This window comes from Barbus barbus (genome assembly GCF_936440315.1).
Source record: "Barbus barbus genome assembly, chromosome: 20".
NCBI lineage: Eukaryota > Metazoa > Chordata > Actinopteri > Cypriniformes > Cyprinidae > Barbus > Barbus barbus.
In genome coordinates, this window is record NC_136748.1 from 20998596 (window position 1) to 21065267 (window position 66672).

At 35.8% G+C, this 66672-nt stretch overlaps 1 protein-coding gene and 1 pseudogene across 2 annotated transcripts in view; one reads left to right on the plus strand and one right to left on the minus strand.

The window, feature by feature from the left end:
* Positions 1 to 6951, minus strand: part of LOC306886747 (enolase 4-like) — an 8205-nt pseudogene extending 1254 nt beyond the window's left edge. The window contains exons 1-8 of the transcript in view: positions 6777 to 6951; positions 6451 to 6579; positions 4390 to 4646; positions 3430 to 3684; positions 2328 to 2456; positions 2121 to 2192; positions 322 to 480; positions 63 to 188 (exon numbers count right to left, since the gene is read on the minus strand). The product of the transcript in view is annotated as an enolase 4-like (transcript). The remainder of the gene's footprint in view (positions 1 to 62; positions 189 to 321; positions 481 to 2120; positions 2193 to 2327; positions 2457 to 3429; positions 3685 to 4389; positions 4647 to 6450; positions 6580 to 6776) is intronic.
* Positions 6952 to 16514: 9563 nt separating this feature from the next.
* LOC306885880 (heat shock 70 kDa protein 12A-like) lies at positions 16515 to 60596 on the plus strand. Its single transcript, XM_079442674.1, has 12 exons — positions 16515 to 16669; positions 32806 to 32882; positions 33092 to 33219; positions 37069 to 37255; positions 37701 to 37805; positions 38409 to 38525; positions 43632 to 43803; positions 48623 to 48709; positions 50300 to 50404; positions 50556 to 50814; positions 54609 to 54712; positions 56074 to 60596. The coding sequence occupies exons 1-12, from the start codon at positions 16627 to 16629 to the stop codon at positions 56703 to 56705; spliced, it is 2016 nt and encodes a 671-aa protein (XP_079298800.1). The 5' UTR covers positions 16515 to 16626; the 3' UTR covers positions 56706 to 60596.
* The last annotated feature ends 6076 nt before the right edge of the window (positions 60597 to 66672 follow it).

Here is a 66672-nt window from a genome sequence, read left to right on the forward strand (position 1 = left end):
GTACACTAGTATTGCTTTATACCAATAAAAAGGGATAAATGCATGTTTTTTTTAAATCTCACCTCTTTCCTGAAAGGATCAATGAGGGATGTGATCACAGGATATTTATTAATCAGACCCTCGTACATGTCCACCAATTCATCTGGGGATTTGTGACAGCCTGACATCACCTCATACTTCCCGCGTGACTAGAAGACAGCAAGAGAAACATTTAAAATGGTTAATGTATATTATGTAAACTTTCATTTTAAACATTTGCAGTACTTGTTTTGAGTGAATGTGAGAATAATAATTTCCCTGTTCTGTCTTCCCATCACTCACATAGTCCATCAGGCCGTATGCTGCACAGTTTATAGCCAAGTGCAAGTCTGAACCCAGAGGCAATGCTAGGTTAGCACATGCCTCTGTGACCAGATCAAGAGCCTGTTCTGGATGTTCAAACCCCACCTGTAACGCTCCCTCTTCTGATACACCTATAGGCTGAAAGACAGGAATGTCATACATCATAATGAAATACTGGCAACATATGGCAAAACAGAAATGGTTCTGAAAAGTTACAGACAGTATACTAGCTTGAGACCATTATCTTGATTGTTATTAGAGTTAACACAGAATTACTTTACATACACTACCGTTCAAAATTTGGGGGTTAGTAAGTTTTTTGTTTTTTTTAACGGTTGCTGTTTTTGAAAGAAGTCTGTTATGCTAAACAAAACATGATCCTTCAGAAATTCTAAAATGCTGATTTGGTGTTCAAGAAACTCACAGATTGCTGTGGCAAATGTTAAAATATATAAAAAATTGTGCATGGGCTTTATTATTTATTCATTCATTCACACGTTTATCATTATTCAATAATGTTCTTTGTCATGTATAGGAACTAAATATTTCATAGGATTGTGATGGATGAGATGAATCAGTTTACATGTTTATTCTTGCATTCAAAAATATATTTTGATGTAAATTATAATTACTATTAATTTAAAAACTTTTTAATTTTGTTGTCATGAAAACAGGTCAGACAAGCCTGTATTGAGGCCTGTTTATTTAATTCAGAACCGACTTCTTTCAAAAGAAACATTTTAATTTTAATTAATATGATCAATGTTGAGAACAATTGTGCTGCTTAATATTTTTGTGAAAACTGTGATACATTTTCTTCAGGATTCTGTGATGAATTTTAAGCTCAAGATATCAGCATTTATTTGAAATATAAATATTTTGTAACATTATAAATGTCTTTACTGTCACTTTTGATCAAATGAATGCATCTAAATATAAAACATTCAAATCTTAGACACCAAATTTCTGAATGGATATGTAGCATTTACTCTTTTATATTTATTTCACAGTTTGTGTAAATATAGCCAAAATGGTTGTCTAATTTGCATATTAATATGTAATGATAACTGCAGAAACAATACATTTACTTTTCTTCTTTCCATAAAATTGACCTTTTGATGTCAGACATTTTTAAAAAACAAAGAGAGGCAGTAATCACACCCTATCTCTAAAAAGCCCAGGATGTCCTCTTCTACAAGGTATATCTACGGCATGTATGGTTTTAGAGAAATTGATGAAAAGCAAATTACACCAATTGCTGGATCCCAGGAGGTTATACCAGAAAATCGTACGTTTGTGTGTTTACTGGGAGATGATATCCCATTGATAATCCATTATGCATCCTTCCAGAAGCCATTCCTGCACTTCTGGCAGAATTCAGTTCTACCTGTGAATAAAACTCACCTGAACAAGCTCAACTGAAAACAAGGGTACGTTAGAACTAAACCAAACCCAGCACTCCTACCCTATGTTATGAAAGTCTTTACAGAGGCTATAACATAACTTGCTCTGAGGTTCCCACAATGCATAGTGCACCAGTAATAGTCTCCCCTCTAAACATAAATATATATTTAAAAAACATGCTGTTAAGTGGTTCAATCGCCATTCATAAGCCCTGCACGTGATTGAGGCCTGTTTATTTCATTCAGATGGTGATGTGCGGATAATTACCCCATCAAAGCATAAAAAAACAAACTGCTTGATGCTTTTGTGTGAGCCAGAGCATAGAACATTATGTCCCTTTGTCAAAGAGTCAAACCCTATGAGAGCATCCTTACCCCAGCTTTATACGCAAATCCATTCAAAACTCTCATCATTTCACACTGCAGCTCAAGGCCCATGCCAATGACCTGCAAGGCCAACACACACACACTAAAGATAAGCAGTATGGAGACTGGAGCAGTCAGCAAAGCATTAACACTTCTGTGCTGAAAACAGCCTACTTTACTAAAAGAGTGTTTGTTTGTGTTTAAGTGTTTTTATACTTCTCTGACTCTTTGTGATGAGCTGGGCATGAGGATGACCTCCTCCAGCAGGTTGAGTTTACCCGCAGAGTCCTTTCCACAGCTCAGAATTGTAATCATGGGCACAGGCAGGTGCATCTCACTCTGAGCCTAAAGCGGTTCAAAGGAAATGAGGAAGAGGATAAAAGGAGTTTTACATCAGTATAGTGTTCAGTGTATTTCTATCTAATAAGTCAGTACATAAGTCTTCTCCCGTAATGCAATTCTTCAAGTACTCAAGTTAATTTGATGATTAACATGCATGATGTGTCTATGTATTTACATACACTTTAAAAGTTTGTTTCTTCATTGGAACAGATTCTTGAGAAATTGCATCACTTGTTCACTAATGGATCCTCTGCAGTGAATGGGTGCCGTCAAAGTGAGATAAAACAGTAATCCACTCTTTTGAAGTAAAAAGTTGTGTGTTTATGAGAACTTGAATATGTTCACATGGCTTTTCACTTTATAAGACATACATTGAAGGAATGGAGTCTTCTGGATTATTGTGATGTTTTTATCAACTGTTTGGACTCTCATTCTGACGGCACCCATTCACTGCAGAGGATCCATTGATGAGCAAGTGCTGTAATGCTAAATTTCTCCAAATCCTTTCCAATGAGGAAACAAACTAATCTACATCTTGGATGGTTAATTTTCTTTTAATGCTTTTATTTAACAAGGGCGCATTAAATTGATCAAAAGTGACAGTAAAGACATTTAGAATTTCAAATGAATACTGTTCATTTGAATTTTCTGTAAATCAAAGAATCCTGAAAAAACTGCAGAATGAATGAATGCATGTTTAGGCAGAACAGCTTTCAACATTGAAGATGATAACACAAAACGTTTCTTGAGCACTAAATAAGCATATTCGAATGAATGTGAAGGATCAAGGCTGGAATAATTTGGCTTTGCTGTCACATGAATAAATCACATTTTAAAATAGAAAAGTTATAAATTTTAAAGTCATATGTCACAACATTACTGTTTTTACTGTATCTTTGATTAAATAAACAGCCTTTGTGAGCATAAAAGTGAGTATAAAATCTTACCAACTCCCAACTTATGAATGGTATTTTACCTGTGGGACTCTGACTGATGTGATATGTTGGTATAAGGGTTCTCCTAGAAGTCTGGCAGCAGTTTTTGCCACAGCCAAAGAAACCACACCCACTGCCGTAGCCCCTGGCAGCTGTGGCACTGGGGTCTCTGCAGGAGGGAGGGGCTTCTCTGTGCTGTTTACTTTTTTACCTGAATATAAAAACAGTGATGGCAGAAGAAAGTGCAGGGGATGGAGAGGTCAGTGAAGGATCAGCACTATATTGTCTTATATCATCTAAATCTTAAAGGAGAGCTGAAGCATCAAAGTTTTCTGTTCCTGATTATTTCTCTAGCAAAAATGTCCAATAATGGTGGGGTTACGGAGATTAAGTGAGAAGCATTTAACTGAGCGTGCGATGTCGACATTGCAGCCACCACATGAGAAGACCCACTCCATGCAGTATAAAACAGCTTTTTCTAGGCCACTGATATAACTGAATGCCATCATTTTAAACTGATTTTTCAAAAGTACTATTCATTTCTGTAGAGGTAAAAGGTTTTTAAAAGTATAAAAGGTTACCTGGGGCACCTTTAAATCTGCATACCCTTGATTTTTTCTAAGATTTCAAGAAAGTCTGGATTCAGTGAAAAGGTGAAAACAGTGTCACCGTCACAAAGAATGATGCACATGTGATTCAGTACAAGCTGCTAATGTATCTGAGAGCAGCTCCCAGTAGGCTTTCTATGAAACAGAGAAGTGTGGAGTCCTTCAGACTGCTTTTACAACAGGTCTCAGATCAGTGCGATGACAGGATATTGGCTGGAATCCTGTCTTTGAATCCCACAGGGTTTTTTTTTTACTTGCTGCACTGAGATGGGTTGTTGTCCTCCTGTGGCATCCTCACTTAACCTGACTCTGATCCATCTACTATTCTGATGTATTTATTGTGTGACCTCAAATTATGTAACATCAGTGATGTTTTACTGTGCAGCTAAATACCCTTTAAAAATATTATTAAAGTGTTCTTTGAGTGATGCTTGTGTATTTTGCGATCATCTGAGTAGTTTGTCTACATTAGTTTGATCAGTGGGGTTGAAGCCTTGCAGCATTGGACTGAGATGCTCTCTGATCCACTTCAGAGCTGTTGTGATGGACAGACGTTGCTGGTTGCTGTTAGAAAATGCCTCCCCTGACTCTACCACATCATCAGCCTCCAGACCATCACTAGGGCCACTCATCACTGCACTGCACACCACCTGTGATTTACACAAAAAGCCATTGAAAATGTGCCCACATAATGAATTCTTCTGTATTGTATTTGGAAAATCTGATATATTTATTCAATTCTATTGTAGACTTGTTCAATTATTGTTCAGATTCAATTCATTTTAATCAGCTAACTAAACTATTTGACAAAGTAAGCAGTGTTATTTTCGTAATATTTATATACTGTTATAGTATTTATTAATATTTTAAATTAGTTATTTTATATGTTAAGTTTTAATTTATATATACAAAGTGTTTTAATGTGCTTTTGACTGAGTTTCATGACTTTTTAATATTTCTCTATAACTAATTTTTATTCAGTTTTACATGTAGTAATTTTAGTAATTTAACTTCAACCTATTTCAGGTATTACCAAGGCAAAATATATTATTTGTAGTTTTTAATGTTATTTATGTATGTATGTATGTATTTGTTTGTTTGTCTATTAAATTATTATTATTATTAGTTTTGCTTTTTTACTTACCAAAAATATTATTTAATAGTTTTAGATTTACTAAAACTATTTTTAAACTGTTTTTAATGTTTAGAAAAAGAAAATAGAAATTAAAATTATTTCCAGGGGCCAAATATTGCAATGGAATATAATAAAAACATTTATTTGCACACACACACTGCATGACATTTCAGCTTAAAATTCTTGAGCTCATTATAGGAGGATGGATTCTGATTGGCTGTCAACGTTTGTATCATTCATCAGCTGGAAAAAATCATTCTGAAAGTGATTCCAATTATATTGTTTCTCTGTGCCTTTATCCTTATAGTTGTGTTGTGAACTCTGCTATTCTTTAATATTGAGAACGATTTTAAGAACTATATCTTTATTGTTATCTTTATAGTTATCATTCCTGGAGTGAACCTTTTAAAAAAATGTATACAGCTGTTTCTTCTAAAATGAATGAATCAAGAGGCTCATGGTCGGGAATATAAGCCATTTCAAAATTTAAGACTGAAAAGACCAAGGTCTAAATATAACAATCTGTACATGAAGTTCACCACTTCATCTTTGTGTTTCAATGTCAAAATGTGTGGATTTCACATTGAAAACAATGCATTTCTTGCACCATAAGAGGAGCAGTAAATATTCTCTGCAAAGATGAATGTTTTTGTGTTGGACTAATGCTAAAGCAAGGATCAGAAGACAGAAAGCTCTGTTAAAAAGTGTGACATTATGTTCCAGCACTGCCCAAACACTGATATGAATCTCAGCTCTCCCAGCTCATGCCTACAGCCGGCCTGTTCCCTGTCCCAATGTATTACTGTCATAATCACTAAATGTGCCAAACTAAAACAGCAGCACTCTCAACTGCAATATGGCCATGCCAGTAGGCATAATGCTTACTTAGCGAACATAAACAGAGTGATAGAGAGAAGGCAAAACAGATGGAGAATGAGAGTCAGAGAGTGATCTGATGCTCATGATTGATTGTGAGGCACGTGCGTCACAGTACAAGCGCACGTGCTCTCCTACTCTAATTGTTCTGTGTTGTTTGTGTGTGTGCATGAGTATGTGGACATGCTGTGACCTAAATTCATCGTGTCACTACAAATTTCTCCTGCGAACTGTTCAGCAAGGTGCAAATGGCACGAGGTGAAAGGTTACAGGGCGAACAGCTTCCAGTTTCTCATAACCATCAAAACAGAGGCACTTAGATCTGATATCCACCTTGTTGCCTACAAAAATCAACGTTAATTTCATTATTTTAGGACTACTTACTAGAGACAAATTAATCACTGCTCTGCAATGTAGGAAACGTGGATGATTTCAGAAAATACCTTTTCTTCATTTCTGATGATGCAGTACACTTGGGTCTTAACTGCTGTTAATCCTCTTCCATCAAACACCCCTCTTCCGGTGATTTTACTAATCACAGGAGTATAGGAGAGACTGGAAAAATAGTTCGCCTGAAAAGAGCAGAGGGCAGTTATTGATTTCAGTTCATTATGTTGGTCTGTAATTATGGGGATCTGACCAACATCAATACTGACTTCATTCTGGTGGAATTACAAGACGCGATGGCAGAATTGTCATTTATAATTCTACAACAGGTGTAATTATAATTCTAAAATAAAATGTTTAAGCGTAACGTTAGGTATGTTACCAGATAACCATAGATATCATCCGGCTTCTGCCAAAACATCTCGTTCAGGACGTTTTCTATCTTCTGAGGAACCCCGTTGGCCCTGTAATTACTCTGCGGCCTTGTTCTTTAAGTCGTAAAACTCCTGGTCCTCTTTTGATACTTTACTATGGCTCAGGAATGCTTTATATGACATGTTTGTTTAGTTCACGACAGAACTTCCACATTTGTTTACAGTCCTTCGCTGTCATGTGCGCGTCCTCGCAGGCTTTGTTGATGATCTGCGGTTGCTCGGCAACCTCAGAAGTAACACAGAGAGAACTGAGTCTGCGGTTCTCTTTCAGAACGCATTTAATTGGAACGCTTTCGGGACCTGTTGTTCCTTTGACAAGCCTTAAATTAATTTAATAATAAACCTAATAACGTATTATCAGACTTCGCATATTTAAGACGAAAAAAATGTTACACACACCCGCAGAAAAGAGAGTAAATTAGCACGTCGTATTTACAATTAATATAGACTAAAATATGACCCTGGACCACAAAACCAGTCTTAAGTGTCAATTTTTCGAAATTGAAATTTATACATCATCATTGTTATGATAGGACAATATTTGGGCGAGATACAACTATTTGAAAATCTGGAATCTGAGGGTGCAAAAAAAATCTAAATATTGAGGGGAAAAAAACGCCTTTAAAGTGGTCCAAATTAAGCCATGCATATTACTAATCAAAAAATGAAGTTTTGATATATTTACAGTAGGAAATTCACTAAATGTGGAACATGATCTTCACTTAATATCCTAATGATTTTTGGCATAGGCTAAAAGAAAAATTGATAATTTTGACCAATACAATGTATTTTTGGCTATTGCTACAAATATAGCCTACCACAGCGACTTAAGACTGGTTTTGTGGTCCAGGGTCACAAATAGGTTTATAGAAGCCTGTGTAGTGTAGGCTATTCTTAACATTTTTATGTTGTTTCGGAAAAAAAAAACATGATTCAACATATTTTAACATATTAATCAAAATATTTGGCCCCATTATGATTTGGTTCTCAGTGTCCGGTTGTTGGTTAAGAGCTTTATTAAACCAGTGGATTTAACACTTTCTGGCGTCAATCTTACACTTGTGGCCCATGTGATATCAGTGAAAATGGCAATGCAAGGATTTTCAGTGTTCAAGAGAACCGGTGAAAATGTTTGAAGTACAGATAGTCCTAGCTAGCCTATATGTTTCAGCAAACACTTATGTTACGCATGTTTCTGTAAAGTAGACATAGGCTACATGTTAAAAAATAAAACAAAAATTAAACGAAGGATGCGGTAGGTTGGCTATGTAAATAATCCGAGAAACACCTCTGCTGTCATAATAGGCTATGGACATTTTCGTTATATGAATAAACAAAATTATATTCATCCACTTAATGAAGAAAAGACAATTGGTCATCTTATTTTAAAAATAAAAAACTACTACTAATAATTATAATATTAATATGAGTATTATTTGTCGAAAATAATAATAAAAATAATAATAGACCTAATAATGTAGACCTATTAATTTAGTATTGTTTGTAGAAATGCTATAAAGTGTGGATCTCCGCGGTTGCTGCTGCGTAACCCACTAAGACTGTTATAATAATGTAGTAGGCCTAGGCTATATAAAATTATTTAACGTATCTAATCTATTGCATGAGTCCACATTAATTATTCTGCTAAGTGCCCAAGTGCAAAAGTTGTTTCCATTAAAAGGTATTTTGTTTGTGTGTTTGGATAGATATAATAGGCCTATACGGCAGGGCGCCAGTTAACCGAGGCTTTAATTTGATATAAAAGACAATCTGTTACAGCCTGTTAAAACAAGCATTAATGGCAATTTATTGTGTTTATTTATTTTCAACCCCTTAAATCTTTCAAAACAAAACGCATATGATGTCCTGCTGAAACTGAACTTATTTTGAAATAATTCAGATCATTTAAATATTTTAGGACATTTTTGTGACATTACTTAATTTTTCACAGTATGAGAGAAAGCCGAAATGGAAATAAACATTTGTTTTAGCTAATTTTCAAACTTGAACTAAAGCGTGTAATTCCGCTCTTTACACAGTTTTGAAAAGTCCAATACAAAGTAGTAATTTATAATAAAAAAATGGCCTACTATTTTAGTGTTTAATGTATAATTTAAATGAAATTTCATACACTTCTTTCGATTTTTTTTTTTTAAATCTTGCTTTTGTTTGTTTTTCTAACATGACGTTTAGCTGGGTGCGTGGGCTCTTTAAAACGATTTTAATATTTTCCATGCAATGCAAATTATTAGGCTTATTAAGCGCATATGGATATATTTGGAATGTTTTGATTTAAGGGTTCAAAGTGTGTTTTATTAAAATTTTATTTTCTAGCACACATATCAGATGTTTTTTCCCGCTGGTGACTGTTTTAGTAAGCAGTTATTTTTTTCTGTGCTCATAGCCGTGTTAATAAACCGTGTTCTGCCGTGTTTAGGCTACTTTCTCTAACCCGTTTTAAAAATAATTTAATACAGGGTGAGTCTGATGAAACAAGAGCGCAGCAGTGTCAACTGTAGTTTCTATCCAGACCTGTTTTTATAGGCCAATATATGTTACGAGCAAACGTGATAATTAATTTACATTATTTGTAGGCTTACCTATTTATTCATTCATTACGTTAGGTAATTTTCTCCCAAGTTTATTGTAGTAGACTATTCGTTTGCGAAAACATTATTTTCTGTGCTGCAAATTAACTTGTGTTGCTGTTAGCTGAGTCAGCCAAAGGTCGGTATCTTGTCCAGATTAACGAGAGAAAACGACTAGTTTATGGTTTTGATTTTTTCCCGGTACATGCATTAGGCTCTAGTAATTTTAAGTTTGGTTATTAAAAGAGATTGTAGGCATATTAGCATCCTCCTGTTAAACTAAACTGAGAGCATTATTTACATGGAACAATCTGGAGTGTAAAAAATTTGTTTCTCCCTTTTCCAAATTAAACGCCTGTGTGACTGTGTGGCACGCGCTTCTGCTCTCGACTAAACTAAGGTTCACGCGGAGGTCAGTCGCTCCAGGACAGGAAGTCATCGAGAGGGCACTGACGTCACGGACTAGAGCGCGTTTCATTGGCTTTTTGCTGCGCTTGGCTGGGGTCGTGCAAATGGGCCAGACACAAACAATATCTGACACAACAAAACAAGCTTGCTTAAACATGAACCGAGCCTCCATCGCGTTTCCGCATGGAGCAAAAGCAGTATGATTTTAGAAGAATCGATATTGCATTTAGATTTTTCAGCGTATTGCTATAGGCTACAGAGCAAGGGGAAACATAATAAACATTCACACAGAAATCAATTAGGATCCCGTTCTCTAATGCAATGCACACGGGAATGCGTCACATCTGATGATTCATGAAATAGGCTAAACTCCACTCAGCATTATGATTCACAAAAATCATGTGGTCCTTGGAACATGGTGTTTTCAAATACATTTCTTGATTTAAAATCACTTTATACCTGAGCACATATATAGCCACTGGACTGTGCGGTCACCTCTGAGTTCAAGAGATCATGCCTGTTTGTTATTATCGCCACCAGCCGGCCGCGCACTCTCGAGTTCAATCTACACAGGCGTTCTGTTCTCAAGACGTTTATTCTTTTCATGTAATATAACACACATATTTTGCATTGACTACGAGTCACAAAATTCAGGTTAACTGCCAAAAACTATAGGAAATTAAAGTTGCAGTGATTTATTAGATTTACAGCTTATATGAAGCATTATGATCTAGCCTATATAAAATTCCTGATTAACAATGTGACTATAATGCAAAGCTTAAGACTATAAATATGTATATCAATATTCACTCAACTACTTTTTTGATTAAGAATGTTTATTGACTTACATTTCGGAGAGGATACATCCATAGACACTTCCTTTAGGACAACCCGAACGTAACCTATGTGATAGATACAAACCAAACCCTTATCTCCAGCTCTACATACTGCAGAAGAGAATCATAAAAAGCACAAGAGGCATTAGTAACCAAATAAAGAGAGTCCTAATACCCTGCTAAGCTGTGGCTAAAACACCCTGTTTAAACGACCGCTGGGCCCTGTGAAGGAGTACAGGCTTTTCAAGAGTGTTAAGGCAACATCCACATTGTCAAAACATGTGACTGCCAGTAGGTCAGACACTCCCAGATAGATTTGTTGTCTGTTTTGTTCCTCCTTGCAGAACTTATTGGAGCCTCAAGCAATGTTGTCACATGTGTATGTTGTAGCAAGTAAATTGAATGGTTTATGAATATTTATTCATGTCAGATACAGACCAACCATCTCGCGCTTAGCCATTTGTTGCTTTGTTATCCCTTAGGCTAAGGCCAATAATTGCGTTTTTGTCGTGCCGTCATAATACATTGTGACCTCATATAAGGCATGCATCACGTGGATCATAACAAACACAGCAAATAATGCACTTTATGCCACGATCAGAGCTTTCACCAAAAGCTACATTTGCATTCAAACGTTTTAATTGCTTAACTAATGTTAAACAGCTTGCCAAGGGTCCCGCTGGGTCACGGGGAATAAGGGTCATTTCTACCTAATTAGCGCGTCTTGTCCCATCCTTAAGCCGCCAGATGCATCGCCTGGTGCCCTGATTAATGCTTTCAGAGCTGCGCACTTGCCCAGTCATGTTTTCAAACTTTGCCAGGTGTTTGCTGAATGAACACCAATAGATTTTTTTTTTCAGTTTGTGTTTTCTCCTGAATATAGGCTAATACGACCACGAGGACTTAATGCGCAGTTCCTTGCCATTCACTAAAGATTTGTGGTGTTTTATAACTTCAAAATTGTGGTGGTTTGATTTGTTAATGCAGACCTACGCAAACCCATGTTTTACTGATAACTTTTGCTGATTTTAGGCGCTTAGCGTGCGATTCTAACGTCAAAAAAACCCTTTATTTGTCTGTAACTCAGTGTTACATATTCAAACGTAAAAAAGTTCCTGCCAAAAAAAAAAAAGATTTGGCTAGCCTATTTATTACAGCTCGAACTAAAATATTTTTTATTTAAAGAAAATTGTGATGCACGCAATAGGTAATTTGTAGATATTTTACGGGTGTGCTATAGGGTGTAGCCTATGCTAATCTTAATAATAAATAATTAACACATTATCTGTTCAGAAACATAACCTCTTCCTATAGGAATTGTTTAAATCTCCCATATTTACTAACAACTTTAGAAAATGTTAAGTATTTTAGGTTTGTTAAATATTGTGTATTAGAATGCAATTAATGTGCAGTGATCAAACATATTCGGCCCGCTATAGCCTAAATGAGCGGCTTCAAACAGACGAAAAATAACTTATTTTGTATAAAAAGTGGTTACAGAATTTATTTGAAATGAACTTGCAATAACAGGTTAATAATAGTTCTTGCCTTAATGAAACAATCTCGTTTAAGTCACTCTCCTAAGCCCACTAAAGAGGGTTCAGGGACAGGTCGCGCGCATTGCTCTGATACCTGGAGCAAAAGAGAGAGAGACAGATTTGTTGAATTATTCGATTCTTTCTTTGCCTGCTGCCATCTGGCAAATACATAAGTAAGATCAAACCCTTGACCTTCGCATGTACCCGTATGAGTATGCATTTTCTTCCTGGGAAAATACGAGACAAGTGTTATTTAACCCTGCCGTGTGCACAATGAAGTCTGGGGACAAAAAAAGAAGCGCTGAAAGATGTCCATGCAGGAACAGAATCCTTCAAAGCATCTCCAGGCTATAAGCCTAGCCTTATTGCGTTGTGTTTTTATTAACTTTAGTGTTAACTGGGAAGTGTACTTAGCCTATTTATAGCCAAGTTTAGCCTATAGTAAAGAAGAGAAAACAGATAGCCTACTTTAGTAGCCTATCATAAATAACCTATAAAAAAAAACAATTAGTAATTTTCGTATTCGTAACAGTTTATTTTTATATAGCCTAAAGCCTAGGCCTATAACCGTCTTCACAACAAAGAAAGTATGAACTAGCCTACAAATTCAACAATTTGACGTCTGTCTTTTGTTTCTTTCTTCACATCAATGTAGTAGGCTATAAAAATGTAGTCTGTAAATTGAACTCTCCAGGGTCTCTCACATCACGCAGGTGTCAAGCAAATGACATTAAACTGTTAATTGCTGATAATGAAAGGTTTGGCCTACTAGTGAAATGAAATTTAGTGAAATTTAATAAACGCGATATGGTTACTCAATTATTAGCCTATATTTTTGCACTTAAACTTCTCAGTCTATTACTGTAACCATCCGCGTTGTATATTTGAACTCTTAGGCACAGAGCCCCTCCACAGAGCCAACTAGTCAATTACGTAGCCACGCATTTTGCGTAACACTGCGCAAATCTTTGGACAAAAAGAGCTCCGACTTCTTGTGTGTGGTCAAGGGTTTATGTGGTATGATGCCGATGGCATTGGTCGAAGAGAACATAAACAGTTAAATAACAATTGTGTTTTCAGTGCAAAATATCAAATATCTCTTTGCGCATGAAACGCCAGCCAAACCGATTGAGAGAACACTGTTGAAAGAGCGGTGATGTCAGTCCATGAAGATCACAACTGTTCTTAAAGCGCAATAATTATATTGTAGTTCGTTACCTTAAAATGTTATTAATACCCTTACCTGCGCAGATGAAGCAATGCTATTTAGCCTATAACACTCCATTGCTGTTAATCAATTGGCTTAAATAGCCTATACTTCATTTTCACACTCATAACTGTTCCTTAATTTAGTTTAATTTTAGTTCTTGTGCATTTGAAATTGTGTAAAACGTGGTGAACCCAAAATGTCCTAAGCATTGTAGGCTATACGGTTTTGACATTCTGTATGAACACTTCCCTCTTGTGGACTTGAGGGCATGTTGTCCCATCGTCAAGGCTTTGGAGATATTTTTTAAGAAACCCCTTATTTTCACCGATTACTTATGTTTATTGCCTATTTGGAATTATTTTAAATTCATTTAACAATACAATTTTCGATATTTTGTGAAGAATGGTGTCTAGTCTTGTGCAGGAAACGTTCATTGCACATATAACTTTGAGCAGCTGTCAAAGCTTGTTTGTGTGTTTTACACCCGATTATGAAGGCAGTTATAATTTTTCATGTTTGAAAAACAACATGTGTCAAGAGTGATTTACAATATAGGTACAAAACTAATCCAAGCCAAATAAACTAAAGTCACTTTACAATCTTCCCTCACTGGGTCATTTTGAATAGATTATCTAGAAACAGGGACTATGAGAAGTCACCCATTATACAGCAGAACAAGCTTGTCAGTGGTGGGCAAAACTGTTAGAACACTTGGCATATTTAAGAGGTTTCAGCTGTTTTCGTTGAATTGGCCTTAACAAAAGGAACTGTTGCCAGAACTACCTGCAACAGAATGAATTTGCTGGAACACTGAAAATGATGGACTGGCCCCCTCAAAGTCCAGACCTCAACCCCATTGAGCAAATTTACATTTATGCATTTAGCAGACGCTTTTATCCAAAGCGACTTACATTGCATTCAAGTTACAGTTTCTACATTTTATCAGCTCTTGCTTTCCCTGGGAATTGAACCCATGACCTTGGCGTTGCTAGCGCCATGCTCTACTATTTGAGCTACAGGAGAGCTGAAATTTGGGGTGAGTTGGAAAATAAACTGGACAGATCTTGTACATTCAAATGAAAGCCTTTGGCTTGAGTTGCAGAAGCCACAACATTAGTGTTGAAGTTCTCAGGAAATATATTGATACTATGCCAGAGAGATGTGCTTCTGTAATTGCTGCAAAAGGTGGACATAACAAATATTAAAGTTAAAAGTGGATAAAAACAGTACGGCTCACTTTATCTCATATTTGTTGTGCTCAGAGCAACCATCTGCATGTTTCATGAATTTTATGAAATTAAATCATGTTTTGAAGGCAAAAAATAGGTAAATGTTTTCAGATCTGTCAGGTGTTCCAACAATTTTGGCCACCACTGTTAGTGGGATCTGATTGGTCCACAATAATACGATGCAGGTCCCTCCCTGTGTGCCATTCTAATGATATGCATTGTTTGTATTTTGGTTACATATATGAAAGGAAGTCATTGACAAGAGTGATTGGCCTTCTTTCATAACCAAAATACAAGTGTATTCCAAATTGACTGACTACCAGTGCCTTGACATATCCATATCCTAGACAAAGGTCTAAACATAAGTAAACTTCTGAGAAATTATCATATGGATAATACAAACAAGAACCAGTCTATTTTGCAGCATATTATGGCTGATATAGGACTGTTTTCAAACTGTTTTAATCATTGAACTGGCTAACATGGTTTGTTATCATCAAAGGGCCAATTTTTAAGATATACTTTCATAAATCAATGTTCCTACAAAAGTGAAAAGACATTGCTGCATTTATGCAGTTGATATTTGTTACAAAATAAAGGCTTGCAATCCAGTTTGACATGACTCATTCAGTTACTTTTTGAGTTCCAGCTAATAATTGGCAGTAATGGGGCAGCAATTTAATTTTAGTATTGATACAACATCACTCCGATTTTTGTGATGGTTAAAGCAGTGAACAGGAAGCTTGGCAAAGTGTCAAAACAAGCTTGTTGGACTTCAACAGGAAGAAATGTGTTTTTGTGCAAGCCAGGAAATATAAAATCGTCAAATAAAAATGTGCCTACTTTTTCATATCGCCAAACATACTGTGATTTTAGTTTCTCTCCATTTTCCTTCTACATTTTTAAACAAGTTTTTGATGCACATATGAATTTGAACAAAAAAATATATGGGACACTTTGAACATGTTTAAATATTTTAGATTTGCATTTGGATTATGTTGCAATGCCTATTTGGGGTTTGATTGGCAGGTTTGGGGTCCGGTGGGTCAAAATCAGATTGACCACTAGATGGTGCATTGAGCCTTTTTATAACCTAGCAATGCCAGGGGACTTGACCAACACTGGCCATTGGCTTCCTCCTCTAACTGCTATAGTCTACTGAAGTTTAGTTTACTAATTCATTCAGAAAATGTGTAAATGCATATATCTAATATGACTAAAATGCATCTTTATGTCTGAATTTACTTTTTCAGTCTGTCACTAAGAGGACATTAGCAACATGTGAAACGTTTGTTTCACAAAATGATTCTTCTGTGAAAGTGTCTACAGCAGAGATGCATATGTTCTGCTGTATGCTGTATGATATCAGGAATATTCCAGTGCCTTTGGCATGTAAACTCCAACCTGGCTGAGATCACACCCATATGTTAATTAAAAAGAAAACAATTCCTCCTCAGATCTACACAAGCACCAGTGCATCTAAATCTCATATGTCATCCTTTTAATCAATGAAATGACAATAGGCTACATAAGACAATGCCCAATATTATTTTCCATGCAATACTGTGTATAGTGGGATCCAGTACATCCAGTATGGCTACACAGAATAAATTCTCAGAGGCCTGTGTTTACTCTGTTACTGTATTCATTAGTCTTGCACATGGAGTGGAGCTGAAGGGCGGGGCGGGACGTAAAGTCTGGATCGGTACACTTCCTTTCTCTGGGTGTCAGTCTCAGACAGCCTGAGAAAAACTCAACTGTGGGTCAAACTCGAAATACTTTCTTTTAAATGCGCTCCAAAGAGTTAGTCTTAAAGAGTTTGGGGCTGGAAGTCTGGTGGGTGTAAGAGCGTAGTGTAGAAACAGGACCGAGGGAAGTAGGCTACACTTAAGAAGTAGGCAGCTTTTCTGTAAAAAATCTAATGAGCCGCGCAAAAAGTTAGACATAAAGGTTGGATCTTAAGAGCAATAAGGAAACTTGAAGATTTTAATGATGACTGAGAATGAGTTGGTGATTGACGACATCATAACAGGTAAGTTAAATCCCATTTAAGACTGTTTGAGTCTTTATGCGGTGCAACCCGTTATCAACGCCCACAGAGTCAGAGCCCACATGATATCATTACTGTAAGTGTAATTATTCACAAATCCCTCTGAGACAGATCCACACACAGCCTTTAATCATACGTTTGTGTCTCTTTGCGATGGGTTAGCTTTATTTTGTGGCATAGTATTGTAGTAGTAACTGACAGTCAATTTTAATTAATTTTTTTATGGGGAAATAATCTAAAAATACTACAATAAAAATTATTATTATACTTTATAGGCCTACGTTAAAATAATATTTTAAAAGACAATATGTAATTTTACAATAAAATTAATATTGTGCGTGTGTGTGTGTGTGTTTTACAATACTTTTTAAATGGTGAATTATAGTTAAAATAGGACGTTATATGATTTAATGACACAATGGCGTCATAGTATTTAGTACGATAATTTTCTGGCCAGTTTTATAATAGGCTAAATTAAACATTTCCTATAATGTGTTACTGGAAAGCATGCAAATTTACTGTAGCCTATACTGCACTGCATCTCAAGAATATTATTAGTTTTTATCTTGTAAGAGATTTTATCCCTGCACGACTCTTTATGGCAAAATGGGGAAAAAAATGCATCTGACTAACTGACTTTAAAAGCGCAGTGTAGACTTGTATCACTGGGATGATAGCGGTGCAGAGTTGGGTCACGTGGTCTCGCTCCTGGGAGCTTTGAGTCAATGCAGCAAAAGTCTGCACGCTCCATCATCTTCATCCCAGGTGAAGCCGGAACGAGGTAGGGCTCCTCAACCACCGACCGAAACACACCACAGAGCTTAAAGATACTTTCATAACGCATGCTAAAGCGATTTAGTGCTCGTTTTGATACGGAATAATAGCATTGCAGAGAAATGTAGTAGCCTAATACCACTGTTTACAGCGTGGCTTCAGGATCAAAAGAGCATTTCCTATAGTACCGCGGATGTGTGTTTTGCTTGTTTTAACGTTTGGCGTGTTTCTGACAGTTCTGCGCATTGGAAGGTAAATAGCACATGCTGCTGTGTGTCCTTTAGGAAGGACGCCAGTTTGGCTGCTGATGTGATGTAATGTGATTCAGGAGGGGCGCATCTCTGACACCGCAAGAACATCTTTGTTATAGTCATCATAAACATGTTTTCCTAGACGTTGTTTGTGCAGTAGACGTCATTAGATAGCATCAAGGTGATATTCAGAGAGAGATGCGTTACATCTTTACGACATTGCCGTCTTTTCGAGCCAATCGTGAACGAATCATTCTTTTGAATCGGATCTTTAAAAATTGGTTGAACCGGTTCACAAACCCTGATTCGTTTACAAAGGTCCGAGCTCATCTCGAGTCAACTCGCTGACTCATTGAACTGAGAACCGATTGAGCTGATGGATCAAAAAGTTACTTCAGAGCCGAATAGCTGCAAAGTTATAAATAAGAGGCGTATACTAGACGTACAGGTACATCTAAAAAAATAGAATATCGTGAAAAACTTCATTGTTTTGTAACTTCTTTCAAAAAGTGAGACTTTCATATATATTTTACATTCATAACATGTAAAGTAAGACATTTCAAAAGTTTTTTGGTTTTAATTTGTTTGATTAGAGCTTACAGCTCATGAAAGTCAAAATCCAGTATCTCAATATATTAGAATATTTATATTTGAGTTTCATTAAACGACCATCTCTACAGTATAAATTCTGGGTATCTCTTGTTCTTTGAAACCAAAATAATGGAGAAGACTGCTGACTTGGCAATGATCCAGAAGACGATCATTGACGCCCTCCACAAAGAGGGTAAGTCACAGAGGGTCATTACTGAAAGGTGTGGCTGTTTACAGAGTGCTGTATCAAAGCATATTAAATGCAAAGTTGACTGGAAGGAAGAAATTGGGTAGGAAAAGGTGCACAAGCAACAGGGATGACTGCAAGCTTGAGAATACTGTCAAGCAAAGCTGATTCAGAGAGAGCTTCACAAGCAGTGGACTGAAGCTGGAGTCAATGCATCAAGAGTCACCACGCTCAGACGTCTTCAGGAAAAGGGCTACCAAGCCACTTCTGAACCAGAGACAACGTCAGAAACGTCTTATTGTGGAGAAAAAGAACTGGACTGTTGCTCAGTGGTCCAAAGTCCTCTTTTCAGATAAATTTAAATTTTGCATTTAATTTGGAAATCAATGTCTGGAGTCTGAAGGAAGAGTGGAGAGGCACAGAATCCAAGCTGCTCAAAGTCCAGTGTGAAGTTTCCACAGTCAGTGATGATTTGGGGTGTTGTGACGTCTGCTGGTGTTGGTCCATTGTGTTTTATCAAGTCCAGAGTCAATGCAGCCCTCTACCAGGAGATTTTGGAGCACTTTATGCTTCCATCTGCTGAAAAGCTTTATGGAGATGCTGATTTCCTTTTCCAGCAGAACTTTAGCACCTGCCCACAGTGCCAAAACCACTTCCAAGTGGTTTGCTGACCATGATATTACTGTGCTTGATTGGCCAGCCAACATGCCTGACCTGAACCCCATATGGAATCTATAGTATATTTTCAAGAGAAAGATGAGATCCAACAATACAGATGAGCTGAAGGCTCAATAGTGCCTCAGCAGAGCCACAGGCTGATCGCTTCCATGCCATTCCTCACTGATGCTGGCGTTTGTGCTAAACGAGCCCTGACAAAGTATTGAGTGCATAAATGAGCATACTTTAAAGAACTTGAACTTTTCTGCTTTGCAAATCCGTTTTTTTGATTGATCTTAGTAAATATTCTAATATTTTGAGATACTGGATTTTGACTTTCACGAGCTGTAAGCTCTAATCAAAATTAAAACAAAAAAACTTTTGAAATGTCTTACATTACATGTAATAAATCTAAAATATATATGAAAGTTTCTCTTTTTGAAATAACATTTTTCACGATATTCACATTTTTTGAGATGTACCTGTATGTTGACTTGATTGTGTGACAGTTTTATTGATACACATACGAAAGCTCTAGCATCTTATTAAAACGTGCTAAAAATCTGTTCAGAAAAGGGATCCAAATAATTATTGGTTTCTAAATTACTTCTTTTTCAAATAAACAGCAATGTACCTTCATACAGATTTATGAAATATTTTAAATATAGAGCATATATTCCACGCCAAGATACCAGAGACCACGTGATAACGCAGTTACGTCGTAGCACATTTTTGAATCTTTTGAAATCATTTTTGAAATTTTCTTCAAAAAGAACTATCCAAAAGAATCGATTCGCTGAAATGAGTCGGACTGTACATGTTTAAATGGATCAGGATGTTGCAGATCTGACACAGACGTGCTAATTGCACCATGCCAGGAAATTTGCATAGGAGCATTGAACTTGCTGCCAAATGTTTTTTTGGACCATTTGGCTGTTGAAATGTGCAAATTAACTCTATAATGTCCTTGAATTGACAATTTGTCCACATCTACTGCCTTGAGTATTTGTGTGTAGCAGTTTTAACCTTTACGTCGCCAGCCTCTGGTCAGGGTGCCAATAGCAGAATAAAAACATGTCCTCCCCTCAGCACATTCCCACGGTGGCACTTCGGGCCTCTAGTATAAAGAAGTCATTGTTTGAGTAAAGGGGAAAAGGCCTCATAGGTAGCTCGTGGAGGCGGGTACAGAAGAGAAGACTAGACCCAAAAATGGTTTATTAGATGGGTAGTCGTGCGTGTTGCATTTGGAGGCTTTATGTAAACAAATATGGCTTTCAGACTTTAGTTAATTTGATATTTTATGTATTTTCACTCTACTGAGATTCCGAGGTTAATTTTTGCTGTTTTATGAATATAAGCTTTTCTAAAGTTCATGTTCACATAAAGCTCTATTTGATGCATTGTTCACTGTACAGCTTCTTTTTCATTTTGATGCTTTGCATCTGGCCTCTGAGCAGTAAAAATAATTCAATATGTAACGTAATTTTAGAAATAATAAAATCACTAGATAGTTTGTTGCAAAACAAAATATTATTGTTAAAGATTATCACGCTGATGCATATGATTTCATTTGTCATTTTAAATATTTGGTTTAGGAAAAGTTCACTAAAAAGTTTGGTGTATAAACATTTTTCACTCAGACATTGCTAGTAAATTTCACCAAAAAATGTTTAATTAAACGTGAAATTTTGAAATGGAAAAACTGAAATTATATTTTCTTGTAAATTATGTGCCAATAATCAAGGTTATTATATTTAACTAAAACTGAAACTAAAATTAAAAAATTCCCTTTGTAACGAATCCACTAGTGTTTGTGACCATGTGCCACACAATAGCATCTCTTCTTTCTTGGCAAGCATGCACTTGTAGGCTGACAGCAATGGTGAAGATGGTTGCAATGCACTGACTAAAACAGTCTGATGCACGTGGCTGGGGCAGGACTGCTTAGTCAGCATGGATGGGATATGGGGTATTCATGTCTGTCTGCAGCATTCATGCATGCAAACACACAGACAAACCGTGCCTAGCTATCGCCAAATACACAGATGTTTAACAAAAATACACAAACTAACACATGCACACCCAGAAAGCCTTAACTCTGGACTCAGCAGTATGATGTGACCAAGAGAGCTGAGATAATGTCCCCTGTCAGGGTGTGGCCACAAGGTGTAATGTGGATCCACATCTGTTTAAATAGTTGAGACACATGGCTGAGGAGAGAATATGTAGTGATGGTATTTGTCTGAGCAAAGAAAGCATTCACTCGCTTCACATGCACAAAAATGAGAACATATATTTTGCTAGGTCTAAAAATGCATGTGCATTTTATTAACCAGTGCAGTGTTTACTGCATTCCGTCATGTGTTCTGTGAGTAAATTTCAAGGCTTGTCCTTGCAGTCTAGGAGATGCTTAGCTAGTAGGGGGTGTCTGGGTCCCTGGGTGTGTGTTTGGAGAGGTGGGACGACAGGGTGATGTAATTTAAAGCGGAGCCATTAGCGTCTCTGTTTGAGGTCAGCTCAATGGCTTTTAGCTTCACACACACGTTCGCTTAGACTGGCTTAATTTGATGAGTGCTGTCTGTGGTCAGCATCTGTGTAGGTCAGACGCACTCTCATTCGCTGTTTCCTTTCCTTAGAGTTCTTCTGTAATGCAAACAGTGCAAGGTTTTGATCTCCAAAATTTGTGTGCTTCAAGGTTTAGACTTGGACCTTTATACTTGGCTTAGATATTTTTTAGGCCTTAATCGTAACTTGAAAGTCCTTTTTATGTGAGATTAAATCTCTGGCTTTGAATGTAAATCATTAGAATATAAAATGCATATCTTAATGACTGCAGAGTTTTGAGGCAGGAAAGCTTTCCGTCCCATTTGCAAGTTGTCTTTTTCTCTATTTAATTGAAAAACGTGCTGTGAATGATGTAGACTTTTTGTAGCCTGCTACGACACTCACAAAAGCCCAAAAATTCTATTCTGGCATTACGTCATGGTATAGGTATTAGCTGCGGTTGCCTCGGTTCCCAAAGGGAAGGAGAGGGAAGTTATAGAAGGGGGAGCAGGGGCGGCTTTAATGTCAACAGACCATCCACGTGATAGAATGTTACGCCTTTGGAGTGTTACATTAACAACCCATATGAAGCCTCACAACTGAAAATAAATCACTTTTTAGCACCCCTTTTACAATCAGTCAAGCTTTTATTTACAATACGTGTCTGCCAAGAGACAGTCAGTCAGGCCAAGCAGACTCCACCCAGCACATATGTTCTCATCTGTGATATTCAGCTCAGTAAATCATGGGTATATACTCTAGGCAGTTTCACAATTAGGCTGTTTATTAAAAGCTTTATTTGCCCCCTTAAACTGAACTTAAGTGCTACTCTACTCTACTATTCAAAAGTATTGGGTCAGTAAGATGTTTAAAATGTTTTTCAAAGTCTCTTATGCTCACCAAGGCTACATTTATTTAATCAAAAATTCAGTAAAACAGTAATATTATGAAATATTTTTACAGTTTTAAAAAGTGGTTTTCTATTTAATATATATCAAAATGTCATTTATTCCTGTGATGGAACCATTTTGGCAGTCTTCAGTGTCATGTGATCCTTCAGAAATCATTCTATGCTGATTTGATTATCAATTTTGAAAACGCTTGTGGAAACTGTGATATTTTTTCAGGATACTTTGATGAATAGAAAGTTTAAAAGAACAGCATTTATATGAAATATACAGTCATGGCCAAAAATATCGGCACCCTTGGTAAATATGATCAAAGAGGACTGTGAAAATTAATCTGCATTGTTAATCCTTTTGATCTTTTATTTTAAAAATTCACAAAAATCAAACCTTTCATTGGATAATAATAATTTAAAATAGGGGGAAATATCATTATGAAATAAATGTTTTTCTATAATACACAATGGCAATAATTAAAAGCACCCTTTTATTCGATACTTCTTGAAACCTCCATTTGCCAGTTTAACAGCTCTAAATTTTCTCCTATAATGCCTGATGAGGTTAGAGAACACCTGACAAGAGATTAGAGACCATTCCTTCATCCAGAATCACTCCAGACCCTTTAGATTCCCAGCTCCATGATGGTGCTTCTTCTCTTCAGTTCACCTCACTCATTTTCTACAGGGTTCAGGTCAGAGGACTGGAATGGCCAGCAGAAGCTTGGTTTTGTGCTCAGTGACCCATTTTTGTGTTGTTTTTGAGGTTTGTGTTTGGATTATTATACGGTTGGAAGATCCAAACATGGCCCATTATAATATTTCTAACAGAGTCAGTCACTTGTTTATTTTTTTTTATCTGTTGGTATTTGATAGAATCCATGATCTCATGTGTCTAAACAAGATGTCCAGGACCTCCAGCAGAAATATAGCCCCACAACATAAAAAATACAGCAGTATATTTCATTGTACACATGGGGTACTTTTTATCCCTGTGTGCACCAAACCCATCTTAGTGTTTGCTGCTAAAAAGCTCATTTTTTTGTTTCATCTGACCATAGAAGCCAGTCCCATTTGAAGTTCCAGTCGTGTCTGATAACTGAATATGCTAGAGCTTGTTTTTGGATGAGCTAGGAGAATTTTTCTTGAAACCCTCCCAAACAACATGTGGTGATGTAGGTGCTGTTTGACCATTTTTTTTTTAAGGTTTTCTGACCCCAAGACTCAACTATTTTCTGCAATTCTCCAGCTGTGGTCCTTGGAGAGTCACTTAAACGCTCCTCACGTGCATTAGGACGATATAGACACGTCCTCTTCCAGGCAGTTTCGTAACATTTTCTGTTGATTGGAAATTCTTAATTATTGCCCTGATGGTGGAAAGGGGAATTTTCACTGCTCTAGTTCTTTTCTTAAAGCCACTTCACTAATTTGTGGAGCTCAATTATCTTTTGCTGCACATCAGAAATATATTCTTTGTTTTTTCTCATTGTGATGGATGATTAAGGAAATTTGGGCTTTGTTTTCCCTCCTTTTTATATTTTTGTGAAACAGGAAGCTATGGCTGGATAATTTCATGTTCATAATAACCCTGGAGTGCTCAAAATTTAGAATATGAATGGGAATATACTTCAGAGATATTTTACTCATAAGAATTTCTAGGGGTGCCAATAATTGTGTCCAATGTGTATTAGAGAAAAACATTTATTTCATAATAATATTTTCCCCCATTTTAAATTCTTATTACCCAATGAAAGGTTTGATTTTTGTGAATTTTTAAAATAAAAGATCGAAAGGATTAACAATGCAGATTAATTTTCACAGCCGCCTTTGATCATATTTACCAAGGGTGCTGATATTTTTGGCCATGACTGTATATATATTTAAATGAGTTCTGTCTAGATAAAAGTATTATCTTTAAAAAAAAAATCATACTTAGACCAAACTTTTAAACAGTTTATATAACGGCACATAATTTATATAAGAACATATTAGAGCAAATAATTTAAATTTATTTCATTCAAATTCTAAGTCTGAACATTGTAACTGTTAACTTTGAAATCAAACCAAACTTCAAATACAAGCTTAGTAGACATAATTCATAACAATAGGTAGGCTAATGCATTTGATGTAACACAGACTCTGTGTTAGTATTGTCACTAAACCTATTACTAGATAGGTCTACACTGTAAAAAATGACCGTGATTTTAATGGTAAAAAACTGTGAAAATGCTACAGTAAAAACCTGTTAAATGGTTAACGGTAAGTTCCTGTAAAATTCCCAGAACGGACTGTTCCCAGAATTCCCCGCGTTGCATTTCAAATTTTCTTTGATATTTTTTTCTTTGAAATAACTGTTTCTTCTTAGTTTTTTTCTTATCAGTTATGTTTATTAGGGTTGTATGTTACATCTAATGTTGTTAAATGAATGTTTATTGCATATTTCAGTTTAATGAGTCTCACCATGATGGTGTTTAGTGCTTTTAAAAGCTGCTTGTGATGGGCTTTGGTTCATCATGTGACTTTCTCATCACCACCTGCATTTGGTGGTTATCAGTGTATTTCAAAGGTTCAAAACAGATTTCAGCACTTCAATAGGTTGGTATATTAACATAATATCAGTTAATGAAATTACAGTATTTAACTGTAAATTTAAGTTAAAACCGTAAAACCTGAAATGTTGTTACCATATTTTTTATGGTAGAATTCCGGCAACCAGAGCTGCCGGTTTTTTACTGTAAATTTTACGTAATTTGTTTTTACAGTGCAGGATACAGTAATATGAAATACAGTAATGTATAAATGTACTATATATCCCCTCAACAGGAGAATTTGCACTTTCTGATATCTTTGTTTCAGACCAGTAAAGGGCAGATGCTTGTTTGTGTTGTGCAACCTGCATGACCTAATTCAGTTCTGATCCAAATCTTGACTAGTGCTTACAGAGTTACTAGGTCTGTCATGCACTGTGCTGGTGGTTCACTTTGCTTTGTAGAGGGTTTGAATAATTTCACATTTGTTTTGAATTATTCATATACCCCTTTCGGTAGTATCTGGAGAGATGTGGCCAGGCACACAGATGTTACTCATAGTCCGGAGATGAATGTATCTTCAGGTTGGATAGAAAAAAATGTTGATGTGTTTTGCCAGATCACAGACTGCTATTGGCACGTTTGTGCTGCCTCAGACGAGATGGCATTTATGTGAAAATGTGGTCTTATTTTTGTAGTGTTCAGAAAAAGGGTGGGTGTCAAAAGAAGCATTTACATGCCGCTAAGAAGCCTTGATTCGTTGTAGAGAATTCCCCGTGGGCTTGACTGCACTATGTGAGGAAACCAACCCCACCAGCGTGGAGAGAAATGCCAATAATCCAGTCAAGATGTGTCTGGCCTTCGGTCTCAGGGGCAATGGGGGAGATGTATGTATCTATATATCCTCTGTAGCTAATATAGTTGCATTAGAGGGAAGCATGTACTTCAAGTGTACAACGCAGAGTTTAGTTTGACCTTCAGAGCATGACTGCAGGAATCTAGACTATTTATATGGATTTTAAATGAATAGAGGTGAAAATAGGCCTAATTTAAGATCTGTTTAGTCTATGCTATGCAGAAACTAAACTTTATTGACTCTATTTAATGACTTTATTTCTTCTGTGGAACAAAGAAGATAGTTTGAAGAATGTTGTGAACTAGACAGTTTTGGTTACCATTGACTTCCATTGTACTGACAAAAAAATAAATAAATAAATTTCTTGCGTTAACATGTATAATGTCACTTTTTATAGTCATTCAGATGAATCAAAATTGACAGAATGTGTCAGATAGTAGAGCTTGACTTGTTTTGAATGCGGAACATTCATTGAATTAAATGTTTTTCAAGCAAATTCATGGTGGTCTATTGAAAGTTGCTGATTGACCATTTACTGTGGATTGTGTCATTTGTGATTGTTTGAGTTTGAGAGGTTTTCCTTACGCTTTGTGTAGCAGCTGTAATCAGGCTGTCCAAAACCAGATGCACAGGAAGGAAGACTATTGTAACTCCAAGAGGCCATTTTTATAATTTCCTCAAGGAGACACAACAAGCGCATAAGCACACATACAAATACAGAGACTCTCAACTTTGGGTTGCCTTCCCCTCTTTCAAAAGACTATCTTTCTTTATTGTTCGTCAGGAGTCGGTGCACGTCTGTGTTCTCCAGGGGTACACTGGCCAGTACATTCACCTTCATTCTGAAAGGTTAATTATCTCAGTTTTCATCATGTTACATCTTTAAGTGTTAACAAAATTTAATCTTCTGTTCAGGTAATAGCTTTGGTAAGGTAACTATCTCTGCTGAAAAAAGCATCCTAAACTGGTCTTAGCTTGTCATTAGACATGCATTCCATAGATCTCTTTATGTCTGTAATGTTTATTCTTTACTCGTTTGAGTAAAGTATTAATCGTTTGACACCACTACTCTATACTAGAGATGTGCAACAGCGATCGAGTACTTGGCCGTGACAGCGATGATCGTGGGGAAAAAAAAGTAAAAATCTGATTGGCTATAGCAGCATTTTGGGTGGCACCCTGAGCTCTGATTGTTTAGCTTGCAACAGCATGCGGTTCAAAGTATAGACGTGAGAAGAGAGAAAAGCTTGGCTTTGAAGTCACGTTGTGATGGGTTAGCTACATAACGCTACATATCTGATTAATCTAATATAGGATGCGTTGGGATATTAACATTTATTTACATGCTGAATGCACTGCATATTGCCAGTGTTTAGTTTAATCTTCAAATGTAATGCCAGATATTGACTGAGTTATTTGAGACGGTCATATTGCTTTTAGATGTTTCTTTTTCAAAAATACTGATGTTCTAATAATGTAGCAGTGATTTTTTTCCTCATATTTGTTCGACAGTAGGCATACTTCAATTAATTGTTTTCGTACTTCGTATGCCTTCGAAAACACGCAGGCGATTTTAGGAATCACTTGATAATGTAGATGAAAATATATCACAAATCTGCCATAAACATTAATGACATAAGCATTATAATGAGAACTTTATAGAATGTAAAATCCGTAGTGAATTCTGTCCTTGCCCGTGTTTCAGCGTGCTGTTGAAAGCGCATCACGGCGGGAGCTCTCTCTCTCTATAGCGTGTAACTTAAAGTTCACTGACATATGCATCCTTTTGTGCAGATACAAGTTATAATGTTACGTTTATGTTATGTATCTAAGTTATCTGATTAATATCATAGGAAGTTTCATAGAACGGGTTTCAGTTTAGGCCTGTTGGCATAAAGTCAGCTTCACCTCAGGCAGCTATTCTTTTTTAGATGCTTCTTTTTGAATAACATTGCTGCATCATAATCATAATCTAACATCTAAACATGTGTTCAATGTTTTCATAGACATGTTTTCATGTCATATTTTTATTTTTAATATTCATTTTCATAACCGTCTTTAAATATTTTCATTATCTCCATTACGGCCATGCCCTATCGATGATCGAAATAAAAAAATTCCAAAAATGCCCATCCCTACTCTATACATGTCATTATTGATCAATTTAGTGCATCCTTGTTGAATTTCTTTCAAAACATTGTAATTACCTGACCAGAAAGGTATAAATTCCAGTCTGTGACTCAATCAGACTTTTGGAACTTCAATCAGTTTCATGAGTTTGCACCAGACAGACATGATTACAGTGATGAAGAATCCTGAAGTCTTCAATTTGAGCCCACTCGTGAACTGGTGGCAGTTTTGCAGTATCATCCCACAGAGCTTACACAGCTCCATTTGACTGGCACAGCTGCGGCATCTTGCTGAGTTCACAGATGACTCTGATCTCTCAACTTTACTGGTATAACGTTACAAAGAGAAAGCTGCTCTTTTGTGTAGATGACTGCTGGATACAGCTCTATCCAGCACTGCAAAAACAATGCTCTCTCTCTTTCTGCTCCTGCTCTCAGTATGTATCATGTATCACTGAGGTATAGTGGGACACTGGCATTGATTTGGGAGGAGACTGTTGGGATGAGATGACGCGTCAAATGCCCCTCTAAACAGTCTTAAAAGCATTTGTGATGCTATTGTTTAGGGGTGTGACGGAATTGTAGATGCCGATGTCGAAACACTCGTCTGCTCTGTGTCTTTGGTAATGTAATGTGAGTTTTCTTTACTCTCCGAACCCTCAAAGTTTTCACCAAACTTCACATTCCAGCATTATGAGATGAGGAAATCCTACAGATGCATTCTTTCATATTATTTATCCTGTCTGAGTCTGAAACTCTCAGATACATTCATTAAGGCCTGTACCAAGCTAACAGAACTGTATTCTATAAAAAGATCCATATGGAATGTAGTTTGTTTGTCTTGGATTTTAGCACCTAACAGCCAAACAGTGTTATATACAATACATTTTAGTGCTTGATTTAATGAAGCAGCCTTATTTTTAAAGGCCATTGTTTGGGATTTTGGCCAGTTGTCACCTGGTTTGTCTGAAATGGTGTCCCTTATTTTCCTATAAAGAAAGTGAGTGTCCATTATTTTCCTCTGCTAACGTTAACAACCCTAACCGAGAGAGAAACTAATAAGATCGCAGCAGTCGCAGCTGTTGCACAGCTTCTCTCACCCACTGTGTGTGGGATGTATTTGTGTATGAATGTGAGTGATTGTTAGTGTGTTTGTGAGTGACTAGGGCCAGCTGGAGACAGTGAGTGCGAGCGAGAGGACGGCCGGCTGTGTTTGGTTTTTAGCATTTGCAGTTCTGCGTCTCTGAACCTTCACATACACCTGGAGCACATGAACTGGAACAGTCCAATGGCCCCTCTTTGAGACGACTTGCCTCGGTAGCTGTTTGTGGTCTGTTTAGCTGGAGTTCAGTGTGTTTAGCTTAGGCTTGAAAAATCAGCCGTAGACTGTAATGTTCACACAGAATTCATTGGAAAATTCTAGTGAGTAATATAGTCTTATAAAATTGATCAGAAACTCTTGTTTTACAGCTTGAGATAAGCATAAATTTTATGTTTTCCCTTTTCTTGATCTGGTTTCACTTACTGGGGAATTCTCAACTTGACATCATGATGGATTCGCTTTTCTTTATCTCTGCATTTGGTTATTATTTTTGGAAAACATTCAAACCAAAAGTTACAGAGCAAGCAGCCATTTGTCTCAGGCATGGTGAGATTTGATTTAAACTTAAAAAAAAATAATAATAATTCAAAATGGAACAAAACTTTAGTGCTTTATCCAGAGTTATAATATTTTGCAGATGGGTTTGTGTTGTCCTTTTCTCTCTGTGTATGATATTCATAATATTGTTAAGCATATTGAAGGCACTTGAAGTTCTAAACAGAGAAATAGATAAAAAATACCCCAGTTGCTCCCATAATGATCTGCTGAAGATTTTAAGTAGCCTATATAAACATAAACTCAAGACACTGAAACGTTTTCTTTAGGTTACATGGAGTTTAATGAGGTTGTGATTAGGAATTAATGAGTTTTGACTTCATAATATTGCAATTAATTGTGCAATTAAATCAGTTAATCTGTTTTTAGTTTTATTCTTCAGTTTTGCCAAATTCCCTTTGGCCTACTTCAGTTCTGACTTTTGCTTTAAGTAAGAAAATAATGGTGCAATGAACATTGTCCAAACCATTTTTATTTATTTATTTATTTATTGTCCTGCAATGTCAGACAGCAGTGTTGGAAAATCACTCTACATTATTATTTGTTTTTTCTTTGTTTTTTATTCTCTTTTGTCTGGGGAATTGAGGCATGTGACCTCAAAGGAAATAAAAGAGTGGGAGAAAAAGAAAAGAATGGCAAAAAATAAAATAAAATCTGTATCACACAACTTCCTTTTTTGGATTTTTAATTATCAATAATAAAATAAAAATAAAAAATAGGAAAGTAACATTTGTGGCTGACATTGTTTGTATTCAAATATATCTCAGATCTCTGATTCTATCTTCACTTTGACTCAAATATATCAGTTTTGCATATTTTATAGATAACAGATTCCAGACCTAAATCCCCTTTTGTCTGTGTATGTCAGTGGTCCATATGTCTCTTAGCTCTATTATTTCTGTGTACTGAGCTGCTTGGAATTCCTCTGAATTTGTAATTCCTCAGAGGAGGTATGACCTCTGACTCCTCCTGCTTCCTGTCAGAATTTTGTATAACATTCCAGAATGGAGCTTGAATACTCGTTCGTTCGCTCCCTTTCTCATGCGGACAAGAGGAGGGGTGAAAACAGGATACCCTACTTTTTCACTTCATCTCTCCATCCTCTCTCCGATTTGTTTATTTTCACTGTTGGAATCGACACGTATGTAATGGTACCAGCATGTGTGATCGCCTTATTGAAAGAGTCTTTTTGTGTTCATTGTTTTCAGAAACTTTAGATGTGAGCTGGATTTGAACTTTTGCAAAAAACCTGCTGAGAAAATCATTCCAAATTTTCATTCCAAATCTAAATGGCCAATAACTTGAAGTGAAAACTTTTTTTCTATATTTATTGTGTTGATATATAACTCATTATGTCAGCCAATTCTGAGTAAAATAATTGATTTTCTTTTTTTTACAATAATTTATGGCACATCTATTCAGGTCAGACTGCAGATAAATTCATTGTCATGTGTAAATAAGGCTTTAAAGCAGCATGGAAATCAAAGGAATTGGTCCGTTTCACACTCTGGTCATAATACAAGCAATTTTCCACCATTTATGCCCATTTTCTGCTTTCCAATTCCCACACATGTTTGGATTCTCTGTTGTGACTTAAAGAGTCTCATTGATAAGATATGTAACACACACACACACACACACACACACAAAACACAATCACAGCCCTAATCAAGTAGCTTTCAATCAGCCTCCAGGGAGACGTTCACCAATGACGTCGACTAATTACCCTCGCGCAACTTTAATGTGTTATAATGAAGTCCCCGTACAGTGAGCCGTGTTGCCATGTAAACAAACTTAAGTTCCTTTAACCCGCAAATCTATTTGTGGAAAAGTATAAAAAGACGGTCAAGTGTGTGTTTCTGAATAACACTTCACTTATAGGCATTTATCATTATAGACAATCATTTTTACTCATTCAGTATTGATTTTGATGTTCCATTGTCCCATTTTAAAATCAATCTCGGTAGCTGGAGCGCGTGTATGCGGTGAGTGGTTGAAATGAAGTGCGAGCTGCAGGTAGCCAGTCACTCAACCCGTAATTACTCGCTGAAGAGAGCCATGCTCATTCTGTTCACTCCTGCGCTCAGTATGGGGTAAAGGCTTGAAAAACGGATGAACGCTCAGAAAAACGTGGCGTCCCGTGGAGCGAGGAACCAGGGTGCTCGTTTAGCGTTCAGGGTGCTCAGCATCCGAGTGTTTTAGCGAAGCTATTAGGCCCGGCTAATGAGGACGACGGGAATGGACAAATACAACCTCTAATTCGATTCAAATGTCAGTGTGGAGGGGAGCAGCTGTTGCTGTAGTGGTCTAAAGCTCTTAAAGGATTTGATGATTTTATGACCAAATCATGTAAAATGTTAGACTTAAGCGATGCTATAAAAAAAAAAAAAAGCTATGGCCAAATGAATGGTCTTTCAGACAAATTCGTTGAACATTAATTGAGGCTTTTAAGTCTCGTTCCCACTGAAAATAATTTCTAGTGAAGAATCACCATTGATGGTGCCACTTAGACCTGTTCTCCATCTGTGACAATGAAACTGAGCCCTAGAGTGCTTCTGAACGCCATTTAAATGGATTTTGAGAGTGTTTTAGAAGTTCAGTAGGCAGTGGTGAGGTGTTAATTTACAAAAGTGTACCATAGTAACTGTAGTTTCTTTACGACAAACAAGTTTTAAAGTGTTTTTTTGTTACAAATGACCCAACATAAAACAGAGAAACACACCAAGAACCTGTTATAATTGTGTGAAACATTAGACTATATTCTGAATTTCAAGCAAAATCTAGTCATTTCAATATGGAATCGTAGAAATTTGTAGAAATTATGCGAATGGCACCTTAATACAGCTACAACATAATCCAGTGTTTCTCAACAGACAACCCAACAGAAAATTGCTTGTATGAAGGCAAACAAAAATGTCCTTAAAACGCTAAATTCATTAGTATTATCATAAGCTCTAAACAAAATTATTAACATGACTGTAGGCTTGTCTTTGTAGATTGATTTGTTTGGTTTCTTTCTTTCTTTCTTTCTTTCACTTTGCAGATGCAATGGCCACTCCATCTCCAGCCAAGAGTATGGGCGACCCAGGCATCACGCCACTTTCCCCCACACACATACTGGTGAGCTCTGCTTTTTACTACCAGCATGACATCACCCATTACATGAGAGAAATGTCCAGTGTGCAAATGTGGCTTTAATGGAACATCTTATTTACACTGAGCTGCAATTACATGCAACAATTTAACGCTTGACATACTTGAGAGCATCTTTCCCTTTTTCCATTTCCCTAATTTTCCCTCTGCTGCTTTTCCCTCTTTTCTTTCTACAGAAGGACTCAGAAGAGAATGAGCCTACGAGACACCCCTATGTGGTGGTGGTGGCCATTGACTTTGGCACCACCTCCAGTGGCTACGCATACGCCTTCACTAAAGAGCCAGAGTGCATTCACACTATGAGGTGAGACAAAAGGTGCAGAGTGAGGTGTAAATGTGAAAGAAGAGATAAAATGTGATATAAATAGGCCCAGAAGGAATCTGCTAATATTTTTGGCATATTTAATAATATTTTTTTTTGTGGGGGGGTATTTCTATTTACTCTGCATGGTTCATCTCCTCTGCAGACATTAATATGATTGTCCATCCATTAGACGGTCATGTCTCTATTTCAGTCAAACTCACAGGCGTCTTTCTTTCTGGGCACTTATGCCCCATTAAAAATGATTAGATATTATAGTCCCACTGTGTATATAATGGTCTGAACTGTGTAACATTAACCCTCTGGGGTCTGAGGTCATTTTGGGGCCCTTGAGATGTGTTGACATGCCCTGATATTTGTGCTTATTTCAGCTTCTTAAATCATACTATTGACCAACATGTAATTTTTTTTGTATTCAGCACAAACTGTGCTACAATAATATGTGACCAAGATGGATGTACATGTCTGCATTTCTTAGAAAAAAAACATTATGCGTGGTTAGTAAGTTTTGGGGAAAATAATGTAGCTGAAATAAGGCCATAAAAGCCACACTAAATCGTCCTGAATAAGACTTTTGAGTAATCAGTCTTGTAGGCTAGAATATTTACTTCACAATTATGTGAAAATCATTCTGCTTACTCATTCACAGAAAACAATATATTGATTTAAATTTTTAAAGACATGTTTTGTGATCTAAAGCCAATATGCGAGGGAGTGGTAATGGTCTTGAATATTAAGTGGTTCTCACCTGAGAGACAAAGGGCCCTCCCCTAAAGCTGCTAATGGCCCATCAGTGTGACTGTGACTGAGACAGGTACGACAGAGAGTGTGAGGAGACTGAAAAAATGGGTTTTTTAAATGATTTGTATTTTATTTACAACACAGTATAATCAAAACATACATAATGAAGGTCAAAGACACATTATTGTGCACACTGATCTAACCACAGAGATGTGAACAGACTTTGAGTCATTCCTGTAACAGATTCTGTTCAACAAGTGAAACAAATACCTGATATTTACTTATTTCCATGGATTCAAGAAGAAAAAAACACAATCAGTAGCCAAGGATCTTGTTTTACCATAGAATATCAGTGTAGTTGACCATCTGATGTTGGTACGGCGCTCTCAGAGGAAAACATCTTGAAGAAAGTCATCAGGATTCATCTGTGGTTCAGGTACCTGATCCAAAAAAATACAAACAACCAAAAAAAAAAACATTTGTGAGCATAGACTCATGCATGCTTTGTACTATCATACACAAAAAAAGACATTTACTATCTGAGAAACTAATTATTATTGTTTAGTATGTTATTAAAATCTAATTTTGAACAGAGTAGGCAATTAATAATAAACATGTTCTAAACAGACTCGTAGTATTCATCATGTTACAATGTACTCTCATATTACTTTTATTGTTTTATATAGAGCATGAAAACAACAGTTTGGGGAAAAAACAACTATGATTGTGTAGTCATATAGCCTAGTATGCATGATTTTATAGTAACGTTAGCTGTTATGATTCTGCAGCACTAGACTCAAGTATGCTGTGAACCACAAAAGCATGTACTTTGTACCATAAAAAAGGATATTTTATATCTGAGAAACTAATTGTTATTGTTTAGCACGCTATTAAATCTATTTGTGAACATTAAATATTCAAATATTCATTCTTAGATGCGTAGCATTCATCATGTTGTCGGTTGGGAAAAACCTAACTAAACGCGTTCAAGTTTGTCACAATAACACGCTAACTAATGCAAAAAAGAAGCATTTACTTACTCAGATCGATCTTCTGTATGAAGTCTTGCACTTATCCTGTGGTAAATCCAGCCTTTACTCAGCACGTCTTCTTCCAGAAACGAGCAGCAACAGAGTCTCGTGACTGTTTGTTGTTGGGCGTCTCCAAGCGCGCGCGCGCGTCACGTGGTTATTTGCATGTGAACACGAGGGGGCGGGATCTCATTAGAAATAATGAGTTAGACTGGACAGACTGAACATGGTGTCGGTTTCATACTGATTACTTTATCACAGAACATTTGTTTTCGATAACACTTACTTCATTTGAAAGCAGACACTTCAGGCTTTCTATAGATATAACTCTCATGTTTCTGTGTTGAGTATTCGCTGAGTTACACTTCATTTTAGTGACCCGTTACTATAAACATATCGCGGAGACGGAGAAGACAGAGAGCGCATCCTGTTGGTTTTCTTTTTTTTTCCAAAACCACAAAGTTTTGTTGTAATCGTGAGTGTACTCAAAAAAAAGTAGACACTTAACAGTTTCGATTGATGTATAACACTTATTTGTGTGACCAAAATCAACAGAGTACTTTTAGTGTCTTTTGCACTTATCGTAAAAAAACCGAGTTCGTATCGCCGGCGATACGGCGGGCCCCAGAGGGTTAATGTGAATCAGTGTGTGTTGTATATGAGGATGAACCCACAGCTGCTCTGTTACCCTGACCTGACCTACTTGGTCATGTGACCTTTGACTCTAAGGCCAGCTCTCCAGAGTACCTGCTGGGGAGAATCAACCACGTGTTTCCCGCCCAAACAGGCATGTGGGCTTAATTTTAGGCATCAGACTCATGAAACTATGAAAGTTAGAAATAGGATTCTTGTGGATTAGTTAGAAATAGGATTCTGTTAAACAGCACAAGTACATCTATATAAGGTGTACTCACTATATATTGACTTGTTTGAATAAACAATTGTTTAAGTATGAGTGTAAATGGAGGTATAAATAAATATAAAGATTTTCCATTAAAACATGAAGGCCATTTTATATATAAGGATATATTTAGCATTATCTGACAAGCACTCTTGGCAATTAGTTGTCCATGGCTATAGTATTCATATACGATCATGATTTATGAACACAGCAGAGTGGGAGAATTGCTCTTCCTTTGAAAGAAAAGTGCCTGTTAATTTGAACTGTGGTTAGTCTGCTGCTAGAGATTTACACACACAACACAAAAAGCCCAAGGGCTCTGAGATTATTTGGGTTGAACTGACAGCCTAGTCCCTTAATCTTTACATAAACACAGCTTCCCTTTTAAAAACTCAAACTCTTTTACTAACTCTCTGTTTGGAGTCAAGAAGACTGCTGCTTTGAGTTGGTTAACAGGAGATGAAAAGATCGACTCCCAGTCTGTCCTGATTCGACAGAATCCCTGAGTCATTTTTTAGTTTGTTTACAGAGACTGAAATGGTTAACTCTGATTAACTGAAACTTTGTGGACTATTACAACTGTGCCAATAATTGCCAATTGACTTGTTTTTTGGAAAAAAGGGGTCCCCAAAATATATTTTGACATCTAATATGTATAAATTCTAGTGCATAACATAACAAAATATTAAAGTGACAAACATATGATTTATTTGAATTAACTTTTTTCCATTTTTGAAGAGCTAAATTGACATTTTTGGAAAATAATTTACTGGTTAGTCTCAGTGTAAATTTAGTGGGTCTATAAAATCACTTTATTATCATAGGGTGTATGAAGTCAGTTCTCTAATATGATCCTTTTGGCTTCTCTCTATGCTCAGACAGTCTGTAGTCAGGCTGCTTGTTGTGTTTTGCACTGAGGTGCTTCGTCCTGGAAGTAAAAACCCATGAATATTTTAAATGCCTCTATGTCTGTACGATGCTTGTGCTGACTGTGGTTTTATGACTGCCTCGATATGGATAATGAGAATGATGATGCTCGGTTGGGTTGAGTGATATTTTAGGTCATCTTAGGTCAGTTCTTTCCTAATTAGAAGAAGAGGTGAAAGCTATAGTAGCTCAAACTCATCCTCCTGTTGGTTGATTTCTCTTTGTTGCTAGGCGCTGGGAGGGTGGTGACCCGGGTGTGTCCAATCAGAAGACGCCCACCACCATTCTGCTGAGTCCAGACAGGAAGTTCCACAGTTTTGGTTATGCAGCACGAGATTTTTACCACGACCTGGATCCCACCGAGTCTAAGCAATGGCTATATCTGGAAAAGTTTAAAATGAAACTACACACCACTGCAGTAAGGACACACTCATACAGCATTGATTTTTTTTGTTAGTGTTGGACCTGAGAGTCCAAGCACGTATATGCATCGAGGATATTATTGATCATAAGTGTGAGGACATGGCCTCCCCTTAATATACGCTATATGCCCAGTAATGCCAGGATATATTCCAATATTAGTGGCTACTGCATAACTTATATAACAAGTAATGCAAACAAACTTTTAACTCATTACTAATAGGTTAACCAGTCAAAGCTTGAATAACTGGAATATTGCTGTTAATGTGTTTTCTAATTTATGACATTTAACATAAGTCTATAAAATAGATTTCCCTTGCAGAGTATATTTTATTAATTTTGAATGTGGTCATAAGTCTGTCAAGTGTACAAATAAATTTTAATTGATATGTCATACTCCTCCTCGTCTCTGAGAGGCATTATTGTCATTTTATCTTCTTTAGAATCTGTCCATCGATACAGATTTACATGCTGCCAATGGGAAAAAGGTGAAAGCTCTGGATATTTTTGCTTATGCTCTGGCCTTTTTTAAGGAGCAGGCTCTTAAGGTATGTTTTAGTATCATCATCATCAATATTTCGTTTAAACTAGTCTGTTTACATTATTTTTACATGTACTCTGCATGTCACTTATGCTCATCAGGGCTACATTTTTATATTGTAAAAGCACAGGAAATTGTAATATGTGAAAAATTATATAGTAAATGTTAAACGTTAAAGTAACTTTTTTTTATATATATATATATATGTAATTTATTCCTGTAATGGCAAAGCTGAATTTTCAGTAGCCATTAGTCCAGTGTTTACCGTCACATGATCCTTAGGCCAACATTCTAATTTGATGCTGAAAGCATTTCTTATTACTATCAATGTTGAAAACAGTTGTCCTGTTTAACTTTTTTAATTTAATTTAATTTATTTGTAATTATTTATTTATTGTGCTAAATTTTATTTCAGGGTTCTATAATGAATAGAAAGTTCAAAAGAACAGCATTTATTTGAAATACAATTTTTTGAAATATTATAAATGTCTTTACTGTCACTTGATCAATTTATTACATCCTTGGTAAATAAAAACATTCTTAAAAAACTGTCATACTGACCTCAAACTTCATCAGTGTGTCAAAAATGGATTTTTATCATTGGATACAGGAGCTGAGTGACCAATCAGGGGCAGATTTTGATAATGGTGATGTTAGATGGGTCATCACGGTACCGGCCATTTGGAAAATGCCAGCTAAGCAGTTTATGAGAGAGGCATCGTATAAGGTATAACATTTCTTTCTCACAGCCACATATGCACGAAAATGCATGTCTCACTTTAATTAACGATCTAGCTTGAGTTTTGAAATTGGAGAGAGGTCTGTGTATAATGTGCTTTCAATTAATGTAATGATTCAAGAATTTTCACACAAGTTTGAAGGATGGGTTGTACTAGAGCCCTGCACGGGCCTCAAATTTAGGCCCTAGCCCGGCCCTGGCCCGAGACGCCCCGGCCCACGTCCGACAGCTTATCAGAATTACCGGCCCGAGTCCGACCCGAGCCTGTTTATTTTTCCCCTTCTCCTAAAACAGTTTATACTACTGTTTCGGCTATTAAAATAGTTCAGTTTTGTGTTTAATGGCAAAATTATTATATTTCTTATATTATATATATATATATATATATATATATATATATATATATATATATATATATATATATATATATATATATATATTATAATTACTATATTATATTTATATAATTTAGTCTTCTCATATCATCACGACTTGCCTAAAATAAAATCTATAGATATACTAAAAAGTATATAACAATGTTTAAACGTTAAACCTGCGCTATAATAATAATGTGGTCTAGCCTATATCTAAGTTTGTGTGGAGAGTGGAAGCTAAAGCACGCTCTGCAGGACATGGAGGCATCAGCGCAAACACTTGGACTTATTTCAGTGGAAACAAATTAAAATAGCCTAGGCCATAATTTTTTTTTTGATAAAGGTAAGAGTAAACCATCATTCAGACCTGTAAAGGGTCTACTTGTATTTGTGTGCACTCACAATACCAACAAAAGGCAGTTCTTTTATAAAACAAAGAAAACAAACATGATGCGCTTTCTGCCGTCTTGAACAGGAGCGCTTCACAACAATTAACCGAAGCTGAGCGAATACATGCCTCACAGACATGATAAATATATCTATAGAAAGCTTTAAATTATCACTTAACGAAATAAAAAAATCGAAAACAAAAACTTGTATTATAATCTTAATCATAATCAATAAAGATGCATTTCTCTCTAAAGGCGCGTCTAATGAGGAGACGGCGAGTCAGGATCAGCAACTTCATCCTTGTGACACAGACTCAGAAAACATTAGTTTATTAGTAAATAATTCAAATATCTCCTTACTATTTCGCGCAGACACATTCATGGTTTGCTGGGGTTTTGCAGCAAGGTTTAGCCTATTGCATGCATTTGAACGCAGAACTATTCAGCTGCACTGATGTCACTTGCGCTTGCTGCTGCTGCGGGACACTAAACACCATCGAGCTGCTCTCAGTCGCGGCACGGTCTCATGTTGTTTCCACCAGCGCAGCGATTTTTTTTCATCACTAATCGATAGATGTCTATAATATAAAAATAAGGAGAAACCCAAAACAGGCCCGAGGCCTGGCCCGCGTCTGAACTATGACGTGGAAATTGGCCCGAAGCCCGGCCCTAGAGGCGTAAAAAAGTTGGGGCCCGACGGGCCCGGGCCGAAATGCAGGTCTCTAGGTTGTACAAATCCCTAGTGGACGTTTGTAGGTACTGCAGCACTGAGTTGTGCTGTGAACTTCCCCTAGCCACGGTTGCCAAGTCTGCGTATTATACGCGACTTTGGACTTCTTTTTTTGTAAAGTTGCATGAAAAGATCCCTGGTCATGGGTTGCGGTTTTTTGGGCTTATTTAAAAATATATGGTTGCTTGTTAGGGAAATCTGACATCAACTTTATTTATGGTTCACCGTATTCCCCAATGCATTGATTGACACTCTGTCTGCTTGCAGTTAAAAGCCAACCAATGCAATAATATAAGTGCCGTAGCGTAATTTGCCATATGTTCCGCCCCCTCATTGGAGAAAAATCACATTCAAAAAGAAGGCGCATGATGCTGTAATCCAAGCGATGATAGAAGCAGACGTAGAAGAGTGGGATGACTTTCTTTTAGCCTAATTGTTACAATATTTTTGTAATGTATTAATTATAACGGGCTGTAATAAAGAACAAGTAGTCATATCCTAATAATAAGAGTAAATACATTTGGTTCGAATAGCCTGGTATGGCAAGATGTCTTCAATTGTATTTCTTTTTTTAACATTTAAACTTAGACCACATTAGACTACATATTAGATTACCCGTTGACTTCATGAATACACATAAATGACAGCTTAATGATTTTTATTTTTTTCTAATATATTTTTTTAATAATATTATATAATATAATATTAAATATTTTAATATAATATATATTATAATTTAATATAATATTTTGAATATATTTTTGTATAATATTTATTTGACACAGTTTATGTCATTTATTTGATAGTTATGTATACATTATTTTATTTTAAATGGTAGAAAAAACAGTTTTTGACCAAAATAAAGCACTTTCCCTCTGTTCATGGCTGTGGGGACGAGCAGTTTTGTGGTGCTTGGAATTCTTTATAATGAATTCAAAACAAATATTGCCACATTGATGGCTCAAGAAGGTGTAATTGTTCAAATAACACATTGATTCATTTTAAAATATACATATATAAAAAATTGTAACCAAGTGTTTTTCAAGTGTAATATTTCGGCTAGGCACAGAAAAATTGACATTTCCATAGAATGACCCCAATATATTTTAGGCTATAAATATGTGGCTATGTTACAGCTCCCCTTTGAAGCTCTCGTGTTTTTCTCCTTTTCCATCTCTCCAATCCTATTCTGCTCACAGGTGATTGGAGATGAGTTTTGTTCCCACTTTTGTTGCAGTTTGCTGATTTTTGTAAAATAGCTTCTGTTTTTGCGTTTCAGATAAAAGATTGGTTTCAGTTAAATATGTTGCAGGCTAATTTATTGGTTATAAATGATTGTTAATAAATAATATTGATGATAATAAATCATCAAAAAATATTGGGCTTATTTTGGAAGCTGCGGTTGTTTATTTGTTTCGCGAGAGTTGGCAACAGTGCCCCTAGCTTTAGTGAGAGAGTGAAGAAGATAGAGCACTGTTTTGCTGCCATTTCCATCTAAAATAGAACAGGAAGGAGATACAGACATTCAGGATGTAAATAGGTAGAGAGGAAAAGCAGAGGGATTAAAGGAAAAGGAAAGACAGTGATCTCACCTCTTAGATACTGCCACTGTTTGTCTGTTTTCACTGTCTCTCATTGGACCCCCTTAGAGACCCCATACATGTGGAACTGTATCTCTTACTCTCTGTTTGACTCTGTCACTGTTGGCGTCATTGTGATTTGTGAGCGTGTGTGTGGATCTGTGTATGATTAAGGTGTGTGTGGGTGTGTGTATAGGGTATGTATTTGAGCTGTATTAATAACAGATGTAAGTATCTCATTAATATCAGTCACAGGTGACCTGATTACAAGTGGCTAGGCAGATTGCTGTTTATACCAGATATTAATATATCACGTTACTAAATTTCAATGTTATTTACTAGCAAGGTCTTAGCGCAGTGGTTGGTTAACAATTAAGTAATGCTTTACTGTTATCCAGGATGCATCAGGACAGATTAGTGTTTCCCATAAATGTGATGTGGTCACAAGTGTTTCCCCATTTACACATGTACTTAGTATTGAACGTTTGTGATTGGATGCCACTGGTGGGTGCAGGTGTAAATAAAGGCAGTAGGAAAGTCAAAAGGAAAGAGAAATGAGCTGCTTACTATTGCTGCTTATTCCATGTGTGAAATATATAAAACATACTTAAAGCGTAAATATGTAATTTGTTATTTGAACACACTAAGAAACATTAGCTACCTTAATGTGCATTCAAATTATAATAATCACAGCACAGTAGTAAGCAGAGGGATGAATGCTCTCATGCTGAAGAGAGAGAGAGAGAGAGGCAGAAAGGGAAGAAGAGCAGGGTGTGGCCTCAGCTTCTTTCATCTCAATCCAAAGCAAAGACAAAATGAGGCAGGGAAGCCACGAGCGAGTGAGCTACATAGATACCCAGCGAGAAATCGAGAGAACAGCAGGAGAAAGAGCGGAGAAGAAAGGGGAGTTTGCAACATCTGATATCTGCAGTGGGAATTCCAGCATAGCTTACCTTAGGAGCGTATGTGTGTGTGTGTGTGTGTGTGTGTGCAGTGACTCAGCTCTCCATCTGCAGGATCAGGAGAACAGAAAGAAAGGACACTGCATTCCCTCACCTCTGTCTCTTGCTCTCTGCATTTTGCTCACAGTCGCCCCATAACTCACTGAATCCTGCAGCGCACTCAGAGCAGCCATGTCACTCAGCACAGCGTGTGTGTGTGTGTGTGTGTGTGTGTGTGTGTGTGTGTGTGGTGTTTCTTTTATATTTTATATTTTTACACTTCCTCATATTTGAAGTGAGGTAAAATGATCTTGATATATCTGACCAGCCATTTGTATCATGTAAATATTCCTTTACACAAGTAAGTTATGACAGTTAGTAATCTGGTTGGGATGTTTAAGGTTGTGCTGCAATAGCTATTTTAAGTTTATACGTAGTTCACTTCAAGCAATGTCCTACAGTGTGACATATTAATATGACATTTATTTATGCTTTTTGTTTAGATATTAATATGTATATGAATTTAAAAAATGAAAAGTAAGAAAATACAGAAAAAATATACACTTAGAGGTCAGCCTTTAGTATACTTCGCCAAATGGCCTGTCTGAAATTTTATTAGAAAATATTTATAAAATGTTAATGTTTAATTAACTACCAACTTTTCATTCATGTTTAGATTTTAATCTTAAAATATGACGTTAAATTTGATTTATTTGTTGGTGGATTTTATGAGTTTTTGTCATTTTTATTTTTTGGTGTTTTTTTATTTATCTATTTTTATTTCAGTTTTAGTTTAAATTTATTTCCTGTTAGAAATGTAATGCTTCAACTTATGTTAGTTAATCAAGATAAAATCATTTTCATTTATTTAAAGTTTTTATCTAACGTTCATATTTATTTATAGAAGTAAAAAGTAAATGTTCAGATGAGTAAATGTGAATTTATTGGAGTCTTAAAGTTTACTGAGGATAAATGTTAATAGCTTTTATTTGTATGATTTATGTATAGTAAAAGTCAAGATGAGCCTGGGTTTCAGACTCCTGTTTTAATGTCTTGCCACTGTGCTCTGTACTCATCTAGGCTGGTCTGGTTTCTCGTGACAACCCTGATCAGTTGATCATTGCTCTGGAACCAGAGGCTGCGTCCATTTACTGCAGAAAGCTCCGTCTCCACCAAATGGTTGATTTGGACAACAAAACGGCCCTGAACGGTTACAGCCCAACTGAGAATGTTGGGGTGGGAATGACCCAGGGTAAGACACCCATACTGCCTTTCACCATATTACATCTGCGTCACAAGCATTCTGCTGTGAGGATAAACCAAATCATACTCGTATTGTTCCAGTCATGCTCAAGTGTATGTTACAGCGCTTAAATGTTTAAGTGTAATTTTGTCTGTGTGTTTTGATGACATCAACCTTTGGCCAGTGATTAGTTCTTCAAAAGGCCAAATAGGCTATAGTAAGTTGTTGGGCTGGAGGTTTTTTTGTTTAGAGTGAGAGTGATGAGAAAGATATGGCAAATCTAGCAATAATATTTTACCATGTATAGCAAAGTAGTAAACTGTAAAGATGTTTTTCTCATTCTTCAGCATAAAACTACCCTTTTTCTTTTTTTTTTTTTTACAACATCCACTCCTTTCTTAATCAGATTAACAACGCTGTAAACTGATATGGATATCAATCCTAACAGATTAAACTAGCACTGAAATGAGTATTACTCCTAAACTAGAGCTGCAGGACTCCTGCAGTCCAACATGCCTATTAAACTCTCACCGCAGTGAGGGAGAGAAGGTGATGATGCATGCAGAAAACAGTGGGAGGGAGGGAGAGATGAATAGCTTTTAATTTAAGATCATTTTAGATGTCTAATATATCTGGGGCCTTTCCTGACTTTTTTTTTTTTTTTTTTTTAGAGGAGAAGATAAAACTTTTATTCAGTAAAGACAATTAAAGACATGTATTTGGCCTGTCCTAATCAATTTTTTGCTTGCATATATGAAAATATATTGCATATAGGCTATATTAATGTTCAAAAGTTTGGAGTCAATACACTTTTTTTTTTTTTTTTTTTTTTTTTTTTTTTTAAAGATATTAATACTTTTCTTCAGCAAAGACGCATTAAATTGATCAAACGTAACAGTAAAGATGTATAATGTTACAAAAGATTTCTATTTTAAAGAAATGTGTGCATCAAAGTATTTTTATAAATAGATTTTTAAACATGAAAAATATTAAAATAGGTTTAAACAGCTGTTTTATCTGTTTTACTGTTTTGTTGATCAAATGAATACAGCCTTGGTGAGCATAAGACATTTCTTTCAAAATTTAATCTTAAAGGTCCCAAACTTTTGAAACTTAAGTGTATTTGCTACCATGCATGAACACACGATGCTGTTTTGTGTATTTTAACTATGGGCACCTTTACTTTCCCAGGGGTTGATGTTTACATTTTTAAAAATTCTATTATTATTATTATTATTATTATTATTATTATTATTATTATTATTATTAATAATTTATTATTAATTTTTTTGTTATAATCACTTATTATTTTATTAACCTCATGTATTTATTTTTCACTTTGCACATGCCTTTTTATGTATTCTATATATATATATATATATATTATATATTATTTGAATCTCTACAAAATTAGCCATACAACAAATTTAATAGTGAATAGTGTGATGTAAAGGAGTCCACAGGCTCAGAAGTGCCCATAGTTGAAGAAACAGCCTATTACATTTCACAGTAAATATGCAGTGAACACATCCATGACGTGGTATGTCTTGCCAGTTTGTCACACACCAAAGTAAAATGTAATTGTCATAAATGTTTTGTATAGAGGCAGAGCATTTTCTGCTGTATTCCTGCATCTCTCACAGGAACACAGAACCACTCTCTCTATCTTCCAGTCCATTCCAGTTCACCTCCATTGCCCTGCTCATGTCCTTATTACAGACTGACAGCGCATGCACTTACACAGTGGGCTTTATATTAAAAAAAATATTTATATAGTACCTATTTATAGTAAAAGTGTATATATAGTATGCTTAGTTTAAGTATATATATTTTAGAAATGTCAATGAAAAATCATTTTTCATGTGCATTCAGAAGGTAACAGTCATTTGGAGCACTGCTGAATGGTGATGCCAGCATGAGAAACAGCTTTGGCAAATTCACAATCCCCCTGCCTCATAAATTTCTCTCTCCCTCTCTCTTACTAAGTTTGCATGCACATTTATTCATAATCATGTAATTGTTTGAGGTCATGCCTTGCATTCCCTTGAAAAGAAAACAATTTAAATTATAACGAAAAATGTTGACTGTTTCTTAACCACATTTCTTCAAATGTTAATTATTATTGGTGGATGTCAACATTTTAAGAATCTCAGATTTTTTTTTTGTTCAGACACAATCTAAGACAGCTTGTGTCTGAGACCGCTAAAGCACAACTATCATTCCTGTAACCAACTATATCACTGTACATGCGATGACCTTCGTGTGACATCAGTGACCTCAGTCTGATGACATCAGCAGCTCTGTAGTCATCAGCAAGCACATCTGTAACTCTAAACCTCTGCACGTACAAAAAAGGAGTGGCAGAGAAAGAATTTGATCAGATGGTTTTTGTGCTTTTAAATTGAAAATAACAGTTGAAGTAACAATGCAGTGACATAAAAGAGGTCAAAAACAACTAAATGATCATGATGCATCGAAAGGAAGTCTGAAATCGCATTTGACCTTAGCTTATTCTGTTCTATAGATAGAGAGAGGGAGAAAAAGAATGGATGAAGGACAAAAGGAGTAGTGTGTATTGATTATTTTAGCAGCAGTAGTATTTGTGCTCTGATAGCCTGTATATTTGATATTCAATGGTGAGCATTGAAAACATGGTTAATTTTACTTGGCACTGAGAGCCTGAGACAGGAAGTAATTGTGTGTGGCGACCCGTTGTAGAGCAGGGCAGCAGTGAGCAGTATAGAGGGCCTGTCTGTCTGACAGCCATAGATCTCCTCTCTCTCTCTCTCTATACAGGGCAACCAGAGACTGACAGGAGATAACAACATTTCCCTCTGAGGGATGTCTCTTAGAAATGACTGAGCATCTGGATGTGTTCTTTCATTTATCAAGGATGTTCAAAAGACATTCGGAAGTTTGGAGTCGGTAATATCGTTAAATGTTTTTGAAGGAAGTCTCTTATGTTCACCAAGGCTGCATTTATATGACACACAAATACCGTTGACATTTATTCATTTAGCAGACGCTTTTATCCAAAACGACTGACAGTTAAGGAAAATAACTTTTCTATTTTAATGTATTTTAAATTTATTAAAATAAATGTAAAAATGTATTCCTGTGATGCAAAGTTGAATTTTCAGCATAATTTTTCCAGTCTTCAGTGTCACGCGATTCTTCAGAAATCATTCTGATATGCTGATTTGTTGCTCAAGAAACATTTCGTATGAATATCAATGATGAAAACAGTTATGTTGCTTAATGTTTTTAGGATTTTTTTTGTCTACTTTTTTTTATCAAATTAGCATATCCTTGCTCAAAAGTATTCTTTTTCACACAAAAAAAAAAAGTCTTGCTGAACCCAGACTTTTGAACAGCAGTGTATAATTTTAGGATGAAATGTTATCATTTAGGAATCTATGAAGAATCAATATTCATCTGAACTAAATGACGTTTCCTCAAACTATCTCTTGTTGAATCCACAAATGTAGTTTTCACTGCCTTGATGTTTAGATAATCTAAAATAGTCTGTGGTTCCTTGTGAATGCAGCTAATACGCTAATAATAATTTGCTATCAGGGTGGTACAGGAATTTCAGACGAGGGTCTGTTATATGGTTAAAGCACTGTTAGGTCTCCCACGCCCCATCAGAAGCTGTCATGTACTGAAAACATGTCTGCTGGTCCATTTCATTGTTTTCTGTAGGTTGGAGGAAATCTCAGTCTCCATGCGGTCACTCTCCCTTAGAGCTTACACTTCCTGTTTGGGAATGTTTACAACTGCCAGGATGGCCATTATCCTCTGATGTCATCAGACCAACTGTCCTTTATCAGACCAGGACAATCTCCCCTCAAAAGTGAATGAATGGAGACTTTTACATTCCGCTTCTAGTCAGGAAGTTCAAGAAAGGGAAAAAGAGAGGAAGTAATTGTGGAAAGATGTACTGAATGTTTAAGACTTACTGGCTAAATAGCAGCATTGAGCAAAACTATACATATCAGGTTTTTAGTTAAAATTTACTTATTTGCAAACATGCTGGTGTTAATAAAACTGAATAAACTAGATTAACATCAGATAATCTAGTGCAGGTTATTTCATTTCATTTGATTAACAGTGTCTGTATTACAGGAAAAATGCACAAAAATATTTTTCCTCATATAGAGGACAGTTGCATGTTTGAACATTTCTAGGGATCCACAATATTTTACTACCATATCAGTTTTTGTCCAGTATTAGTCGTTTTCTTATTTATTGATATTAGTTAATATTGGATATTTAATTTTTTAATTTTTGCGTTGCTTTACTATCATCTAACACCCTTTTAAAGTTACTCTTTAAAATGCATAATTTAATAAAACTGTTAAATGTAAATGTAGCAAATATAACAATACATATACATGTTTATACTGTGCATTATAATGTTGAGACCTATATTTATTTTTACCATTCAAAGTTATTTTCCTGTTTTTTTTTTTTTTTTTTTTTTATGAAAATAAATGAGCTCATCAGTTTTAACCAGAATTTTAATATCATGTAATCCTAAAATTTAAGTTTCAAATAAGCAAATAATATTAATTACAGCATTTTACATTTTTTTTTTTTTTAACTTTACATTTTATGAATATGCCTGAAATTACAGAAGTCTTGCATTCCATTAGAAGTTTTCTTTTTCCCAGCAGCATCCTCCTGCTTAAAGAAAGCACATTCGGACAATATTCCTTACTCATCCTGTCGCCTTGCCTATAGAACTGCCACATCCACACACACACAAACAGCTTCACGCTGCCTTCCCTCTCACACACACTTCCTGTCTCTCTCTGTCAATAACCAGCCAAGGAGCATGTGCGCCGTAACCGACAGAGCCGCACCTTTCTGGTGGAGAATGTCATAGGAGAGCTCTGGTCTGAACTCACTGAAGGTAGAGTCTGTGTCTTCTCACACGTTTGTTTTTTTTCTTGTAGTATTTTGCTCCTGCTGTTTCTAATGCTGCTGTCATAAGTTAAGAAACCCTCAAGTCTGAAGCTCTTAGGAAGGATGCACACTAGTCTCATCTCAGTTGTACAAAGAAAGCTATATGGAAATACATTATAGACATCATGTTTAGAATATTAGCCTGTCTACAGATGCACTGGAAAAAAATAGAAATAAATAAAAAAGATTTTATGGATTGAACTTAAATTTACATTAAAAATGTTTTTTCTTATATTTCATGAACTGAAATAACACATCAATTTTTTTATCGTTATAACATACTGACAACCACCTTAAAAACGGGTGGTAAAGAGAATATTGAATGTTTAATCAAAGTTAATCACAAGTATCTTTTCCTGAGGTAAATGCATATATAGAAGGTGCATAGTGTCACACACACACATACAAAACACCATCATGGTGACAATAAACATAACTTAACAACATAAGATGTCCCTAAATGAGCATTACTGATAAGAAAAAACTCAGAAGAAACTATTTTATTTCAGTGAAAACCCATCAGACGTCAGCTATAACATAATTCTATGAATTTCCTGTTGGTTTGTTTTTTCACCAGTGACCGTAATATATTGTAAAATTACATTAAATGTCCCATTAGATTGAATACAATTTTTCACCATAAGGAGAACTTAAAGGAAACTTACTGTTAACAAATTAACAGGTTTTTATCATAGTATTTTTTATAGTTTATTAGCTTAATTATGATCAAAGTACTGATTATTTCACAGTCAATCAGATTAGAACTTGCGATTTTTGAGTCCATTATGCATTGGACAGTCAGCGAACAGACTTTGGGTGGTCCTTGAATGTGCCTACTGAGACTAGATGCACCCTTGCTGAGAGGATAAGAAGATGCTTAGTTTGAAATTCCTGCCCTTATTCTGCTGTATGAATTAGCAGCTGCTCAACCATTAGTATAGCCTCAGCACACTTTGCTTATTCACCACTGCTGGAATAACCCTCACGCAAAATAATGTTTTTTAAAATCATTCGAATTTCAGTAAAATTTCAGTTTTCAATGTTAAAGGGGCAGTTCACAAAAAAATAAAATAAATAAATACTCGCTTGTAATTGGTTCAAAGCCTGTATGATTTTTTCCCCCTTCTGTCGAATACAAACGAAGGTATTTTGCAAAACGTCCAATATGCTCTTTTATGGAAAAAAGTCATATGGCTTTGGACCATCATGAGAGAGTAACCCCAACCCATTTTTGGGTGAACAGTCTCTTTAATTAATCTCATACAGTAGTAGTAGTAGTAGTAGTAGCCCTTTATTCACAGTTTGTAAATATTTTACCTACATAGAACTTTAATTCCAAAGGCGTCTACTTGAGTTACCAACCAGTGAACCCTAAATGTAGGTCACCGTTCCCCTGACACCTTGCAAAAGCACTCACATCCAACATCTGCAGAGAGTTCCTGAAAGAGTATAAAATGTCACCAAATGAGATTTAGATCCATCCTGATGAAATTGTTTTTGCTGGTGACCCTCAAATGCTTTTTCTGCTGCTGTCTAGGTGACCGTTATGTGGTGGTGGATTGTGGAGGAGGGACGGTGGATCTTACTGTGCATCAGATCCGAATGCCGGAAGGGCATTTAAAGGAGCTTTATAAAGCCTCAGGTACAAGACGCAACCCTTATGACCTGTAGCTCGAGATTAACATTTTGCTTAAAGCTTTTATTTCCTGTAAAAAAAAAAATGGTCTGTTATTCTGAAATGTCATTATTTCTAAGGATCTGAGATCATCTTTATCTTTCCATCCTCTTTGCAGGAGGCCCGTACGGCTCTATTGGTATAGATTATGAATTTGAGATGCTCCTGTGTAAGATATTCGGACAAGATTTCATTGACCAGTTTAAGATCAAGCGTCCGGCTGCCTGGGTGGATCTGATGATTGCGTTTGAGTCTCGTAAGAGGGCGGCAGCTCCTGACAGAAGCAATCCGTTGAATATTAACCTGCCCTTCTCTTTCATCGACTACTACAAGAAATTCAGAGGACACAGTGTAGAGCATGCGCTGAAGAAGAGCAAGTGAGTGTCTAAACCGTTGTAATAGAAATCACCCATTAATACATTGCAGTCGAGTTGCTCCTTCCGCAGATTATTTGCTTCAAACTGGCAGTTTTGTCATTATCTGCCCTCCTTTGTGTTGCTTGAAAAATGTATGATTTTTTTAATTTTCCTTTTGGAATGGAAAAGATTTCAAATGAAAATATATAAAATCACAATGCATTTCAGTTTTACATGTTTACTTTTTCATAATATTGCTTATAATATTAGTGTTTATATGAATATGAATTAACATTATATATTAATGTGTGTGTGTGTGTGTATATATATACAGTGGTGTGAAAAAGTGTTGGCCCCCTTCCTGATTTTTTTTTTTTGTCACACTTTAATGTTTCAGATCATCAAACAAATTTAAATATTAATCAAAGATAAAACAAGTAAACACAACATGCAGTTTTTAAATGAATGTTTTTTTATTATGAAGGGAAAACAAAATCCATAGCGTATCGTGAGATAAACAGAAAAGACAAAACCAACATGTTCACCTTCTCTGGTTTAAGAAGCAGTCTTTTATTTTTCTTTCGCTTGAAAACCAAATCCTCCGTCCCGTCCGCCGTCGTTTCCTCAGTATTCGCATAATTTTTGGCGCTCGTGCTGACGCGGCGAGTATAAACCAGGCTCTGCTCCCAAAGAGCTCGCATTGAAAGCGCCCCTCTCACTCTCTTCACGTGATCTGAAATCTTACTCCTGCTGCACTGTGCGGTGGCTCTGCAGTGCGCGCTTTATGCATGGAGCAGAGCAGACGTTTTGGAGCAGCGCAGATGCACTAGCACAAATGCGACCATGGCAAATTTTAACTATCGGTATCGGCTGATATTATTTTGAATAATCGGCTATCAGTACAGGCAGAGAAATTCAGTATCGGTGCATCTCTAATAATATATATATATATCAAAATATGAATATGAGATGATAGATTAACATTTCAGCTTTTATTTACAGGTATTTTCATCTGGATCTGATACACAACTCTAAGATAACACCTTTTGTTTGAACCCACCCATTTGTCATGTTACCAAAAGTATTGGAACAGACAGAATTAACATAGATTAAAGTGAAAAAGACTTAATATTTAGTTGCAAATCCTTTGCTTTCAATAACTGCATCAAGCCTGTGACCCATTGACATCACCAAACTTTTGCATTCTTCTTTTGTGATGCTTTTCCAGGCTTTCACCGCAGCCTCTTTCAGTTTTGGGGGGTTACTCCCTTCAGTCTCTTCTTCAGCAGGTAAAATGCATAGTCTACAGGGTTTAAGTGTGGAGATTGACTTGGCCAGTCTAAAACCTTCCACTTCTTGCCCCTGATACTATAATGTACACCTGTGTACACTGTGTTTCAGATGAGCTTGTATGTTTGGGATCATGAGCAGATCCTTTCTTTCTCCAAACTTTAGCCTTTCCATCACTTTGGTCCATAAAATCAGTCCATAAAACCTTGTCCCAGAATTTTTGAGGCTCGTCTCCTATTCTTCTTGCTAATGAGTGGTTTGCATCTTCTGGTGTAGCCTCTGTACTTTTGTTCATGAAGTCTTCTGCGAACAGTAGATTGTGATACCTTCACTCCTGCCCTCTGGAGGTTGTTGCTGATGTCACTAACAGTTGTTTTAGGGTCTTTCTTTACAGCTGTCACAATGTTTCTGTCATCAACTGCAGATGTTTTCCTTGATCTACCCGTTTGAGGTGTGTTACTTAGTACACCAGTGGTTTCTTTCTTCCTCAGGAGATTCCAAATGGTTGTACTTGCTATTGCCAGTGTTTGTGCAATGGTTTGATTGATTTTTCATCTTCTCTCAGCTTCACAATTGCTTGTTTTTCACCCATAGACACCTCTCTGGTTTTCATGTTGGTTACACGTCTAACTAACTATAAATGCAGTCTGCACGGATCTGAAACTGAGCGCAGACATTCAGTGCTATTTATTGTTTGAATAATCAATTAATAGGACACACCAGGGCAACAAAACACACCTGTCAGTCACATGTTCCAATACTTTTGGTAACATGAAAAATGGGTGGGTTCAAACAAAAGGTGTTATCTTCTAAGTTGTGTATCAGATCCAGATGAAAATACCTGTAAATAAAAGCTGAAATGTTATTCTCTACATATATATATATATATATATATATAATGAATATTTCCATAATATCCTAATATACCTGTATTATGTTATTTTGTGTTTTAAAAGTATAAAATAATAAATATATTATTTATATTTAGGGCTGTAAAATCAAATAATAACAAAATAAAAGTGATATTTATATATGATTTCTATTATATATATATATATATATATATATATATATATATATATATATATATATATTTTACACGTATTTCCTAAATATATATGTATGTGTGTACATTTATATATACATACTGTATAAATATACACAGTACACTCACACATTATGTAAACCCATTTTATTTTTTAAGCAATTAATCGATTTTACAGCTATATTTATATTGGAAAAATGTTAATAAATAGTGTATTATTTTAATTAATATTTTCATAATATCTTATAATATATTTGTATATAAAATATATTTTAAAATGTATATAAACTATTATAAAATATTATATATATATATATATATATATATATATATATATATATATATATATATATATATATAATTTATTATTTTTAAAATTAATTTTTTATTTTATTACATATTTTAATAATCAAATGTATATGTTATCAAATGTTATATATACTGTAAATCAGTATTTGATTATTTTCTCTGTAGTTACAAACTGGTGACTGTTGTGAGTCCTGCTGACTCTCCGCCTTTGCAGTAATTGTTGTCTGTCTCTTTTGAGGTCAGGCATGTGTGACCTACAGTCCCTGGAGAGTTAATCTGTCTATTCATGACTGCTGTCAATACCGTACACACAGCCATTCAATAAGCCATCTGGCCCTGTATAAAGATGGTCAAGTCAGCTAAATGAATACCATGTTTGTTTGTGTGTGCTGACTATGTGCAATACACACTCATAATCAAGGGTCACATTATGAACTATTATCAGCTTGTCATGAATATTAATTTATGTAATTTTCACCCAGTAGCACTAAGAGATTTGTTCATAGGCAAGTCATTTTGTTAATTAGATAATTGCTTATAGAGTCTTCTGTTTGGTAGCATCATAATTTATACATCTAGCTACAATTTCTTAGCATTGCAGCAAAGCGACACATTTCTCAGAAAACTACTTTATCAGTCTTCTAAAACTAGTTATAATGGCTGCTTCCTGAGCAAAAGTATCAGCTATGACACAAAATGTCAAATTAAGAGACACAACTATCTAGTTTTATTGTTCTGTTATTTCGAAAATGCTAGCCTGTTATATTATTTGCATTGTTTAGTGGTTCAATTTTGTCTTCTTTCCTAACACAGTAATGAGAAAATAATTTGCAAGTCACGAGAAAGACTACTCTGACTTGCGCCTTATGGATTTTGAGCTCTTATGTCTCACAGGAGACAGATTTTCCAACAAGCCTGCGAGTCAGGCATCTCTGAGCACTCGTTCAGCCCTGCATCACACATCTGTTTACTGGAAACCACAGCTATTAGCACATGGGCTGACTTTTATAGCAGTGTAAAACCTAATAATGTAAACTCAATAATATCAAGCTTCTCAGCAGTCTTCCATATGTGAAGAAAAATGTTATCCTGCACCGAAGCCAAGTGAGGATAATCTGTTATTTATTTCTGCCTCTAACTCTCGCTCTCTGTTTTCATTTCTCTTCTGCAGTGTTGACTTTGTGAAGTGGTCTTCACAGGGCATGCTGAGGATGAACCCAGATGCAATGAATGCCCTGTTCAAACCAACTATAGACCACATTATACAGCACCTGAGTGAGTAATTGCGCAGTTTTACTGGAACAATAATATTATATTGATTTCTGGAGTTTTTAGTGAGATAGGAGTGTCCGTTGTCTGGATTTGGGTGTTAATGGAAAGTCATGTGCTCTTGATACAAGGGCCATTTATCCCATTGAGACAAGAATTATGTATGTGATTTAATTATGTCATTTTTAATTGTATTTAATTAAAGGATTTAATTATTTAGGATCAGACCCGGTGTATTAATTTTCTTTCTATGTCAGATAAAATGGCAACAATACTTAACCAGAATATTAGCAAAAAGGTATAAAACCATACTGAAGGGGCAGAAGAATTGAAGGTGGAGGAGAACATAATATATATTCCTAATATAAATGTTTGTCTCTTCCATAGACATTCAAGACTACACACTAAAAGTATGGTTTGATAGGCTAAATTGTAACTGTAATATTCTTTTGAATAGTTTTATTTGTTTTGTTCATAGGCTGTATAACAAGTTACATAATCTTTCAACATACCAATGTCATAACATAACAGCAACATGACATAGTATAACATAGTATTTCATTTTTAGTTTAAGTTTGACATTGACATTTTGTCAATTTTAATAGTTTTTGTCATTTATCAAGATTTCTTTTTAGCTTTACTTTAATTTTAATTCCGTTTTAGTTAAAGTACTTCAACTTGAATCTTATTTAGTTCAGTTACTTGCCAAGGCAACATTTTTTATTTTCATTTACGTTTCCCCATTTACTATTTATATTTCATTTTATTGGTATAGTATGGTATCCCAGAATATCAAACATGGAATCTTAGTCTCAAGCTAAAAAAATGGCCTAAAATCATTTGTCCCCATCATATACTGTGATTTTCTGTGAAATCTGTCCACTGACTGCCCAGTATCTGCCCAATATTCAGACAACTAGTGCCAACTCCTACAATTGCAAATTGGGGTAAAAATCTGGGCAAAAGTTATGTGTATTCCAGTCTTTAGTAGAATGTGTAAAGCTGTATAAACCAATGAGCCACTGGAAGACACAATTAGGGCAAGCGTTGGCCCAGTCAGGAAAGTCTCGACCATCTGCCCGAAATATTCGCACAGAACTGGGTCAGAACTCAGTCCCTTGGCTCTTATGTTGGTTGAGCCCAGCTGTGATCTGTATCTGTTCAATCAAAAACTACAAGCAGGGACACCACTGCTAGTAAATTGCATTTTTGTCTTTGTCATTTTGATGAGAACTGTAGGAATGCATAACATTCTTTGGTTAAATTCCATTGTGTTAAATTGTTTTGTAATAGACTAATGACAATTTTTGTTTAAAAATCACATTTCTCTTTCTCTCTCTGCTTTCATTCTTCTATATGTTGTCCAGCTGAGTTATTCGAAAGGCCAGAGGTGACAGACATCAAGTTCCTTTTCCTGGTGGGAGGATTCGCAGAGTCTCCGCTGCTGCAGCAGGCGGTTCAGAAGATGCTTCAGGGCCGCAGCCGAATTATTATTCCGCATGATGTTGGCTTGACCATCCTCAAAGGGGCAGTGTTATTTGGCCTTGATCCCAGCATCATAAAGGTACGCCGCTCTCCACTGACCTACGGCGTGGGTGTCCTTAACCGTTTCGTAGAGGGGAAGCACCCGCCGGAGAAGATGCTTGTGAAGGGCGGTACGCGCTGGTGCACTGACGTCTTCGATACATTCATCTCCGCCGATCAGTCAGTGGCGCTGGGTGAAACGGTAAAGCGTAGCTACACGCCGGCGAAGCCATCACAGCAGGTGATCGTCATTCATGTATACTGCTCAGAAAAAGAGTCGGTCAGTTTTATCACGGACCCAGGCGTGAGGAAGTGTGGTACGCTGAAGCTGGATGTGACCGGTACTGAGAGTCCAGTAGCACGAAGAGAGATCCAGACGCTCATGCAATTCGGAGACACTGAGATAAGAGCCATGGCTGTCGATGTGGCAACCTCTCGCAGTGTCAAAGCTAGCATAGATTTCCTTAGTCAATAGAAGAAGATGAGGGATCAGTAAACCACACACTGCAGAAACTCAGCATTTTAGTTATGTTTTCCAGTAAAAATATCCAAACACCCTTAAAAGATGAGAGATTTGTTACTTTTAAAATTGCTTCATGTATTAAAACGTGTTTTTAGAATGTTTTCTGAAAAATGTAATACATGTAATTAGCAAGAACACTTTCAAATGATCAAAAGTAACCAAGATATTTATTGCTACAAAAGATTCATATATGCAAACCAACTTTCATCAGAGAATCCAGAAAAAAATATGTATATGTATCATGCATTCCACAAGAATATTAAGCTGCACAACTGTTTTCAAAATGGCTTAAAAAATAAACGTAGCACCAAAATAGCATATTCAAAAGATTTCTGAAGAATCATGTGACACGAAAGACTGGTGTAATGGCTCCTGAATTTAGATTATTCACAGGATTAAATTACATAATAAAATATTAAAATTAAAACCGAAAACTGATATTTTTTATTTTAATAATATTTCACAATATTACTATTTTACTGTATTTTCCACATAAATGCAGTCTTTGTGAGCATAAATGATGTCTTTCAAAAACATCAAAAATCTACCAACCCTAAACTTTTCAACAGTGGTATATTGAATGACATTTATTTGCAAATGTTTTTATTTTCTTGTTATAAACACCAACCACTAAATTCTAGATTTATGCTTACAACAATAAAATATAGGACAAGAAAAACCTCATTCAAGATGTATTCTTTAAAATAGTCTTAATATTTTGCTTCTGAAGTAATTATTTCTTGTTTAAAGGATGTTTAGATATTTTGCCTGGAAAACAAGACAAAATGCTGATCAAACTAGTGTAGAAGGATAGAGAATAGATGGAGAGAACTAAAAATAGAGAATGAATGAGAGATGAAGGTTTGGAGTCTCGACTAATATTCCATGTTTGCTGACCTTCCATTTGACGCTTGCTTGAATAGTTTAACATTCATGTTATTTTATTTGGTTGTTTCATATTCCAGATCCACAACTGGACTCAACTCGAGATGAAACTTCTCATATTTGGCCAAAGTCGAGTTCATTTTGTCTCATCGACACTCATCCAGGCTCAGCCCGTTATTCTCTGTATGCTTCTACTATAGTCTATTTGTAGTCTTAGTGGCTATTTTCTGCACAGAGATGCAAACTCTGCATGGATAGAGCCAAAATACAGCTGCGTATTGCTAGTAGTGCAGTTTGGATTAGCACCCTGTAATAACTTAGCAAGACAAGTTCAGGTTAAGGCAGCTACGTTAGACTTCTATACACATTCTGGCAGAAATAGAATATTGTTCTCTTACAAAAACATACTGCTTTGCTCTTAAACTCTGGTCTATTACCTCCAAGGCCCAGTCTAGATCCAGTTCATTCATTTAGGTGATGAGGAGGGTAAAGCAGATGGTTTTGTCTTCTGAACTGGTGACCATTTTGAAACTAGAACAAGTATGTTCTTCATCTCAAACATCTAGGATGGTACCGAAACCTGAGCTACACATCACAAAGGCTACAGGACTACGTGGCAAAACACTTTTTTTTTTTTTTCTTCTTTTTTCTTTTTGTATTGTTCTTACGTCTCATTATGTTGACTTTTTGTCTGTTTCTTTTTTGTATGTCAAGGAGTTCTAGACAGTGACTCCGTTTAGCAGGAGATTAAGGGAGCCATTTTGTTTGTTGCGAAATTCAGCATATCTTCATATCGTTGGTCAGTATGTTGCTCTAAGCAGAATGCGAACGCATAAATCCTAGAATGTGAATCTTAATCATCGTTTGAAGTGGCAGTGACAGAGCTGTACCTGCAACATGATTTGAAACGATAGCCATCGCTATATGCTAGTTGCCTTTAATCCTGCTCCTTACAAAGAGAAGCCACTGATTTTTTTCAGTTTTTTTATTTTTTATTTAGGAGATTATTTTGGAGAATATGTGACAAACGAAAATGTTTATTTCTGTATATACAGTATTTAAGATATTGTACAGATTTTTAGCGTTGTTTTAGCATTAGCGGCTTTATGAGCAGTGTGTGTATGCAGGCCTTAAGAGCACACATTCTTTCTTCCACTCTCACCAGCCTTCATATGGATACTAAATTCAGATATTACCCTAATCCAAACCCAAGCATAACCCCAAAAACTAAAATGTAATCCCATTCCCAAAACCATAAACTTACTTTAACCCCAAAGTTAACTACACCCCATGTAGACCAAATAATCCCATTTGAAACTTAAACCTCTAATTTCCCATTCCCACTTTGCAATTCTCAAATGCAGTTGTTTGAAATGCTTTTGTTGCTCTATTTTTTAGAAACTACAGCAAAGATCACAAGACTTGAAAACCTTTGACCGTAACAACTTTACTCGCAGTTATCATTTGTAATAAGAACTTTGTGGTATATTTTTTGGTTTGGGAAATGAGGTGACTGATGTGTATGTGGCCTGTAGATGACACCACAAATGACAGGCAATAGTTGTGAGTTTGGTTTGGAAGATATTGAGATAAATGTGACACCAAAAAAAAGAAAGCAATAAAGGTATTTGCCATGTGATGTTCCACATTTTATTCCCACTTATTCCATCATGCTATTCTGCCAATGTGAAGTCTGTGTCAAAACTTCAGCTGCAAAATTGTAATTCTGCTATGGAAATGTATTAATCAACCATTTTAGATCATTGAGGTGATGATAACTGATCATTTTTATTTGAAAGTCAGCATTTAACGACATTTATACAAGACAAGAAGCGCCAAATAGTTCTCGCACAGGACAATTACATTTTGTGATAATAGCACAGATCATGGATCAAAAACATGATGGATCAAAAGTTTCCCTCTAAAAATCATACCAGTCGTCTGCCAGGGTGACCACAGATTGTGAATACAATATCATTCAAACTATGTAATATCATTAAAAATGAAAAAATAGCAAGTTGCACACAGGATAAAATGCTAAAGCTTCTCAATGTAATCTGAATTTGCTGCTCATGTGATTGTTAATTGCATATGCTCTGCACGATTCGCATGAGAGACCAACAAATGAGATTTTTTTTGGTAATGTTCATTTATTCTATTTTAAATAATCTCTGGATAATAAAAACCCAGGCTACTACAGATCACTCTCTCATTGGCTGTGCAAGGCAGTAGAAGCAGGAAGTGATGGTATGTGTGCATGCACTTGTAGAGCAGAGCACATACACCTTTACAAATGTGCATACCTTTTTTCCCCTGAGAGTGTTGATAGGGTGAATGTTCGAAAATAAAATCTTGTTTTGCTGGTTTAAACTTGCTTTTGTTCTTCACTTGATTTGCACCATACCAGTTCATTGGCAGCTTTGCAATTTATTTATTTTTTATTGATAACACAATGTGTAGCCTCTTTATAAAATGTAGTTATTGCTATGGTATGCTTGTATAAGCACATAAAGTACACTATCCATTTGTTCTTCTGTTTTTCAGTTTCATTTTGAACACTCTGAGGTATTAAGACACTCATCCCTGTAGAGGGACATTTGCTAATAATTCACTGTGAATTTGATTTTCAATGGCTTTTCAGCATTATTTAATTCAACTGGTTTTAGCTAGAAGAAAATGGACCAGTTCATTCTTCAGAGAAGAATTTCACTGTTTGCTAGATTCTGTGCTTGAAAGTCACCTAGTCATTCACTTAGATCCAAGATGGCCGCTTGGCCCTAGAGCTGACGTGGACTTTCACTCACTGTGTAAACTCAAATGCTATACCTACTGATTGTTTTTAGCCAATGGAAACATTGTCACTGCTCTTGCCATATGCACATCCAAAAAGATTTGCAACTGTATTTCAATCGATGCCAAGTACTAACAGCCAAACTGTCACCCAATAAAAAGTATGTGTATTTCAAAAAATGTCTGTGTTGTGTTCCTTGCGTTTAAAATGTTATGGGAGTGACCTTGTACTAAAGCATTCTTCTCTTTTAAATCCGAGGGAGTCTAATTTATCATTGAAATGCTTAATGAACATTGTATTTAATTTTTTTTTTTAGTTAAAAATAAAACCAGACACTATATTAAGGCAGAGATTTATTTTTTATTAAAAAAATAAAAAATAAATAAATTGTCTGAATTTTTTACCAAAAAAGTTAATTTTGACAAATAGTTTTGTAGATTTCTTCTTATAGGCTGTACTACTTTGCCGGTGTGCTTTATTATAATGGCTGTCCATTAAGCAATAAAAGGAATTTAAATTAACCTTAATTTTAAATAAGAAATGGTTTAGTGAGTAATCAGGGTGCTGCTTGTTTGAATTCTTTGACACACTCTATAATCAAAAGTTCATTTCTTTCTGGATACTATAGCTACCTCATAAATATGCTATTCAATTTTCTTTACATCCTCTGTTCTAGCACTTCTTATAAGGTAAAAAGAAAAGCATGCATATAAATGCTGATTTAAACTGACCTCCTGCACATCAACGTGGTTTTTAGTCAGAGACCTTGACTTCACAACAGATTTCTTTCAGACGAATTCATGGCAGTTACTTCAGTTATGTACATCCATCTAAAATAGTCCTTTAATTGCAATGCCAGCAAGATTTTCACAGACTTTCATTTAGTTCATTGACACATCAACTTAAAGTACATAATGGCACCAGAATTGAAGAGTTTAGAAGCCGTTTTTCATTTTCTTTGGAGCCGTCAATTGTATATGCTTTTGTTTAGAAGAAAAAGGGTCCTTCATTTTTTGGTTTGTTTTCACAGACTACATTTTAGGTCCTTCAGCAATGAGCTATAATGTATGAGACATTGAACTGTAGCCTGTTCTATTCAATGAGGTTTTTATACTCAGAAGTGGCCACTTAAATCCTGTGTCCTGCGAAGAATGACTGATTCAGTCCAAAAGAGAAATGCCACTGTTTTCTTGTTCTGGCGAGAACATATAATTGCTGGATTATTTGAAATCAAGGACATTTTGGTCCTCTATAGACTGGCGTGACTGAAATTTGAGCGCACAGTTTATGAACAATTAAAACTCTTAAAGATCTCATGGCCTTAAAACATATTTGAGCCTGAAGGTATATGACATTGCCCGGTTTTGTGACTACAAGATGTCGAAGCAAGAATCCAAAAAGATAGTAATTAACAGATACATTTAGGAAGAAACACCATAGTTGTCTATAGAATGAGCATGATCTTTGGAAATGAGAAGAGGGAAAGAAAAGCTTCTTTTCATTGATCTTATGTCACACTTATTGTACAATTATTATGGTTAAGCAAAATATTATATGACAGTCGAATCAATAAATCAGACATCACAGTCTTTACTTAAAAAGCCTCCTGTGGCCTACTCCGACCTAAACAAAAACAAAAAAACTACTAGGCCTATACTGATGCGAAAGCACTCCTTCTATTCAGAACACATCAAACCAAATACAGTCTGTATTTATGAACTAAACTGGCCTACCTTTAGGTATTTTCTAAAAGTAATTTTAGAGGCAGTTCCTGGCATTAGAGAAATAAAATCTGATAATGTCAGAAGCCAAGCTACATTTTAGTGCTGAAAAATATATTTATAATTTTTAAAGAGTCAACACTGCCCCCTAGTGTCTATTATACGCGTAGATGTTTGAATCAGCAGTTCGCTTCAGTCTCCCGTTGGCTTCCAAGAAATGTTTGAATTATTTTAACAATGCTAAAATATTTATAAAAAACAATAATAATGTGACATAAATTATGTATTAATATAAATGAGTTTACAATATATTTATAATATATTTTAAATATCAATATATATTTTTTTATTAAAACAAAGCAAACGCATGGAATAATTTTTCATATTTTAAAATGCTAGCCTATAGATTTAACTTACATATTAAAAGTAAACTGAACAAAAGAACCGAGTGTGTGAGGTAGTTTAACATCATTCACTGTCCATTTGTGGGTGCTCGAGAGTACTTTACTCGCCACTAAAACATCATCCTCACTAGTCCCCGCCCATACGCCTGGCCGGTAAGTATTAATAAAAGGATTTTATTTTGAAAACCCAGCAATTATAGTTAGTCTCAAGCACCCTCGTCCAGGATCCTACCCCATCTGAATATGAGTCTAAACGCAAAGCACTTCTGATTCAATTTGTACAAGCGGTAGGGGTGTGTATGTGTTATTTTAACAGAGGAGAGAGTGGAGGACCACTCAACTTCAAACAGGACAGGGTCTCTCTCTGTGCGTGTGTGTGTGTGAGTGAGAGAGAGAGATTTAGGAAGAGGTGAGATCATCAGCACTGTGCATCAGTCAGAACTTGGCTGGTTGCTAGGGTGACAGAGAGAGGTTTATCTTCAGAGGTACCGCCCACACACGCCTCTGTCACCAACAGAATCATGATCTGCAGAAGTGGCTGCTTGACACATTTTCTGCATTGTGAAGCACATGTTCCTCGCCCCTCTATCAGGTAATCCTGTAATTATTTCATTGTCTGATTATTTGTTTATTTAACAGAAACACCCACAACTGAGCGATACAAGGGCCTTGAAAACTGAGATGAGGGCTGAAATGATTCAACTGGGCATATCAGAAGTCATTAAAATGTATATGCTGTGTCCAGTGGTGAGAGCAGAGCTGGATGTCATGTTCATTATATCATATCATTGATCAAAAAATGACAGTAGAGATGTTCACATGATTACAAAATATTTATATTTCAACTAAATGCTGTTCATAAAATATTAAACAGAACAACTATTTTTTTAAATTGTAATAATATTTCACAATATCACTACTCATACTGTATGTTTGATCAAATAATTGCAGCTTCAGTAAGTATAAAAGACTTTCAAAAACATAAAAAGCTTATCAACCCTGAACAATACATGAACAGTAGTGTATAGGTACATTTACATTTTTCTGACGCTTTTATCCAAAGCGACTTACAATTGCTATATATGTCAGAGGTCACACGCCTCTGGAGCAACTAGGGATTAAGTGTCTTGCTCAGGGACACATTGGTGTCTCACAGTGGATTCGAACCCGGGTCTCTCACATCAAAGGGATGTGTCTTATCCACTGCACCATCACCACCCCACCCAGGTCTACATACAGTACATACATACATACATCTTTTCAGTGCATTATATAACAACATATCAAACCAAGTGGCATTTGCAAACATGTTTTTTTTTTTTTTTTTCTGAACTACAATAACTTCCGGACAGTAACTTCAAAGCCATTAACTTTGTTTTAGTGAATATATCACTAATGTTTAGTCATTTTAGTTTATATAACATGTATCACTCCATCACATTATCATTAGAAAGTCTAACATTTTTGTCCACTTCTTCATTTTATACAGTTTATCTAGTTTTAATGCAATAATGCAGTTAGCTTTAATAATATGTAATATAATATATTTTTACATGTGTGTGACATCAAAATTTGGTTGTTTTGACAGTTTTTCTAATGTTTTAAAATTTTTAAAACTTTTTTTGTGAAATGTTTTGCTTGAAAAGCACACTTGTCTCTCTTTAAAATGAATGCTGCTTATTACTTGGTTTGATATTTCAGACTTTAATGCAGTGATATTCTTTTTTAAATTTTCCAAGTGTGGCTAAAGCATCAATTTTAGCCTTCAACCATACAGCTCTTGAACACAGACCATTAAGTTTGATTAAGAATATACTGAAACTGTGGCAGAGCCTGGACAAATCGGCCTGAAGCTTGTTTTCAAACTTTCCATTCTGCTATTCATCATGGGAGCATGCTGTCATCCGGATATTCCTTCTGATAAACTACTGTAATTACCGGAATCAGAGATCTATGTTATTATTAGCTTTGTGCACAATGAAGAAATAAGAAAAGATGAGGAGAAAGAGTGACAGAGAGAGAGATGAGTGCATATTTGAGGGCATTCAACCCCTCCTCTTCATTTGCCACGGTTTAATTCAGATTCTAACACCATAATGCAGTTTTACTCGGAGCTGAAGCCTGCAGATTGTTCTGATGGGTATTGTGAGTTTTGATGGCTTAAATGAGTAAAAAGTCAGTGTGAATGCAAATCTACTTTGTTAGTGTCACCATGAAAATGGCAGCATGCCTTTTTAATGCCTTATTTTTACAGCTCTGATTATAGGTTGGGTATTCAAACAAGTGAATGAGAAAACAATGAGCAGGCAATCAGGACTTCATAAATCAGAGAGCAGCATGGGACAGATTAATGAGAGTGCGTCACACACATACGCACTCAAGCAGCCTTTAGAAATGACACTCATGCGTGTGACATTAAAAGAGGGCTTGCACTTTGAGCGGAGATGTGAAAAGGATCAGAGGACCGTTAACGTGTAATTTAGAGCCCAATCTGACTGCTGTTTGCACAAAAGCAACAGAAATTCTGTCAGCATTAATATGGAGAGACGTTTCGCTAGTCATGTCGACCCTACAGAGGAGTAGAGGCTTCGACAGACGTGGATGGCTCATACACCCACATGTCACATACAGTAGCATTCAGATGAACAACAGTAACTGCTTTTAATTTGGGTGTTAAAAACGGTCTAAATGAGAAGAATGGCTTCAGGAGAGAAAAGCACTAGAGCTAGTGGATGGGAGACATACGTTGCTTGTCTGTAGACTGAGTGTTAGATGACCCTATAAATCATAAAATCATTCAGCATGTATTCATTCAGACTCTGTATTTAACTGGGTTCTGACAGGGTTTGTGAAATCACAAACAAAAATTATTATTTTTTCCCTTTTTTTGGCTTACATAAACCAATTGTATCACTTAGTAGAAGCAGTTCAGTGTGAATATGTTCACCATATCATATTGTACATTTGGTACACAATCAGGAAAAAGGTACAAAGCTATCACTGGGGCAGTACCCTAAGAGGACACAGGCTAAAAAGTACCTTTGTACCTTTTTTTGACCTAAATGGCACATATTAGTTTTTTAAAAGTACATATTCCTACAAAAAGTGTAAATGTTGGTACGCGTTGAAAGAGTATCACCACAGTGACAGTTCTATACCTTTTTAAATGTGGGATATTAAACTAAATAAAGCCAGGCAGGTGAGCTACTGGTAAATATCTGAAAAGGCACAGAAGATGTATGTCTTGAAAGTATCGTATCAATAAACACCACACTTTCAGTGTGTAAATTTGTGAAAGTGGTTGGGTGAAATGACTGCCGTGCTTCACAGTGGATCTGCAGACAGAAGTGATGGTATACTGCCACCTTTTGGACAAAACAACTCAAAACATGCAATGTGAGCCTTTTAAAAAGTCTACCGTTATAGTAATTTAATCTGTTACACCCAGTGCTGGGAAAGTTACTTTGGAAATGTAATAGTTTACTGATTACAAGTTACCCTTCTTAAAATGTAATAAGTAGTGTAACTTTTCAATTACTTTATTAAAGTAATGTAACTGATTACTTTTTGATTACTTTTCAAAATTCCTAATGTTTTCAGCTGTTAATCACTTTCAAACATGTAAAGCAGACAGGGTTAACCTTACAGTAGTACTCAACACTGATTACTGGCAGACTTTCGAAATCCTGCATCACTTGAATTAAAAGGAGACTTTGGAGGCCAAATATCTTCATTTGCATATAAATGTGTCTTGGCAGTCTGTGGACACAACCATCCTACAATGAAAAAAAAATGAAAATGATAAAAATCACTTTTTTTAATTCCTGAACAGTCTCAATAAATTTAGTAATTAAATTGCGCAATTCCGTTACATAGTTACTCCCCAACACTGGTTACACCATGGGTAAAACATTTCCCCTGTTATTTTGTTTTTTAATAAATACATTTAAATTAAGGTCATAATAATAAATACATTAAATAAGGTTAGAGGGGGATTGCCCATCTTCATCTACATAAAATATTTCTAATATATTTTCTTTGAAATAGACTTAAAATATATATATATATAAAGAATAGGGCTGTCTTTTTATTTTATAGAAAAATGTAAAAATTCAAAT

Excerpts from the sequence above, each read along its gene's own strand:
- LOC306885880 (XM_079442674.1), top strand. The coding sequence starts at position 16,627 with ATGATGACTGAGAATGAGTTGGTGATTGACGACATCATAACAG. Across the intron at positions 38,526-43,631 it reads TGAGAGAGGCATCGTATAAG|GCTGGTCTGGTTTCTCGTGA; the intron begins GTATAACATTTC and ends GTACTCATCTAG. Across the intron at positions 43,804-48,622 it reads TGGGGTGGGAATGACCCAGG|CCAAGGAGCATGTGCGCCGT; the intron begins GTAAGACACCCA and ends GTCAATAACCAG.